The sequence below is a fragment of the Podarcis muralis genome, chromosome 2 (assembly GCF_964188315.1).
Source record: "Podarcis muralis chromosome 2, rPodMur119.hap1.1, whole genome shotgun sequence".
Lineage (NCBI taxonomy): Eukaryota > Metazoa > Chordata > Lepidosauria > Squamata > Lacertidae > Podarcis > Podarcis muralis.
In genome coordinates, this window is record NC_135656.1 from 85,953,690 (window position 1) to 86,025,778 (window position 72,089).

The following is a 72,089-nucleotide window of genomic DNA, read 5'->3' on the forward strand; positions in this document are numbered from 1 at the left end:
TCTGAGATCACTCTTCAAAGAACAAATGAAAGGATAAAATGTTTGCTGGGACACTGCATACTATGGGAAGAGCACTCTGGTAGCAAAGAGAAAAACCATGTAAATAGAATTTAAGAGACCAACTGCTAATACATCTGTGACAAAAGACAATGTAAAAATCTGTGCTTTTGAATTATTATCTGACCTCCCTGCTGTGCATACTTGAGCTGCTGCAGGATAAAATAAATTGGCTGCGCGAATAGAACGGCAGGAAATGTTTGAATATTCCTTACCCAGAAATGTTAACCTTTTGTTGTAGCTGGCCTTCCTGTCAAATCTAAGGCTATGCCTTTAGCAAGGAAAGAATCTGGAACTAAAACAAAAATGGAACTAAATCTGGTAGGGATGTGCCTTGGTTCTATGTGTACCCCAAAATAATGAGGTGAATCTGGGTGATCCAGGGTAGTATTTTATGTTACCAAATTGAGTCATGCCATTGACAAGGCTTGTTGAGGAGGATCAGTAAGGTGCTTAGCTTTCCGATTAACCATGTTGCCTCAGTTTCCCCCTTGTTTTTAGGACTGTCCCCCAGAAACTAGAAGAGGAAAGTGGATTTCTATTTTGCCACACCAAAATGATAATGTCTGCACTTGCAAGAGAATCGCTGCATCTATCCTTCTGAAATTTAATAGGCTTCAGCCTCTCAGAATGGAGGGCCAAGGCTGAAATTTGTATCCAATTCTGGCAGAAAATAAAAAAGTTAGAGTTTGATTTTTAAAAATAAATAAATATTAAAGGTTCCCTGCACACACACACACACACACACACACACACAAAACCACCCCTTGATAGGTCTGTCTTACAGTTGGCAGGCTCAACCCACTCTAGAAGGGTTCTTCTGCCTGCAAATTCCTTCCACTTATGTGAAAAAGGAGGAAAAGTTGCAGCCATTTTTACATTCTCCATTAAAATCAATATGGGTAAAACAGAGCTCCTGACTATTGTGTTGTTTCTTACAATATTTGTGTTCAGTAACTTGCCAAATGTACATAAACCTTTAAAAATAGAATTGCTAATAAAACAGAAAGAAACTATATCATCAATCAACTCTAAGGAGAACAAAAACCAAAACAAAGAAAAGAAAAACTTAGAAGGCAAGATATTCACAAATCTCAGTATATTGGGAATCCGAGGCTTCTACTTGCTAATAAATAATAATTGTTACTGTAATCAATAGGTAGAATTCCAAGCATTCTGTCTGTGCAAGTATCGCAGCTTGCAAGATGGAATCATCTTCCTCTCTTCTCTTCTCCTCTCCTCTCCTCTCCTCTCCTTGCACACTGTTCTTGGGGTTCTCCTGCCCTGCAAGACAATTTCAGGGTGGCAGGGTAGAAGGAGAAGGGGCAAAGGCCCATTGTGCAAACAGAAGTCTGTGTACAGGGCTTCTGCCAGCTGTTAACTGTTTAGGTGAATGCTACCCAATGAATTTTTGCCGCTTTGGCTTCTTAGCAGATCAAATTCTGACTAAAATAAAGAACTGGATTGGAATGACACAATCTGAAACAGATCAGGTTGTTTCCACATAATACAGATACATGGTGAATTGCTGCACATCCCTTAAATCTAGAACCAGAATCTCAGATCTGCTTAGCTAGAGCTAAGTTCCCAGTCTAGATCTTCTTCCAGATGTTAATGTAATGTAAACAATGGGTTAAATTACACAGCACTTGGTCTCTTGTCTCGAGTTAGCCTATCCCCCCACATCTGGATGTTCAGAGATAAGAGAGCAGATGCACTGGGTTACCATAGCAACACCAGCAAGGTTGAGGGTATGACTTGCTGAGTCATTCACCTGCCTGTTGGTTCATGAGTGGGTCTAACAGTCTCTAAGGCATTGCTTTCATTTTGTCCTGTTGCATGTTTGTGTCCTGTCCTGTTTGCTGTCAGGGTCTGACTCCAAGAGTAGGGGGAAGAGGCTGTGGGTTTTACACAGCAGCATTAGCAAGTATGGTGATAGTGTTAGTAAATCTCTCTGTACAAATGTACAGTATGTGTATTTCAAAGTCCAGAAGAACTGCATATATTAGATAGCAGTGTTTAGCTTTGTCTTATGTCTGGAGACAATAAACACTTTGTTACTTTGAACTGTGTGGGAGAGGAGCTTTTCTAAACCAGAGACTCTGGAAGAAGCTGTTCTGCTGGAAGCGGGAAATCTCTGAAGACACCGCTGGGGCTCTGCATACTTTGTTGATACAACGCACTGGCTGAGGTGTGGTGAACTGCCAACTGACTTCCACAAGTCACCAACACCAAATAGGTGTTCCTGGTGGGATCGCTGTTCCTAATGCATGCAAGATTCTCTTAAAAGCCCACGTGATGTCCTCTACACCAAAATGCTGGGCTGAATTCCTTCTCATTACAGTGGTACCTCGGTTTAAGTACTTAATTCATTCTGGAGGTCCATACTTAACCTGAAACTGTTCTTAACCTGAAGCACCACTTTAGCTAATGGGGCCTCCTGCTGCCACCGCGCCACCAGAGCACAATTTCTGTTCTCATCCTGAAGCAAAGTTCTTAACCCAAGGTACTATTTCTGGGTTAGAGGAATCTGTAACCTGAAGCGTATGTAACCTGAAGCGTATGTAACCTGAAGCGTATGTAACCTGAGGTACCACTGTAAGTGTGTGTGTTTTACATAATAAAAAACACTTCAGAATACTTTGCAAAGTAGTACTATTATCACTGACGCGGGTGGCGCTGTGGGTAAAACCACAGTGCCTAGGGCTTGCCGATCGTATGGTCGGCGGTTTGAATCCCCGCGGCGGGGTGCGCTCCCGTCTTTCGGTCCCAGCTCCTGCCCACCTAGCAGTTCGAAAGCACCCCTAAGTGCAAGTAGATAAATAGGTACCGCTTTATAGCGGGAAGGTAAACGGCGTTTCTGTGTGCTGCGCTGGTGCTGGCTGACCAGAGCAGCTTCGTCACGCTGGCCACGTGACCCGGAAGTTTCTTCGGACAGCGCTGGCCCCCGGCCTCTTGAGTGAGATGGGCGCGCAACCCCAGAGTCGGTCACGACTGGCCCGTACGGGCAGGGGTACCTTTACGTTTACTATTATCACCATTTAGTGGGGGGCGGGGAGCAAAGGAATTAACACTGAGAAATAGGCTCAGAGTCAATTAACCTAATATGCTTGCAGAAGCTTCTGCTAGCACCATAGGACTTCCCCCTCTTCCTCCCATGTGTCCCCCATACCTTCCCCAAATCCACTCTGGAGGGTCGGGAGATCTACAGAACACTGGGGGAAGAGGGGGCTTCTTCCATCTGCTAAGCCATAGGCAGGCAAACTAAGGCCCGGGGGCCAGATCTGGCCCAATCGCCTTCTAAATCCGGCCCACGGATGGTCCGGGAATCAGTGTGTTTCTACATGAGTAGAATGTGTTATTTTATTTAAAATGCATCTCTGGGTTATTTGTGGGGCCTGCCTGGTGTTTTTACATGAGTAGAATGTGTACATGAGTTAAAATGCATCTCTGGGTTATTTGTAGGGCATAGGAATTCGTTCATATTTCTCTCCAAAATATAGTCCAGCCCCCCCCCCCCCAAGGTCTAAGGGACAGTGGACTGGCCCCCTGCTGAAAAAGTTTGCTGACCCCTGTGCTAAGCAGAAACACTTGCGCTGACAGAACAATCATCTTAGTATACCGTCGAATTCTTCCCATACTGTTTACAATCCCCTCTAGCCATGAGTACATATACCTGTAACTCAGGATAGGACGTCATGCATCTGATGAAGTGGGCTGTCATCCACAAAAGCTTCCGCTATAATAAACTGGCTAGTTTTTCAGGTGCCACAGGACTCCTGGTTGTTTTTACTGTATTTTCCTGCTCTTCAGTGGAGAAGCTTATCTCTTTTCAATTTGTACAGCAAAGGAAGCTTCTAACCGTGCCCAAGCTGTTTGTGGGTACCCTGATCTCATACCCCTCCCAGTTTGGGTGGCAAATTTGCTGTGTGAATCACACACAGTTGCAAGTTATAATTTACTTAATGGTGCCAACATATGCGAAACTGCTTCAAATATCTTTTAGCATAATTTGCTACCGACGTTAGTCAGTAAATCCAAGATGACAGCTGTTTCCATGTCACCCAAATGACCGGATACCAATGAAGCTTGCGACAGTCTTCTCTGGAAAGACTGCCTCATTTCATCATTACGCCTGCAAAGTAGATCAAAAGTCCTAAGGATAAATATCTAGGGCTGTCTTCTAGCATATGATTGATTCATGCGGTTATCTACATAAGGTCAACCCATTACCATCTATTTCAACAGAAGTACCAGTTCCTGGATTTCTCCAATGGATGCCTTCAGCACCTCAGATGCATTTTTGCATTTATTTCCAAAATACCTACACTGACTTTCCAATGCAATTTGCTCAGGGTACGTAAAAATGTACAAAGCTGCTTTATCCATTTCGGCACTGACATTGCTTACACGGATTGGCGGCTCCAAGGTTTCAGGAATCTTTCCCAGCCTTACAAGAAGAGGCCAGAGATTGGACCTGGAACCTTCTGCATGCAAAACCTGTGCTATATCACTGAGCTATGGAAGTAAGTAAAGGTAAAGGGATCCCTGACCATTAGGTCCAGTCGTGACCAACTCTGGGGTTGCGGCACTCATCTCGCTTTACAGCTTCCAGATCATGTGGCCAGCAGGACTAAGCCAGCTGCACACGGAAACGCCTTCCCGCTGGAGCAGTACCTATTTATCTACTTGCACTGGTGTGCTTTCGAACTGCTAGGTTGGCAGGAGCAGGGATTGAACAACGGGAGCTCACCCCGTCGTGGGAATTCGAACCACCGACCTTCTGATTGGCAAGCCCTAGGCTCTGTGGTTTAACCCACAGTGCCACCCACGTCCCTATGGAAGTACATAACAATAAAAAACATGACACCACAAAATATGTAAAAGCTCATAAAATAATTAGGAAAACATCACTTTAAAGAGCAACAGAAAAAGTTATTCTGGAGTGGTCTGCACCTCGCTTTCTTACTTTTGTTTGTTTCAGCATAGGAAATCTGTATTGTTTGAAGTGATCCTAACCACTAACTTTCCCCTTTCCCCTTTTTGCATTTTCTCTTATTTGATCAAAAGATTATGGCTACAACCGGACAGAAGTTTAGACATGCAATATGTCATCCATGCAATTTTTATGTGTGTATATAAACTCCCAAATACTTTCCCACAAGCATTCATCTGCATTCTACATTCTTTTTTATATATATTACCCAGAAGAGAAATTTAGCTTAAAAAAGAAAAGGCATTTCTCAACACAGTCCTCCAGGTGGCAGATTTTGCCAGGTTTTTGCAGTCCTGAGCTCCAAAAGCACAATATACAAAGAACATGCATGTAAAAGTTTGCAGGCAGATGTTTTAAAGTATCGTGTACACCTAGGAGATTTCAAACCATAGTCTTGTGGTATGTTAAAGGCTAATGTATGTACTATAGCACAAGTTCCCATGGCTTAGAGTCTGCTTCATCAGATATCTGTGACAGCTCCATGTGAAGCTTTAGGATAAACAAAGTTACTATTTGCAATAGCACTACATGGTGGTAACATAAGCACACCAGTTTTGCTATGTTAATTAAGACCTGCAGCAGGACAGGAAACCATTATATGGGTTCAGTCCCAAAAGGATACAATCAAACTTCTTCGTAAGTTCAGCAATTTCATTTTTCTTTTTTGCTTCGAGAATGGCAATTAGGGACTTAATCAGGGATACTCCTTCAGCTTTACAATTTGTGGGAATAAGAACAGCCTGCTGGATCAGTTCAGTTGCCCAACTAGTCCAGCATCACTGTTCTCACAGTGGCCAACCAGATGTCTGTGGGAAACCTTTAAGCAGAATTCAAGCACAAGAACAAGCTTCCCTCCTGTGGTTTCCAGCAAATGGTATTCAGGAGTATTGCTGCCTCCAGCTGTGGAGGGAAAGCATAGCCATCATAGCGAATAGCCATTGAAGTGGTTTAGAGTGGTAGACTCGTAATCTGGTGAACCAGGGCTAGTCACACTTCTCTGAAGTCTCTCAGCCTTACTCACCTCACAGAGTGTTTGTTGTGGGGGAGGAAGAGAAAGGAGAATGTTAGCCGCTTTGAGACTTCTTAAGGGGAGTGAAAGGCGGGATATCAACTCCAAACTCTTCTTCTTCTTCTCCTTGAATTTGTCCAATCCTCCTTTGCAGCCATCTTGATAGGGGGCCATCACTCTTGTGGGAGCAAGTTCCCTAGGTTATGTGTGAAAAGGTACTTTATCTGTCCTGAATTTTCCTACATTCAGCTTTCTTGGATGTCCAGCAACAGTTCTAGTACTACAAGATGGTGAGAAAAATGTTCCCCTAGCCACTTTCTTCATGCCATGCATAATTTTATTAGCTTCTGTCATGTCACCTCTCACTCACCTTTTCTCGAAGCTTAAAAGTCCCAAACGCTTCAACCTTCCTTCTTAAGTAGTTGCTCCACCCCCTTGATCACTTTGGTTGCCCATACTTGCTTCAAACATGCAAAACTTACCGTATTTTGAAATTGAAAATATTGTTACGGAGGTTGCTCACCGCCCCAAATCTCTGCTGAGCAGCAGCAAGATTGCAGGGGGGTTCCAGGCACTCGCCCAGGGTAGTGTTTCTGTTGGGAAAATTGAGACACAGTGGAGGCTGGTGTCTTCAAGAAAGATGGTTTGTTTTACACATACAGTGGTACCTCGGGTTACATACGCTTCAGGTTACAGACGCTTCAGGTTACAGACTCCGCTAACCCAGAAATAGCACCTCGGGTTAAGAACTTTGCTTCAGGAGGAGAACAGAAATCGTGCTCCGGCGGCGCAGCAGCAGGAGGAGGTCCCACTAGCTAAAGTGGTGCTTCAGGTTAAGAACAGTTTCAGGTTAAGAGTGGACCTCCAGAATGAATTAAGTACTTAACCCGAGGTACCACTGTATTTACACCTAAATTCTTCAATGGAGGGGGTGCAGAACATTATACCCCAAGAGCATTGTCCCTTTCATGGCTTCAGCAAGCTTGTGTCCAGGACCCAAGTGCAACCTCTTCCAGCCAGCACTGCATGGAGTTCTGCCTACTTCCTCCTTCTTGTTCCCAGAACACCTTTAGATTTCAAAAAGGACACATTTTTCTGTGACATCATGCCCTCTGTCACCTTGGCAACCTCCCAAATCTCCTGTCTCTGTCTGTGCTTCGGAGCAGGTGGGGAAGGATAGCTTTTTGCATTGCCAATGGCCTCATTGACACAGTACCTGGTTTCCCATTGTTTCTCAATAGCTCTGCACTTAGCTAACCTGGCTAGGATGGTTTGCATAAGCTAACCTAGGAATTTCTTGTCTGGCAGTTCTGCAGCTTGTATTTTCCCTTTATATCCCAAATATTATCTAAATAATACCGTCTATTATTTTCTACCATTCACTAACAGACTCAGATACCCAGTTCTACAATATGCAGTCATTATTTTGAAAATAGGTAATGGAAGCCCAGCCAAGCAGCCAATGTATTTTTCTCCATACAAAGCAACACTATATAGCGTAACACAAGGCAAGTGGGCATGGCAAAGGCATTTCAAGGCGACTAACACCGGCTGTATACAGATTATAGCATTGTGGTTGTTTATTCATCAGTTCTTCCAGTCGATTGATTTGTTTCCACAAAGTTCATGCAGAAGTTATGCAACATCCACTGTATGCTGAGCATTTATTCTGAGTTGCATCCAACTAAATCATTGAGAGAGAGAGAGAGAGAGAGAGAGAGAGAGAATGAATTTATTAATACGGTCACAGACCAGCGTCAACACACACAATATCACAGATCATTAAAAAAAATATCAGAAATACAAGGGACAATATGAATATAACAAGGATTTAAATATAAAAATTAAAATTAATTGTTAGCGAGCCCCCTGTAATTAACATTTAGGGGTTTGGTCATTATGGGATACCACTTGCTTCCTGCGATTGATTGCAGATGCACAGAATTTAGCTACATTTAATGTAGTCTTAGAATTCTTGTCCTCTAGCAGTAGTTTTAAACTATGGTATTCCGATTCTTTCCTGGACTTTTGCAAAACAGGTGTAATAAAAGTCAAATGTATATCCTCATAAAGATGACAACGTAATAATACATGTGAAGCAGTTTCAACTTCCAGCAAGCCACAAGGACAGACCCATGCTGTGTATGGTTTACCCTCAAATCTGCCCTGAAGTAAGGCAGAAGGGAGAACATTAAATCTGGCGAGGGTAAAAGACCGTCTGTATTTGGGTACCTGAAGACCTGACAGATAGTTAGCTGGAGAGTGTAACTTGTACAAGAGCAACAATAACTTCGCCTCCCTCTCTGCTCCCCTGAGATTCATAGAGTTCCAAGAGCAGATTTTGGGGGCAGGTGGGGGAGGAGTTCCATTTTGTTCATACTGCATGCTCTGAGAGCAGGATGCTGGACTAGATGTGCCATGGGCCTGATCCAGCAGGCTCTCCTTATGTTCTTATGAAAGTACTTTGAATAAACACAGCTCCTGCCTTCTTCCTCTGATCGCTAGATGTGACACTATTTCCTTTCCAGGCTTTCACATAATCATCAATTCAAGTGGTCCTATGAAAGGAACCCAGTGCGAGGTCACAGATTTGCAGCTTTCTAAGAATATGGTGAGCCTGTAGCTAGACACATTCATGCAGGATCCCTCTTTGTGATGGACAGGAACGATGCAGATCTTTTGGAGATCTTACTGGAAAAATTTGTGTATGCTATATTAGGAAAACTATTCATCTGAAGCCATGCTCTTGCAATGGCATCTCTGATATTGGTCAGACTGGCTGCACACTTGAATTTGAAATTTAAAGTAAACTTCTGGACTTTCATTAGGTTGTTACTCACTGTACGTTGAGCAGCACTTGTCCTGATTTCACTGCTATTAGCTATGTCCATGATTCATTTGACATATTTGAGTGTGTTTCTAAAGCAGTAACAGGTCAAATGATTGACAACCTGGTCCTGAGCTTACCTCCTTGATAGTGTTTGTTCATAAGTAAGAGCCAATGCTGACACTGAAACTTGTGTTTAGTAATACATGACATTGCATTATGTAGAACTTCCTCCTCCATAAATATTTCTGGGTTAGAGTTGCATGTACAGTAACCTCCTGGGCAGATCCAGAGCAGGCTGTAAATCTCAAGATGATGTGAGCTATCTTTGTGTCTTAAATCTACTTGCCCAAGAAATGTGTTATGCATGCTCCCAGGTTAACTAATCACCAATTACTCTTAATACAGAAATTATATCCAAAGTCTTCACTAAATCTGCTGTTTTCTAGCAAGATCAAGCAGGCTTTGCTAACTATATTCATGGATCAGAAAAAGTAAGATTGTTACTGAATATAATTACAGCAAATAAACAAAGAATCCTCATGCATTAGGAATCTTGTCATCAGATGCTGAAAAATATTTTGACTGTGTTAGTTTTTTGCTAACTCCCTATTTATTCACTACTGAAAAACAGCCATATCGTTATTATTTTCCCCCATGCTAACTCCTTGATGATACCTGATGGGTTCTTATTTTTATATGTTTTGTTGCAAATATTGTGTATGTGTTTTAAATTCTATATTCCCTCTCTGATTGTTTGCGGGGAGTTACCGGGTTGTTCCTGTTTTTACTTTATGTATTTTGTGTTTTCATATTGTGATTTTATCCTGTGAACCACTCTGAGACCTGTGGGTATAGGTTGGTATATAAATTTAATCTAACAACTACAACAACAACAACAGTCCAGCATCTACTACAATAATCATCAATGGCTGCTGCTTAACATTATTTGCTTTGCGCAGAGATACGAAACAGCATTTGCCTTCATCTCTGTTTTAGTTAACCTTGCACTAGAGTAACTTGTGCAGTTCGGTAGGATAAGAGCCTGCTGGATCAGGGCAATGGGGCAGTGGCCCTTCCAGTCCAACATCCTCTTCTCACTGTGTCCAACCAGAAGCTTATGGGAAGCCTGCAAGCAGCATGTGAGCACAAGAACACTCTGCCCACTTGTGATTCCCAGCAACTGGTATTCAGAGAAATACTGCCTCTGGCAGTGTAACTAGAGATTAAGATAAGATGGAGGCAGACCAAAATACTTTTATATGTAGATGGCAAGCCTTCCACACTTTCACATGTTGAATGGTTTTGGAACTTACTAACAGCTTCAGTGAAATGTCAAGATCGCAAAATTAACTGGAGGAAAGTAGTACAGCAGGTCCCAATCTGCTGGCTAAGTAGCTATAGGATTTGGCAGAAGCACCTGGAGACTGGCTTTGGATGCAGAAGGCCCCTGCTGCCCTTCCTGGTAGAGCTGGGAATGTCCCCCACCTAAAACCCTGGAGACCTACCTTCTATTAGTGTAGACAACACTGAGCTAGATGAACTCGTGGTCTAACTCAATATGCGGCAGTTTCTTATGTTCCCAGAATACCAGACACATGGCCACCATGACAGATGTACCAGAAGAACAGCCTTGATACACCCATTGACCAACCCAGCAAAGGTGTGTCAGTGGGACAGTTAACTGGGGGAGTCATTGAATGGACACATAGCATGGACTCTGTATCCTACACTCCTTTAATGGGAGCATGGGCTTCTGCCAGCAGAGTGAGGCTTCTACAGATTCCTAAAGCTCTGCAGCTGGCAGACTGTGAATAAAGGATTGTGTACTTTGGGTCCTTAGGTTCAGTATGGCACAATCCAATTTGGAACATGGGAAGGAAAGTCTCTACTGGGGGGAGGGAAGAGACTTACAAACCTTTGAGGATGTTACCAGTAACAATGGTGTTCTGCCAAGTTTTGTAGCATGGCAAAACAGGTGTTCTTTGCCATCCCACATAGATGGCATTACTTCATTTGCAGCTTATACATCTATTTGACAACAAAACCCAGTGTGAGATGCTTGTGCAATTTCAGAGACTCCATCAGCAATAGAACTATTACAAAATACACCAGAACCACCTCACCCAGTGGTGGCAGTTTATGATGCATAATATTTCAGAAGCACGTGGAAGCTTCGAGTAAGGAGTTCGAAAAGGCCATTCAGCCTAATCAATGGAAGGCAGTGTTGCAGCCCATTACGCAAACAAGACCGAGGATAAGATTATAATGAATACAACTCCAAATTATTTGCAGTGTTTCCTGGATGCCTTAGTAACATGCAGAGTGTGATCAATTTGTGCATATGCTATGATCACGTAAACTTGTTTTATCAGTTATGCAGTGAGGTGACTGGCGTTGAATGAATTTGATTTTGAAGAAGGTAGTAGATTTTAAATATAACTATCATATGCACTTAGATAGTTTGAGTGGTCCCTATTCAAGCATTACTGTCATAGAGTGGTTGGAAACAGAAGAATAATGGGGGAACCAGATGGGGAACCCGCAAGGGAAGAAGACTTAGAACCTGGGGATTTGTGGTGGGGCAATGATAGGTGGTCAGAGCGAGATGACTGGGAGGAGGAGGTGTCAGAAGCTGAAGAGGTATCAGGGCATGGTGAGCTAGGAGAGTCTATGTCAGAGAGAAGTCCAGAATCAGAGTCAGAAGCTGAAGCAGGAGAATGGGATACGGGATAGCAGGAGGCAGAGATGATCCTGCTGTGATGAGCTCACCTCCCACCTTGTTTCCCAGAACCAGAAGAGGCATGAAAAGGACAGAGAAGAGGTTGTCTTCACATAGGAGCAGTCTCCACTTGCTTGGAAAAAGCCCTGGAGGTGGGGGAAGGTGGGGGACTTTCAGTCTCGGCAACTAATCCATCAGGCATGACCTACCGGGGATGAGCTGCTGTGCTTATTAGGCTTGACACTCCACCAAATCTGTGCAGATTGTGTTCTTGCTAATGAAGAGCTAACTCCAACTTGCATGGTGTGAGAGCCAGTGTGGTGCAGTGGTTAAGAGCTGTGGAGGGAAAGCATAGCCATCATAACGAACAGCCATTGAAAGCCAGTGTGGTGGAGTGGTTTAAGCGGTAGACTTGTAATCTGGTGAACCAGGTTCGCTTCTCCGCTCCTCCACATGCAGCTGCTGGGTGACCTTGGGCTAGTCACACTTCTCTGAAGTCTCTCAGCCTCACTCACCTCACAGAATGTTTGTTGTGGGGGAGGAAGGGAAAGGAGATTGTTAGCCGCTTTGAGACTCCTTAGGGTGGTGATAAAGCGGGATATCAAATCCAAACTATTCTTCTTCTTCTTAACTCCTGACAATTACATGCCAACTTCTAGTTCAAGTGGACTGACCTCTTCATGACCACAGCAGTTGCGAAAGACCAACTGTGGGAAAGCCTACAGAGGAAGGGGGAGAGAGAAGTAATATACCCATTACATGCCTGATTTCCTGGAACAGCTAAAAATTTGACTCTTTTCCTGCACTCCTCCCACATGATCAGAGGAACTAAACATTTTCTATGTACGGGAGGTTTTTTTGTTTCTTCAGCTTTTTGTTCTGGAATTCACTGCTTGAAAATTCTGGCCTGTTTTTCCCTTATACACATCGCACTGCTCCTTACATACTGAAAAGGGACTGACATGTCTGTCAATTTCTGTTTCTTTTCTTCTTCTTTTTTAGTCTTAAGTTCAGTTCTCCATATTTCCATATAAGTTTGCATTTTTTAAAAAGTCTTCATGAGAATTCACCAGCATTTTAGTGTGATTTTTGCCTAGTATCCATTTTCCTATGCAATTTTCTGCAATATACACATTTTCACAAAGCAATCTTCCCTTATGCAATTTTGTATGTTATTTTCACTAATCTGTGCATTCTTATGCACACTTTACCCAAGTGTATTTTTTTCCCTTTTGGTAAACATTATTGGTGGAGAGCTGCATTGCAAAATTTGGAGTAGTGCCAATTTCAAAAGCTGTTTTTTGGTTTGTGCATTGATTCAGAAGCTGCAAATTTGGTAAGTAAACCTTTAAGCATGGGCTGAATCAAATTTATTCCCCATTCCTAATTATTGTATTCTAGTGTGTGTATGTGTATATATAAAGCTCTGTTCCAGTAACTAGAAGCCGAAAGCACCAGCCTGAAGATGACGAGTGAGACCTCGTCGAAACGTCGCCTAGACACCCCAACTTTTACACGGGAAGACACCCGAGGACACCAAAACCTACATTCCTGTACCCGTGAAAATCTACGAAAGCAATATATATATATATATATATATATATATGCAGGTTTTGGTGTCCTCGGGTATCTTCCCGTGTAAAAGTTGGGGTGTCTAGGCGACGTTTCGACGAGGTCTCACTCGTCATCTTCAGGCTGGTGCTTTCGGCTTCTTGTTACTGGAACAGAGCAGGATCTCAGTGTTTGAGTTCCTATAAATACTGTTGAGGAGGTGTGGCCTCCTATGTTCTGGGCAGAGAGGAAGTTCCCAGGCTAGTGTGCCTTTTCTTCAAACAACATGAACAAGCGTGACGACACATCCCGCTTGCCAGACATCTGGAAATTAGCCCTCCCCACAAAAACTGACACCAGATCCAGAGGCACACAGAACGCCATCACCAATCAACCACACCAGACCCAAACCCAGACCCTCTCCACAGATAAATTACAGACACCATCCAGTAGCCAAACCATGGTGGCACCTCCGGATGCTACACCCCCCTGCAATCCCTACACAGATCTGGCTGGCACAGGCCACAAAACCACAGCTCGCCCCTATACACGAAGCCAAGCCAGAGCACAACTAAATGTAGTACACCCATCTTCTCAGAAAAACTCTTCACAAAGTTCAAGAGGTCAAGACACAAAGGCTTTAGCAACTAATCCACACCTAATGACCCACCTAAGTGGTACTCAGGATATCACTCAAGAAATCACTCAAGATATCCCTCAAGCAATTAAGGAACAAAAGAAGAAAAGGCACACTAGCCTGGGAACTTCCTCTCTGCCCAGAACATAGGAGGCCACACCTCCTCAACAGTATTTATAGGAACTCAAACACTGAGATCCTGCTCTGTTCCAGTAACAAGAAGCCGAAAGCACCAGCCTGAAGATGACGAGTGAGACCTCGTCGAAACGTCGCCTAGACACCCCAACTTTTACACGGGAAGATACCCGAGGACACCAAAACCTGCATTCCTGTACCCGTGAAAATCTACGAAAGCATATATATATATATATATATATATACATTTTAATGGTTTTAATTGAATGTTTTAATGTTTTGAGAACCACTTTGAGGACTCATGTGAAAAAAAATGAAACTCTAATGAATAAATACAAATAAATGCTGTGGTTCGCAGCACCTTCTGATTTTTCCCCCCCAGGTTTTAGGCATGCCCAGTAATTAGCCAATTTTTTGGGGGGGGAAATGTCTAAGTTAACAAAATGAAATTACAGGTTATTATTTCTCAATGGAGTCTCATGTGGTCCTACTACATCATTTGAAGAATTTTGCACTTGAAAGAGATGAATAATGAGTTGATGGCCGCAATATATGCCTTGCAAGTTACTGGAAGAGATATTGCTCCCATTTCAGACTGTTTTGGAAAACATGGCATATTTTAAGAAATATGGGGAAATGAAAGCAAATTCTGATTTTTTTAATAAGAAAGTGGTATTTATTTATTTATTTATTAAAGAGTTTTGGAACAATGAATGTCAGGATGTTGTACACAACAGTATTCTTTATATTATGAATCATTGTGTTTGATTAGTGGATAGTGAAATTTGTATATGAATGTTGTCTTCATTGCAAATATACAATAAAGAAAAAATAAAAATTAACACAGAGCACAGGGATTCATCACTGTTGGCAGCACCAGAACACCAAAGTACTGAGTTCATGAGAAAAGACTGATATGCACCTGCAATCTAGGAACAGGCAATGAGACAAAAGGGTTCCTTCATTTTGTAAAAAAAAATACTCTGGATTTACTTTTTGGAGTCCATCAACAGCTATTGCATACGCGCCAACATTTCTCCGCTGAAAACAGGGACGTCCTATTCCATAACAATAATAATAATAATAAATTTATTATTTATACTCTACCCATGTGACTGGGTTGCCCCAGCCACTCTGGGTGGCTTCCCAACATAATAAAACATTAAAAATAAAAAAACTTCCCTATACAGGGCTGCCTTCAGATGTCTTCTGAAGGTTGTATGATTACCTATCTCTTTGGGTTGGGGGGGGGTCACATAACTCCATATCCTCCAACATTTCTCTGATGAAAATAGGAATGTCTTAAAGAAAAGTGGAACATTCTGGTATCAAATCAGAAACTGGGACGGCTTTTGTAAATCTGGGACTGTCCCTGGAAAACAGGGACACTTGTGTCTGCAATTGTTATTGACTGCTATATGCAACCTCCTGCATCAGAGGAGCCATGCTTCTCAATGTCAGTTGCTGGAATACAACAGCAAGACGATTGCTGGATCAAGCCAATGACCCATCTAGTCCAGCATCCTGTTCTCTAGTCCAGCAGCCAACCAAAGGCCTGCGGGAAGCACACAAGCAGGACCTGAGCACAACAGCACTCTGTCAGCTTGTGATTCCCAAAAACTGATATTCACAGGTGGAATGCCTCTGAAAGGGGAGGCAGTGCACGGCCCTTGTGGCTAGCAGCTGCTGACATAGCCCTCCAAGTTGGTGGCTGTCACCGCCTCTTGTAGGAGTTCCACAGCACGTGCATTGTGTGAAAAAAGAGATTCAAAGAATCTTAAGAGTTAGACGGGACCCATGGGTCTTCTAGACCAGAGATGTCCAACTCCCAATAGACTGCGATCTACTCACAGTATAAAAAAACTGGCAGTGATCTACCTATTTTCATAAAAAGACTGGCAATGATCTATCCAAAGTTGTTGGGGTTTTTTTTTTTGCTTTTTTGTAAGGAGATCGCTGAGGGGCCAGAGATCAACCAGGATCTCCCAGGAACACCCCACAATCTACCAGTAGACGCACCTTTTGGACATGCCTGTTCTAGACCAATGAAGGAATCTCAGCTAAAGCATCCATGACAGATGGCCACCCAACCTCTGCTTAGAAACCTCCAAGGAAGGAGAGTCCGCCACCTCCAGAGGGAGCCCCTTCCACTGCCGAGCAGCTGTCAGGTTTTCCTTGATGTTGAGTCCGAATCTCCTTTCTTGTAACTTGAAGCCAGGGTGCTTTACACAACAATATTTATATGCATCGCGAAACTTCCAGCATTCAGCTTCTTCGAGTCTGAAAGGCGCTATGACAGAGCAAATAAAACTTTTGTCTACTTTCCCCATGCCCCTTTTCTTGACACGAAAAAGTCCTATATGATGCAACCTTTCATCACAGGGAAACTTGCCACATCCCCTTGGTCATTTGGGTCGCCCTTTTCTGAATCTTTATTATTATCATTAAGAGATTCCACATTTGGGTTGACGGAGGGAAGAGTGCGCGAGCCCGGGAAATGTCCTTTGAGGTCTCCTCGAGAGTAACCCTTCGTTTCACAACTGCGCAACACGGGCAGGGAAACCTCTGCGCGGCGCCAGAATCCTGACCTCCCTTCCTCTCCCGTTTTGCTCAAGGGCCCATCCCTGGCGGGGGCTTATCTTGCTCGCCCGCCCCGAGGAAAGCCGAGGGGTTCAATCGTCCCTCTCCCGCCTCCTCTCCAGGCCCCTTCGCGGGCCCGCCCGCTCCCTTGAGGGCGAAAGCGGAGAGGGGCGGAGTCGAGGGCCGCCCCCACTGCCCATGCGCAAGCAGGGCGAGTGAGTTTACCGCCTCAGCAGCAGCCGCTGCTGCTGCATTTAGCCATAGCGGCTCATCGCCGCAGACATCGCCGCTGTCGTCTCTTCTGCTCCTCCTCAGGCCAGAGAAGCCAGCCAGCCATGCCGCCTCCGGGTCAGGTCCGGATGCCGGACTGGGACGCCCTGAAGCTCCGCGTGCGGAGCCTGATCAGCTCCCACCGGGTCATGATCTTCAGCAAGAGCTACTGCCCCTTCTGCAGGAAGGTGAGGCGCGGAGGGAGGAAGCGGGCGTCGCCTTGGCAACGACCCGGGCAAGGGCAGCGGGGGCGTCGGAGGCCCGAGGAGGCCGCGCTGCCCGCCGCCGGGAGAGAGGGGGAGCTAGGCCCCCCCACCTCTCGAGGGAGCGCCTCTTCACAGCGCAGGCTCGCGCCGCGGTGGGAGTGAGGGGCAGGGGGCGCGCAGACAGGGCCCTGCTGCCTTCAGTATCCGCGGAGACGCCCGCGCATCCTCCTCACCGGACAGCCCGCTCCCTTGAGGCTTGGCTGCGGTTGCGGGGTGAGTGTCCCGGAGTGGCTCCACCAGGGTCGGCTTTGGGAGCGTCGAGTGACCAGAGCCTAGCAGGAATGGCGAGGGGCCTCGATCGCCCTCTGCCTCGGTGGATTGTATTGGTTTATCTAATGGCATTCCTATTGCAGTCACCTTTTCCTCGCCCTCCTCGTTCTTGCAAGGCTATCCAGATGCTTGGAAAGGCTGGTGCGAATTCTAATCTGATTCGGTGTTTTAACTTATTGTATGCGTTAATGAGACCTCCGGGTATAGGGGCAATGCTGTATATAATGTGTAGCAGTTTCCACACACACACACCCGTTTTATGGTTTTAGCTTTTTGTAAACCGTTCTGAGATCTGCTTGCAAGCAGGCTGTGTGTATAGATTTTATGAAATAAACAAATAGGTTTAATCTCCCTTGCCAGCTCTGTGAGGTAGGTTAGGCTGAAAAGCGGTGTCTGGGCCAAAGGTCACTCAGTGAGCTGCATGGCTGAGTAGGGATTCATTCACGCTCTTGCCTCTGACACACTAACCACTACACCATACTGTCTCTCGATGTTGACCTGGTATTGCTTTATTGGGGGAAAGGACACGATTCAAGGTGGGCCTGAACTAGAAGTCCGAGTCTTCATAACCCACTGCCCTTCTGCTTCTTTTTCAACTTTAATGCCAGGGTTTCCTAATTAATTACCAAATGGACTAAAATTTTAAAGATGCTGTTTTGGAACGAAACCTCATTGAAATAACAGACAACTGTGTCCAGGATCAGACTTCAGATCTGTTTGTAGGTCATATGTCTTTGATCAGTTTGTGGAATCCAGTTGTGATTCCTGACTTACTTTATGTGTTAGAGGTGTGGGGCATAAGATTGGAAATAGAAAAGGCAGTAAAACCAGTATCTATTAAATAGAGATTAAATGTGGTGTTTTTTAAAGACATATTTGGGACCTGTAGCTCAAAATAAGTTCACTTCAGCTGTCTTGAAGATAGCTCAGCTGTGTTAGGCATTTAACTGGCTAAATCTGTCATTCAGGGGAAATATGTTTTGATCATCAGAAGTCTGTTAAATCTTTTCAGTGGGGATGAAGAGCCTGAAGTAATCGTAGGGTGGTAAATAAATAATAATAATAACAATAATAAGATTAATTAAGGTGTGTATTTTTCTCTCCCTTTGGTGTGTCAGGCGCCCACATCAGAGCTTTTGAAATAAAGGCTTCCCTGATGGAACTAGGGATGGGCAACAAGTTGAACCACAAGAGACAGTCTCTAACTTTATCTTATGTTTGTGGCTGCAGCTAATATGTATGCTTTAAGCAGATAAGCTGATGATTAAAGCTTCTTGTATAATATGATCATGAGGAACAACAGATCAGTTAGATGACATGTTCATCTCTGATTACCTGTGCACTTTTTGACATGTCACTGGAAATGGAAGTTTTGTATTAAGAGATTTGTATGATTTAATTGGTTTCCTAGTCAAAATATTGCTTATGGACCACCATAATGTTTTTAAGTGTGGTTAGTTTTTGCATGTCACATTGACATGTAAAGGAAAGGCTGGGGAAAAGAGGAAACAGAACTCTGAGTTGAGCAAGTGCTTTTTCCTGGCCCTGTACAGCTCTTACCCTCTGTATGGAAAGTCATAACTGGTCCAAATCAGGAAGCAATCTAATACCAAAAATGAGTCATAGCAGAGCTAAAAAATTATATGGGTAAAAGATCATATGTTATTCTTGAACTAGTTGTCAAGACTGAGTATGAGTATAGGCTGTGTGTTGAAAACCTATATAAGCCTATATAACTGTGTGTTGAAATCCCCTTCCACTACCAGAAAACAATCAAAGAACATAGTAGTAAGCAATTAGGGGGGACGCGGGTGGCGCTGTGGGTAAAAGCCTCAGTGCCTAGGGCTTGCCGATCGTAAGGTCGGCGGTTCGAATCCCCGCGGCGGGGTGCGCTCCCGTTGTTCGGTCCCAGCGCCTGCCAACCTAGCAGTTCGAAAGCACCCCCGGGTGCAAGTAGATAAATAGGGACCGCTTACTAGCGGGAAGGTAAACGGCTTCGTCACGCTGGCCACGTGACCCGGAAGTGTCTCCGGACAGCGCTGGCCCCCGGCCTCTTGAGTGAGATGGGCGCACAACCCTACAGTCTGTCAAGACTGGCCCGTACGGGCAGGGGTACCTTACCTTTACCTTTAAGCAATTAGGGAGCTGAAGTGAAATGTTGATAGTGAATTAACACAAGTAAAACCAGGTAATAGTTATCTAAATAATAGTAAAGGCGCAAACCAACAATAGAGTGAGAAGGTAAATGAAGATTTCTGGGTCGAAAAGGGGACTTGTCGAGATTAGGAGACTATGTGGCTCTAGATACATAGTACTTTTTTTAAAAGCTGGTGATTGTTTCTTTGTGCAGCATTATTTGGCTAACCATATAATAAAATCAAATATTCTGTTTGCCCCACTGTCAGTTATTAGTTACAGTAAGCTGATCTTCAATGTATAAGGAAAAGGCACAAAAATATAAAGTATTGAACCCAACAGACAATTATTTGGTTGGTTAGTTCAAAGGAGAGAATTTCAATCCCTCCCTTGTTAGGGTTTAACAATGTAAAATGTGTCATTTATAATTAGCGTATAATACATTGTACTGCTTGGTATATTTATGAAAGGTTGTATTTAACATCACGAGAAGAAGGCACCATGAACAACAGTTCTTTCCCATCCCCTCCTATTCCTGAGCATTCATGAAAAGCTTCTCTGTGGGGTTTAGGAGAACCTACGCAACAACATTATTGGCTGTGTCTTATGATGCTGTAGTCACAGGCATGTCCAAAGTCCGTTTTGGGGGCCTAATCTGGCCCACAGGTCTGTTTAATCCTGCCCCTGTGGCAGTTTATTTCCTGGAGTAAAATCCTAAAAAAAGCTGAACAACTTCAATCCTAAAAAAGGTCAACAACTTTGGACTTTGGTTGGCCCCCACGGCCCTTCACTTCATCAAATCTGGCCCTCTTTGAAAAAAGTGGACACCACCAGGGGGAAATAGCCTATTCCTGAGATCTTTGGACGAGTGTTGCAGTATTCCTTTGCCTAATTTGGGGTGATTCCACCTCCCGTTGTAACCTTGTTAAGACACAGCCCACAGTGTTGGGCAATTTTTCTCCCCTAATCCTGTTGGGGATGGGCGGGGAGGGAAAGATTGGTTGCATAAGGTCCCTTCTACTTGTGTGATGTTGGATGCAACTTGAAAGTCACAGAGCAATTATTTCAAATTTTTCTCTGACGTATCTTTTTAGTGGAGCTTACACTCAGATGAGCGTGCATTAGATCACAGTCTCAGAAGTAGAAATGCCTTAGTTCTTTACATTTGTGAATACATTTACAGTTGTACCTTAGTTTTCAAACACCTTGGGAGTCGAACGTTTTGGCATGCTGAATAATCGAAAACTGGAAGTGATTGTTCTGGTTTTTGAACGTTCTTTGCAACCTGAATGTCTGACGCGGTTTCCAATTGGCTGCAAGAGCTTCCTGCAGCCAATCGGAAACCGTGCCTTGGTTCCCAAATGTTTTAGAAGTCAAACGGACTTCCGGAATGGATTCCATTCGACTTCCAATTATTACTATCCAAGTATTACTAGAGATAACTGTAGATTGCTACATGTGGTATGCTTGGTTCTGGTGTCTCCAGATAGCACATAGATCACCTGAAAAAAGCAAGGAGCCATTCAGAAGCCACCAAGACCCTGTTTTCCTGCTTGCATATAGACAGCAGCAGCAAGGTGCAGAAGTGCATCTTGGATTTGAATGTTGTATTCACAGGAATTATCATTCTCTAATGATATAGATTGTCATACACAAAAATCTTCACATGTAAAATGTTTTGAGTAAAGCCTTGTCCTTAAACCATTTCACTCATCCCAAATGATAATAAATATTCCACACTCTAACCAACTGAGCTATCCAGAGGAGTTGTTTTCAATGTTCCTCAAAGCAATTTTCCATTTGGAAAAAAACTGAAGAGAAGTCTTCAGGGGACGGTTCCCAATGTTTTTCCAAGGTTTTCCCCAGGCTTCCACAGCTCTGAGGTAAGCTTTTTCTTCAGCTCTTCCTATATCAGTGCAGTGATACAAGTTTTCTGGAGAACATTAAATTAGAAACTTTCCCCATTATCCTAAATTGATTGGCTTATGATAAGCAAAACAAAATACCATTTAAGCATGTTATTGTTTTTATATGCTGTTTAAAAGCTGTCAGAATTTTTAATGGCCAAAAGTATTGCCCTTACAGTACAATCCTATGCATCTCTGCTCAAAAGTTAAAGGTAAAGGTAACCCTGCCCGTTCGGGCCAGTCTTGCCAGACTCTAGGGTTGTGCGCTCATCTCACTCAAGAGGCCAGGGGCTAGCGCTGTCCGCAGACACTTCCGGGTCACGTGGCCAGCGTGACAAGCTGCATCTGGCGAGCCAGCGCAGCACACACGGAACGCCGTTTACCTTCCCGCTGATAAGCGGTCCCTATTTATCTACTTGCACCCAGAGGTGCTTTCGAACTGCTAGGTTGGCAGGCGCTGGGACCGAACGACGGGAGCGCACCCCGCCGCGGGGATTTGAACCGCCGACCATGCAATCAGCAAGTCCTAGGCGCTGAGGTTTTACCCACAGCGCCACCCGCGTCCCTCTGCTCAAAAGTTACTGCCATCTAAAAGTGTATAGGATTGCGGGCTAATGTCATTTGGAGTTTATGCATTCATTTTAATATATGTTTTGTTGAAATACTTATGTTTTAAAACATAATTCAATAGCATGCACTTGTTACAGTTTTAAGGAAAATGACACAATTTTAGCAGGAACAAAGAGCTCTAGAGACAGATATTTCCTAGGTATAGAGGCCACAGCTTTGCATACACAGGGTCGTGGGTTCAAATGTCAGCATCACCAGCTACTGCTATCCTTGGAGACGTGCTGCCAGTTGGTGTAGACAATACTGAGCTAGATGGATTCAGTGGTCTGATTCATTATAAGGTGGTTTCCGGCTGGCTGCTTTGAATCCAGGGAGTTGGCCTTTCTATCCTTTTTTTACTTTCTCTGTAGTAGTATAGCCCAGGCTTGCAGAGCTTCATGTTGTAACCATTTGGCATATTCACTGATAGGCCAGTCATCTTGGATGATAAGTATTGGAGAATTGGATGTGGCTTAGAGGTCATTGCTGGCTGCTGGTTTTACTTCTGTTCTAATTATGGGTGTTTGTTAGTTTTAACATCTGCTGTTGGTAACGGCTTCTGCCACTTTGTAAGTTCTGTTATAGGTAAAGATATAAAATACCTTTGAATGTTGGGGGTGAGACATTCCCTCCGCCCCAGAACTGATGTTGTATTGAGACAGGTAGATACATGGCTGGGTTGGCTGCTTACATGGCATATTCCTGCAGAAAGCAGGTTTGAACTCCCATCAGCTGATGGGTGTGGAGTTCAAATCTGCTTAGTTTTGCTGAGCTGCAACTTCCCCACAAGGAAGTCATTGGCACAGCTGATCTCCGCAGAAAATGATGAGCAGAGAGTTCAGTCCTGCTTTGTTTGGGTGCACAAGTGAACTTGTTCACTTGTGCAACCTATCCCTGCAGAAAGCAGGATTGAACTCCATGCCCACCTGTCCCACTCACCTGTCAAAGTTGGGCCATGGGAGGTGGGGAGTTAAAGATCTAGCCTCCTAGGCCAGAAAGCTTCTCCACTCCTGGTAGACAATATTGACCTAATCAGTTAAGACAGCTTCCTCTGCTACACCTGTGAAGCCAAAAGGTCAGATAGAATTATTGTAATAAATGTATATGAATTATGACAGACTTTCTCTACATAAAACATACACATATACTGGGTGATGCCCAGTGTGGCTCATGCTTGAAGTAGACACATTGAAATCAGTGGACTAGTGCTCGAATTTTATCTTTGGTAAGTCATAATGCACAAACTGCTTATTCTAATCACTGTAGCACATTCTTGTTTTCTGAGGTTGCGATAAACAGGCAAATACACAATCACAAAGAGTCTGGAAACTTGAGATTTGTGAAAGGATTATCGCATATGCCCATCAAATTCAACAGCAGTTTTTTAGCATGCCTGTAGGATGCCTGCCGGGCACCTTCATTGCATATCTTTAGGCGCCAGGCAAAAATGTATCTCCATAACCAGGCCTTTGGCTGATTTAACATTCTGTGGCCTTTTAAATGTGTTTGTGAGAGGGTTTTTTTTTTTTTTTTCTTTGTGTTATTTTGTGTTTTCATTTTATATTTTTAAGTTGTAAACTGCCCTGTGATATTTGGATAAAGAGTTGTATAGGAATTTAATAAATAAAATAAAAATAATAGTGCATATACGAATATAAATATGTGTGCATGCATGCATATAATTAGTATCCAAGTCAGCATAATTTATGTTACAAAATACTAATTGGCTCATAACGTAGCAGTCATGGGAGCCAGCTAATTAGCTACACAGCAGTTTTTAATGTAGGTGAACTGGTTTAGAAAAACGAAAAGCAGATCAGATGCCAAGAATTGTTCTGGAAAGTAGAGTATCACACCAGACTCTCTTAATAGTACTGTTCATTTAAACTACCACAGTAGCTGCTTCTGTTGAATATTACACTAGCAATATTTACAATAAATTATCATTTTATGAGAGAGGAAATAATTCAAGGGTAAAATAAGCACTTGGCAAATGTTCCTATGTAGTTTTTCCTTAATATTGGGCCTGCAGCTTGTGGCCCAGAAATTATGGATTTGTTGAAGGGAGGACTTGTTCCCATCCGCTTGGTGCCTTATTGCACCCTTGTTAACATCCTTAAAATGGTTAAGAAGAAATAAGAAGCAGGAATTGCTTATTACTAAGGCTAATCCTTGATAATATCTTCACCATCACTCCAGGATTTGCAATTGCCTCATAATGTAGCACTAGTCATTTGGGCGCACCTAACCAGTTCTATTTTACATTGCACAGTTTCATCAGCCTAGTGGGCTGATGAGAATAAAGCAGGGTAGGTTTTTTGTTTTTGAATTTTTTTTTTATTTAAAACCATGATTAGACAGCTTGTAGAAGACCAAAAAAACTAATGAAAAGCCTGATAGGTCATCCAATACAAGCAATGGAAATATGCAAATTGCTAATTATATTTTATTTAACATTCAATACTTCCTTCACAAAAAAGTTTTGTTCTGTTTTGTACCTAAGAAATGGGTGCAATTCTCCCAAGAGCTTTCTGTTTTTAGTCCATTTCACGATATTAATTTTTACATTAGTGTGCCTCCATTATTCTGTCGAGGAAATAGCTTGTGACAGATACCTTTGCAGTAGGCTTCAATTATACCAAGAAGTTTCTTTCCAACATTGTATATTTGACTTTGCTAATCAATAGCAGCAAACGGCCATACATTACTGCATTCTGTTATCTTTTTAATAAATCATAACTAACTGCAAACACTTCAGCTGTTTGCATGACAGCTCATTCAAATGTAGCAATATGCTTTGCTCCTCCCTGGTACAAGTGGGAATGAGAAGCCTAGAAACCATGGCTTATTGCATTTGAACCTTGGAACATGTGTTTGCTCGAGAACAAACCAGTATCAGCAAGCTAAGATCAAGCCACAACTTCATGGTCGTGGTTGGTTTGGGAGAAACAAACCATGTTTGTGGGTTAATGACAAGCCCGTATGGCTTGTTGCTTTCAGTTAAACCATGGCTTGCTGTTAATCCACATAAACTGGGTCATTGTGAGCTATTTTTTATTATATCTCTATTAAGTTAACCAGAAAATTGCAGACATTATATTCATTTGTACTGGTGTGTAATACCAATGAAACAACTAATTAGTAAATACAAAAACAAAAAACTTGAAAAGCTACATCCAAAGAGTAATGGACCCCTTATACTAGGGCTGCAATACATCTGGATTTTCCCGGACATTAATGGGATTTCAGAGGCGGAATTGACACCCCAAGGGAATTTCCGAAAGGCGGCGCTTTGTCCTGGATCTTAGACCAGTCAGTCAAAAAATCATGTTTTTTGGTGTGTTTGTTTTTTAAAAAAGTTCATTAACTTTGGGTTTTGTCTAAAAAAAGTTCAACAACTTACAGAGTGTCCTGGTTATTACTTTTTGAAATATGGCAACCCTACCTTATACACACACTGTTCCTTTGGTTGTCAGAAATACTAGGTAGAAAGGGTATTGCCATTTAACCCAGACAATATCATTACAGTGGTACCTCAGGTTACAGACGCTTCAGGTTACAGACGCTTCAGGTTACGGACTCTGCTAACCCAGAAATAGTGCTTCAGGTTAAGAACTTTGCTTCAGGATGAGAACAGAAATTGTGCTCTGGTGGCATGGCAGCAGCAGGAGGCCCCATTAGCTAAAGTGGTGCTTCAGGTTAAGAACAGTTTCAGGTTAAGACGGCCCTCTGGAACGAATTAAGTACTTAACCAGAGGTACCACTGTATCTGGTTTAAGAGAGTATTTTAGACATTAACTTACTTTTCACAAGTAAGGTACAAACAATCGAGGACTTGGATGCTGAGATGTCTTACATGAGCAGAAAGGCACTTGTACTTGCACAAAGCAGTCCTGCTGAACTCTGATTTCCCTGTTCTTCTGCAGCCTCTTTCTGCAGAGGAGGAGGGTGGAATGCAAAGTGGGGGCGGGGGCGGAGAGCCACAAACTCTGTGTTGCATGAGTGGAGTTTTGTTCTGCTTTCTCTAGATCTAGCCCTAGAAGTTCAAATTTGATATGGTTGAATTTGAAGTGTTGCACAATTTTGAAGATGGTTTATTTGAAAATAATAAAACAACAGTGGGTTAAAATCCAGTATGATACATCACTTGGTATAACACAGATGTACAGTGGTACTTCGGGTTACAAACACTTTGGGTTACAAACTCCACTAACCTGGAAGTAGTACCTTGGGTTGCGAACTTTGCCCCAGGATGAGAACAGAAATTGCACGGAGGTGGCAGCAGGAGGCCCCATTAGCGAAAGCGCGCCTCAGATTAAGAACAGTTTTGGGTTAAGAACGGACCTCTGGAACAAATTAAGTTCATAACCTGAGGTACCACTGTATTCTTAATAAAATATCTTACAAAGAGATAACCAGTAGATTGAAATTATCTAGCTTTCTGCCTCCGTAAATTGCTTTCACTTGATAAGTGGCTTTAATGGAAAAAATAACTGCTACAAAATAGTATTTTTTTTCTTGGAGAATATGTATATTTTTTTAATAGTAATATATTAAAAATATTCCCACAAAAGTTTGTCTTACAACCAGCTTTGTAAGCAGTTTGTGATGATAACTTCCCTGTCCTATAAAGGCCTACACATAAGGAAGTCCCATTCAGTTCAGTGGTGCTTTCTGTGAATCAGGTGGGTATGGGATTGCAATGCTATCCAGCCCCACAGAGGTGATGGGAAAGGGGTTAGGATAGCACATAGTGATCCCTCTGCTAGTGGAGAGGAGCCCTTCTGGTGGGGAGGCTGTGCACTGACCAAAGGAAAACTGCTCTTGGCGGTTCTTCCTCTGCCATTAGCCAGTAGAAATGCTGAAATGGGACATTTCAGGATAGCATGCCAATGGCTTTGTGTGCTTTTAAATTATATAAAAGAAAACTAGCAATCTTCCATATAAAATGTCATAAACAGTTATAGCCAGCACTTGCTGGTTACCTACAGATGCACTGTATAATTTCATAAGAACTTTTTTTGCACTATTATTCAATGAGAAATAAAGGTTCAATTTTTATGCCTTTCCCTGGTCTCACTTAAAAACAAAATATTTACTTTTGCAGGTGAAAGATCTCTTTCAATCTTTGGCAGTAGAATACAGTGTTCTGGAACTTGACAAGATTGGTAAGTAAAATTGACTTGCTATTTCATTGTTGATAACCATAGATACATTACACAAATGTACACCATTTTACTGAATGAAGGCATCCTTTCAGTCTGCATGAAAGAAATCAACTCCCAAAATGTATTTTTTATCCAGTTACTTAATTTTGGATTTTAAGTAAATGAGTTTTGTGTTGGGAAGTAAAATTTTGTCGTTTTTTGGAATTTTGAAGGACTGTGTCTGCTCTGTTCTTACGAAGCTGTTTCTGTTGCAAATGTAAATGTACACTCCTTTATTTCAAATATTATCTGTTGTATTGGTTGCCAACTTATTAATGATTGACATATCTAAACTTCAGAAAGAAAGTTGCTGACTCATTGGCAAGAATTCTAGCACCAACTATAATCTGAGTTTATTGTTGAGCCCAGGCATTCTGAGATTGATAGTGCTGATTCTGATCCATCCTGGGGAAATGTTTCAGAAGTTCTTTCTCTTTCTTAATTCTTTCATCTATTTTGTACTGCATTGGCTTAGTTTGGAGTGAATGTTTTGGCTTTTTAAAGCATGGTTGTAGGCTTACTTATTCAGTAAAATCCACCATTCATTGGGGCTTTTACCTAGATAATGTTATCTTTATAAGATTGATTGCACAGAGCTCTCAGGCAGAATGAAAGGTAACCCACAGGTAAGATGAGAGCTTGCTTAATTCTTTTTACCAATATAAGATGACCAAATTAAATGTTTTCCCCTCACCTCTTTTGTGTGTTACATGATCTGGACCAATACAGCAACATGATGCTAATTTTGGATTCTTTTAGCTTTAATCAATGTGTCAGGTACCAAAACATTAAATGAATAGTTGTTTGATGCACGTTCTGCCACATTTTGCTTGTCAGCAAGTTAAAAGAAAGCTATAGTAATAGTAAAATACATTTTTTTTTTTTTAGATACAACCAATTAACAAAGTAACTGCTGCCTTCATAGGCTCTATTCTTTGTGCTATAGATTGAGGTTTGTTTTTGTTTTGAGCAATCATTTGTTTTGTTGATATCCCATTTGTGAGCTTCCTTGGAGCCTCAATCTAGGTCAAAAGGCAGACTAGAACATTAAAAACAGGGGTACATTTGGAAGAAAGGGCTGGTGTTGTTTTGAATATGTATTGACTTTTAATATGCATCAAAGTTGAAAAGCCAGGCTGAGGAAACAAGTGAGTTCTTGTCTCTTATATGAAACCCTCATGCAATAATTGAACACGAGGTTTAGTAAAATCCTTTTGAACTGTATCACTATATCCTAAGGCTTACAATTCTACAGAGACATAATTTTTATGAGTTTATAATTGAGACTGATCTTGTGTTTGAATTATGACTTGAAGTGCAAAAAGGATTCTACTGACTTAGGCTTAAGCCCAGTTTGCTCTAAAATTGCATCATAGCTAAAAATAAGCCATGGTCTAACATGAATGAGCAACATGCTTGGAGCTCACTTATTAAATTGTACCCACCCTACTTTAGAAAACATATTGGAGGCTGGCTTTATGCCCCTGCCACCAACCCAACTGAGTGCTGTTTTGCATGTATCATTAAGCCAGTCTGCAGTATATTTCTTCCTAGCTTTGGAAAGGGAGAAGCAAGGGGGTGTCATTTCAGCAGTGTGCATCAACACACTACTCCTTTGTGATAAATCCCAGTTTATATTATATGTGGTGTTATGTTACATGTGAACCAGGCCTTAATGATGCAACGTTGAGGTTGTGAGGATCTAAAGGTGGTTTCACTACCCATCTAGCACACTGCTGGGCTTGTCCTGGCAGGTTGAAGGAGTGTTCTTGTGCGTCTCCCATCTACTTTACGGGGATTAAAAAACAACTTTCCCCTCCCCTCCATTGGAAACAGTGTGAGTGGAAGAACAGGAAGAGATTTAGACCAGTTCGTGAGCTGGTCTAAATCTCTCTGCATTTGGGGGACATACTGGAGCACTGGGATAGTTTTGGATCCAAGTCACTCTGTCTTTGGTTGAGCCACAGCCACGAAAAAGTTGCTGCAGGGAAGGGGGAAATTTGACATCGGAGCTCACAATCTGATGTCAGGGAGGGAGATCTGATGACAGATCACCTTCCCTGCCACTGCAGCATCTTCCGTGGACCATGGTGCAGCCAATGTTGGGACTCTGGTTTGGCTAAGGCCAAAAGGTGGGCATCCTCCCAGGGGCCATAGATTGCTACCTCAGCTTAATAGGTCTTGCCCTCTGCACAGTGCTTTATAGATTGATCAGTTTATTTATTTGTCAGCAAGGTACTTTGCATTTCATACGGTACTGGAATGTTAGATTTTGGATTTAGAGAATTTTCAGGTTCTTGTTAGATTCATGATGTTAAGTCGCTTCTTTCATGTAAACTGCCCAAAATGACTGAATGACTGAATGAATAATTGTATCAGCAATCTGCTGCATTGCTGGAGCTGAGGCACACGGATCAATCTTAAATATAGTTTAGTAAAGACCAGTCAACTGCAAAGCATCATTTATGAAGCTGCCTTGCTTCAAATAATCATAGTTAAGATTAACTACGTTTTTGGACTATAAACTAAACAGCAGTTAATCTAAAACAGATGCAGAGAAATTTATAATCTGCTTGTGACCATGTAGCTGAAGAAGATGCAACATTGCTGAAGCTCATTCTCCATAGTGCTTAACCATGATGAGTCTTTCATTCAGATGTGGTCAGTCTGAATGAGATGTTTTCCTGATTCTTATCTGCCATACTTATGTAACAGCTTTATATAAATTATCTTCTGTTTTAAGCGCCACTTTTATTATAGCTGGTGGAATAGTGTCTTGTAATGCATAGATCTTAGCAGAGTTGTAGGTTGTAATTCTACCCTCCCTCTTCTCTCTTAGATGAGGGGCCCAGCATTCAGGAGGTGTTGCTGGAATTGACAGGTCAGAGGACTGTTCCTAATGTATTTGTAAATGGAACTCATGTGGGTGGATGTGATCAAACTTTCCAGGTAATCTCGCTCTTCCTCCTCTTGGCATGAAAATGAATTGTTATGAGATAATGATTATGCTTTTGTAGCTAGCGTCTCCAAACAGTGTCACTTGTGCTATCTTGTTATGCAGTACATAAAGTTTGGAATTCATAAAGTTGCAACTATCCTTTGTATCAGGCTTGGGAAGTGTATGCACCAGTAAGAAGCAAACAACCACCCTGTTTTATATGGGTTATTTTTATCAGGACTTCAGGTTACATTATTGATATCTACATTTCCTAGTATTGCTCTTTCATTGTTGTTGTTTTTAGATGTGCAGCCAGAAACGATATATGTTTACTTTTGCCTTCTATTTTCTTTCCCAATAAAGAGTGTATAGAATTGTGGTACTAGCTTTAAGTTTTCTTAAAGGTCAGGCAAGTGCTGGGATGCAGAAGGGCTTCCTTATCAGGACAGCTGCATCTTAAATGAGTAAAACAGACGCTGATCTTAAAACATCTGTACTCAGTGAGTTTGTATCCAACAGTTCTACTACTCACAGAAGGCTCTTGAATTTAGTGGAGGGTTCAATGAATGGAATGGGGAGGGAGGTGTTTTTGGCAGAGTTCCCCTTGCTTCTGAGACACCCTGTGTCGTAAAAAATCTATGCTTCAGAGGGCAAGGTAACCCTCTGGAGCAGACTGGAAGGTGGTGCAGGGCACTACCGGAAAAGGTAGGATTTGTGGAAAGTTGCCTTCTCCTGCTACTGCTAGATTAAAGAGCTGTCCATTTCTAGGAGGAGAGCGTTGGATATAACCTAGCTTTGTAATACTAACAAAGTATTCTGTATTCTGATTTCTGTGTCTTGTGTCCTTTTTACAGGCTTACCATAGTGGCTTATTGCAGAAGCTTTTAGGGGATGGGAAAGGTGAAGAGATGGAAGCCTACGATTATGACCTAATTGTTATTGGTGGTGGTTCCGGTGGGCTTTCATGTTCTAAGGTATGAACTCTACAAACAGGTTCCAAGCATATAGTGAACTGTATGTGGTTTCGTATTTTCCAACCGACGCCTTACATTTTTAAAAATCTCATTCACAATACCTCAGCAGCATTCCATATCTGAGTGGAACCGCAGTTCAGACCCTTGCCTGAACAGGGTCTTTTGACCCTGCAGCAAAAGGGCTAAAGAAACATGGCCGGGTGTGTGGGTGTGGGTGATGATGTTTCTCTGAGAGATTCAAGTTGCATTCTTCAAAACAAAACAAAACTGGGATTAAGTTTCATTGAATTAAGTGGATTTTACTTCCAAGCAAGCATGCATAGGATTGTGCTGTCAAGACTATTACGTTATCTCTGAGCAGCCAAGAAAAAGGGGGTGTTTATATATAACAGCAAAAGAAAACCTGTGACCTTCCACATGTTCTTAAAATCCCAATTTTCATCAGCCGCCACCAGTGTAGTCAGTGGGTCAAGGATGATGGAAGTGGCAGGTCAACAGCATCTGGAGGGCCACAGGATCCACATCCCTGAAGTATGCCATCCAAGTTAGCTTTACATGCGAAAGACTCTGCAGTCTAATTACTAGGACATAGCTCTTGAGGATCTAGTCATCTGCTTATTAAGAGAGGAGCTAATGGATTGCTAGGTTTTGTGTTGTGTTCGAGAACAGTTGTTCCCAAACATTTCTCCTTGTGAATGACTTGAAAATGGCTGGTGCTCTTGGCATACCACTTAATGATTTTCTGCCTTGGGGAGAGATATTGCTATTGTGATAATTTAATAAATAAATAAAGTAAAATAAATAATGCACTGCACAAGATACTGTGCGAGTTTTAATTGTGTTTTTATTGCTTTTATTTCTTACATTGTAATTTATTGTATTATAATTTGAATTCCATAGAATTTAAATTGTTAAACAATAAAATATAATATAGGAAATAAAAGAAGTAATCAAAATACAATTAAGAATCAAAATACATATTTAGTGTGCCACAGACGAAGCTTGAGGATCACTGATGGTTGTCCAGTACTCAACTTGTTTGAGAATTAAACCATTCATAACGCATGCCATAAATTTAAGTTTAACGCCCTTTCTTCTCTTGGAGAAGGAAAAGGATATTAATTGACAGAAGTCTCTTTCACCTGTATATCATGATACTACAACACACCTATTGTACATATTTTGCCAGTGGCAACTTCTTATTCACATTTTGTATTATCCTCAGTTTGGGCATGGGGGGAGGGAGTATTTGAATGTATGGGAAATCTTTGCATTCTAGAGAGTCCTGGGGGACATAGGTGAGAGTCCTAGGAATGAAACTGCTTAGAAAATAACCCTAATGTGGTAGAACAAACCAAGATTTAAATCAACTGTGAGAGGTGAAAAAAGAAATGTTTCATGTAGGGTGTGTCTATGCGTGGGAGAAGTAAGGGCATATAGCTAAGAATGCTAGTGTGAATTATGTGCTAAATTGCTGTGTTGAAGAAACATGAATAACTGCATTTCAGCCAGTGGCTGTTCTCTTCCTTGTCACAAATGGTAACTTCTGTTCCTTAGGGCATAACTGTTTTCACGAATGTGAACTGTTAAACTGCACCTAAAAAGGGACAGTCTTCTACATCTGCATAGGTCTGATGTTCACTTGTTTGTTATTTACAGGAAGCTGCTTCCTTAGGAAAGAAGGTCATGGTGCTAGACTACGTTGTGCCAACACCACTGGGTACAACATGGGGTAAGTAGTGATTTGAACAGATTTCAGTGTTGCTACTTAGTCAGCCAACTAGCATGCTGGGGGTTGTTCATTCATTAGTGTCTGTTTTGCTGTGTGCTCTTGAGCATAACATATAGTCAATGATGGCTTTCTAATTTCGGCTTTCTTCAAATCCTCAGCAAACCTCTCTTTAGATCTGTGTCCTACAAAAAGTATTATTTGGCTAATGTTTTTGTTCGTATGGAAGGACTTGAATATTTCTCATCAAAGGAACTCTTAAACCTATGCAGCACAAAATTGGAACCATGGCCATGATGTTCCCATTACATAAGCACATACTGATATTGTGACTGTGGCATTGGCTTCCTCGTTTTAGGTTACGGCGGCAGAATAATGACTTTAACAGAATCGTGTTCAGAGTGCAGTGTAGTATAGAACAAAATGTCTGGCCTATGAACCCGTTTATCCAACTTTGATTCTCCTTAAGTGTATTCTAATGACATAATGTGTTTAAAAGACTAGATATGATGAACTCCATGAGTATATTGCCAGTCAGTCAGTTGGTTCCAGACATGCAAGTGGGAGGGCCTCTAATCCAGTGGAGGATGCTGCTGGAGGGAAGCAACTTTTGCCAATCCCTCTTTCCTTACCTGCAGTCCACAGTCTTCCACACTGTTCCCCCGATCCTCAAGAGCAGCTGTAGGGGGGAGAAGGAATGGGGGCTGATTTCTGCTCCAGTCGTGGTTGGTCTGATCCAGCCCAACAACTAGTAGCAGAGATGTTGAAGGTTTGTTATAGAAATTTTGACTAGTTCTTATTTTGTAAGGTTATATGAAGCATGTGGTCTTCACTGTACGCCCTGGAAGTTCACTACTGGCAGCTTTACAAATAGCTCAGAGGGCTTATGCAATCCCCTGGTGGCATGACAGGATTCCTTGCCAAAGTTGTACACTCTTTGTTTCTGATATTATTAGGATAGAATTAAACCTTTCAACAGCCATTCAACCACTAGATTTTATGGACCCCTAGTGATGAGTGTGCATGTAAGGTCTCAATTCACATTTAAATCTTCCTGATGTATAATCTGCATGGTTATGTGAGTTGCACCATCTAAAATCTTTGGATATGTATTTCTTAACTTCTTCCTTTCCTACAGGCATGTGTTGCTCCCCACCATGTACACATACTGTATATGGAATTGGAAAATTTGATCATTTAAATAATAATAATAATAATAATAATTTATTTGTACCCCACCCATCTGGCTGGGTTTCCCCAGCCACTCTGGGTGGCTTCCACAAAGACCAAAAATACACTGAGATGTCATACATTAAAAACTTCCCTGAACAGGGAAGTTTTTTAGTTTGGTAAAGCCATTTCTGCTAGTGTGAGGCTTGTTAGTAAAAATATTTCATTGCATTTCACTTCAGTTTGTATACTGCCTTTCTGTGTTACTATACACAAGGCGGTTTGCAGCAACAAAAACATACAACAAAGAACTCACAGTAATCTGATCCAATGTAGAAAGTCATAATAAAACATAACTTTAAAATGTAACTACTTATATCAAATAAATTAATATTCAATAATCAATATCAAGTGCCTCCTGTTTCACTTCTGTCTGTAAAAGGATACATAGAATGGAGCAAAGGCAGGAAGGCTAAATATGTGAAGCTATGTCAGTTGTCAAGTCTTAACCACCTTTAATACTACAGTGGGAACTTTGGTGAGGCTGGGGAAGAGGGCTCACCAACATTGCCCTTTTCATTGCTGCCAGCCTACTATGCAGGAGATAAGAGGAAGCTGGCTGTGAATAATCAAGCCTGGTGAGAAGAGGCACTCCCTCTGAACTTAATTTAAGCCAGACTGCCGAGGTTTGGAGTGCAGTCAAAGGCAGCAGCTACAGCTTTATTTATTGCGTGTTACCTTTCTTTTTTTCCTTTGTTCTTATGTATTTAAGCCTAGATTATTAGTTTTGCAGTAATGAATTGAATCAATGTGTGACGGGTTGTTGATTTTGTCCTATTTGATATGTTTTGTAAACTGGAAGACATTTGTTGCAAGCAGCTTTGGGCATATAAATAAACAAACTTGATCAATAATAAATGTTGCTCGGCACGCAGTAAGAGTTTGTGTTGTTGACCGTGTATGTAAGGTATCTAAGTTACGCCAGCAGTTCTGTGCATCATAATAGTAGATCTTAATACAGTACTGTTAATGAGAAGTTTCTTAATTAAATGTACACTTTGCATTTCAGGACTTGGCGGCACTTGTGTAAATGTTGGCTGCATTCCTAAGAAGCTGATGCATCAGGCAGCCCTGTTGGGTCAGGCACTGCGAGATTCAAGGAAGTATGGCTGGGAGTTTGATCAGCAAGGTTTGTAAGAAAGCAAATAATGTATTTATGGGAGGAAAGAGCAATTGGTGCATTTTTATCTTTGGGACCAAAGCCCTGAAACTGGTGTAAAGTTAACTAGGCTACTAGCATGTGCTAGTGAAGGAATGTAAGGGATTTGGGGTGCTGCTTTCTTTCTCTCCCCCCCCCCCTTTCAGTAGGCTATTTAATGGCACCAAGTGATTGTTCTACATAAACTTGTGCTTGTCTTCTTTATACATCAGTCTTTGGAATCTTAGAGAGTCACTTGTCACTATCTTTTCAAAAGTTGTTGGTGTAGGCAAATTTTATTGCAACTACTGTCTGTGTATTTATCTGCAAATATTGAAACATGAGACCTATGAGATCATTCAGAGTACCTGCATTTGTTTCAGTGGGGTAATGCAGCCCAATCCTGCTATCTGCTTGCTCGCTATATGAAAATTCACTTATCTGCATTTAAAGACTTCTGCCCAAGCCTCACTATACACTCCACAGAGTCACATATATGAACATCCGGCTTCCTCATTTCCTTGTTTTTTTGTGCTGTGCTGCTTGGTGGCAGCCATTTTCGGGCAGAAACCATGGGACAGGGAGCAAGATCAGACTAATCAGAGTAGAAAAAGTCAGACAAATTTGTTTGTTTATTTACTTTGTCTGTCTCCTGTTGATTGGCTGCAGCGATTTCAGGAAGAAACCAGGGAGGAGAGTGAGCAAATCTCACATTGGAAGTGTTCTCATAGGAAATAATGGAAATTGTAGACTCATTATGCAAATGTGCTACTAATGATTTCATGGGAAGGCATTGTGTTCATTAAGCAGCACATGCATGTATTGGTTTCATTGGTGGGATCTGATAAATTAATTTTTGTATGAACATTTCTTTTAGTTAAACACAACTGGGAGACCATGGTAGAAGCAATTCAAAATTATATAGGATCATTGAACTGGGGGTATCGGGTCGCCTTGCGTGATAAGTCTGTGACATACCTCAATGCCTATGGAGAATTTGTTGGACCACACAAGATTAAGGTACCTGCAGAACCTTGTCATTGTTGACATTTGATCTATTCAGAAGTGTTGCTTCTATAATCATTACTGTGTATGAACAAGTTAAAGTGATAGATTAGGAAAAGCAATGCTGTTTAACCTATTTTGTTTCAGTTGCAACTGTATGGTCTTGTACAACATCAAACACCTCAAAAAGTATTACATAATCGACATAATGGATATATGATTAGCCACAAATGAAGTTGCTTGGCTGAATATGTTTTTTCCTAAATACGGAATTAATTAAACTAGGGTAGATATTTTGCTGTGTGAAAAGAGGCAGTTGAGAAACAATAACTTCAGTTTGTACTAAGTTGTAATTGCAAATTTAATTCAATACTGTAACTACATGAAGATTATTTTAATTTTTAGTGTTAATTATTCACAAGTAAAACAACATAAAAATCTGCATGGTGTAATACTGGTTGATAGATTATTCAGATCAGTGTGTCTTACTGCCTTGTAAGTAATTCTTGGTAAAGTAATTTGCTGGCAGTATCTTGGGGAAAATGCATTGCTGTGTGGAAGAATGCCAGTTATAAAACTTTCTTTCCGTTGACCAGGCAACCAACAGAAAAGGACAAGAAACTTACTGCACAGCTCAGACATATGTTATAGCCACAGGAGAAAGACCTCGATATCTAGGTATCCCGGGAGACAGAGAGTACTGTATTACAAGGTGAGCTTGAATTAAATGACTGCTTTTCGGTAGATTAAAAGGGCTTCTCAGTATTTAAACATCAGTGATAATACTGTTTCATTTTCAGCGATGATCTCTTCTCTCTGCCCTACTGCCCTGGAAAGACTTTGGTTGTGGGAGCTTCTTACGTAGCCTTGGAATGTGCCGGATTTCTTGCTGGACTTGGTTTGGATGTCACAGTTATGGTACGCTCTATCCTTCTTCGTGGCTTTGATCAAGAAATGGCAGAGAGAGCAGGAGCCTATATGGAAACCCATGGTGTAAAATTCATCAAGAAGTTTGTTCCTGTTGAGGCAAGTATCTCCCTTGGTTACGTCAGATAGGAAAATGCTGATGTTTGAAATCTTTTTGTGCAACTTTGAGCAATATGGCATATGTGTAAACACAGTTGGGGGTGGGTTTTGCCTGAACATTGTAATAAAACAGTATTATGTGGGTTGCGATAAAATTCCTAAGTTTATGACTGTTTCATGCAGGTTGTAAAGTTGGAGGAAGGCATGCCTGGAAAACTGAAAGTGATTGCAAAATCCACTGAAGGAATACAAATGATTGAAGGAGAATACAACACTGTAAGTGCTCTCCACTTGTGATTTTTGTTTTGTTTTGTTTAAATTTATTATTGTGGTGGGGAGATTGGTAAGTTAGTTATTCTTAACTTGGCAGTGCTGACACACTTAGGCCAGAATCTAGCAGTAACTGCTGCTGCACAGCCTGGTGCAGCACTCTAACCCTAACACTTTTGCAATGAAGTTCATTACTGGATCTTTCCCTTTTGCTGTCTGTCTAGGTTCAGTCATAGAGTTGGCCAGATGGTAGCTTGTCATGAACATGTTGGAGTCTATTTTTAGACTCTGAATAGTTTTTGAACTCCTTTTTAAACCACATGTGGGGAACCTTGGGCCTAGGAGCCAAATGTGGCCTTATCTGTGTGGCCATTGGGTACTGTTTCCATGCCACACCCCTCACTGCCCTTGTGTCACCCCTTCCTTGTGTGTGTTTATGCCTGGTTAGAATATGTCCTTGAACTCTGATTAACGGCTCGTTTGCCCCAATGAAGGATGGAGAGGAGTGTCAGTTTGTAAAGTAGCTCTGTCCAATTGCTCTGTCCACTTCTGTCTCTGGCCCCCACCTTCCACTGGCATGTAGCCACCTGTAATTGCCTAGAAGGCAGTGCAACCCTTGAACTGGAAAAACAACAACCCTCCACCCCTGGTTTAAACCAAATAGTGCTGCTTGGATTACATGAGAGACTTTTCAATACAGGACCACCAAAACAAGATACATGATTCCTTTTTGTGCAGGTTTTGATAGCTGTTGGCCGTGATGCTTGTACTAGAAATATTGGCTTGGACAAAATTGGTGTGGCAGTTAATGCAAAGTAAGTATTTCAACTCTTTAATCAATTTTGGTACATACTGAAATTTGTTTAGAAATCAGCTTTGGTCTTTTAACAGACTTCCTAGAACATCTACTTTCAGAAGTCTGTTCTAAATTATCACCTAGAACCTGTGAGCTCTTAAGGGTGAAACTAGGTATCTTAAGCATGCTCACAAAATTAGTTTAAAACTAGCACTTTATTCCTATAAATTCCTGCATTTCACTACAGTGGTACCTCTGGTTACGTACTTAATTTGTTTCGGAGGTCCATTCTTAACCTGAAACTGTTCTTAACCTGAGCCACCATTTTAGCTAACAGGGCCTCCCGCTGCTGTCACGCCGCCGCCGCGTGATTTCTGTTCTCATCCTGAAGCAAAATTCTTAACCCGAGGTACTATTTCTGGGTTAGCGTAGTCTGTAACCTGAAGCGTATGTAACCCGAAGCGTATGTAACCCGAGATACCACTGTATTACCAGTTGTTAAGTTGCAAATCCATCTGTAGAGCATGAGAATCTTAATCAGGTTCAAGCCCCACATTGGGCAAAAAGATCCCGGCATTGCAGAGGGTTGAACTATATGATCCTCATGGTCCCTTCCAACTCTACAATTCCATGAAAACCTGCTTAATTTTTCAGTTTTGAAATTTAACTACAGCAGGCTTTATTTATTTTAAATTAGTATGAAGCCAAGCAAGAGAGTCCACTTCCCATTAAATTGGTTTAATTTGTTTTAACACTTAGAGAAGCATCCAATGTTATTATCTCAAGGATTAAACCTCATATAGCCTAATGAGTGTGGCTGTTGGAATCTGCTCATTGTAGAAATTGATCTGACCTGACAAGTATGAAAAGTTGTGTGGTACTCATTAGACGTTAATTTTCTTCAATATAGTGCAACCAACTGGTATTCTGATGTCTGTCTTCATGTATAGTAATGTCCAAGGCCACATGAGCAGATTTCCCTTTGCTCTCTTTCCCATGTCATCCTAAATCTGCTCCAGAGGGTCCCCAAGCGCTCTGGAGCAGATGGGGAGGGGGGATTGCTGCAGGAGAGAGAAGTTGTTCCCTGAGTAGATTGACTTAATTGGATGTCTTTCATTATTAAGTGTAATCAAATCGTAGAACTATGTCAGTGTTAACTTTCCCCCCCTTCCATGTAACAAGGAATGGGAAAATACCTGCAAACGACGAAGAACAAACCAGTGTGCCTTACGTCTATGCTATTGGAGATGTTTTGGAAGGAAAGCCAGAACTTACACCAGTTGCCATACAGGCAGGCAAGCTGTTAGCTCGCAGACTTTTTGGAGGGAGTAATATAAAGGTAAATGTTCAATTTCTTATGGTTATTACTGGTTGCATGTTCAGACAAATAGTTTTTTGAAATGGTCTTCTGGTATGGTTAAGACGCCTAGAATTCGTTTATCCATGTTAGTGTCACCACTTTAAGTAACTTCTGGTCCAGCTTATGCACCATCAGTTGCTAATAGCATTGGACTTATGAATCTCGGTGGAAGGCACTGATCTCTGTCCAACCCCTGGTATAGCCACAGCCATTTTTTGTATTTATTTATATGCCACTTGATTACAGTAGTCTCTAAGTTGAGTTGTGATTGCATGGTGACTATCTTATGCTCCTAACAAAATCTGGAAGTACTACACAGACTTTTACATGAACTGAACTTTGGAAGAGTTTCCAAGGAACTCTTCTCATTGTGAGACTTTTGTGGGTGAGCTGAGAGCTTGTTGGACCCTGGGTGAGAATCCGGAGACTGAGATGGAGGGTGTGTCAGAAGGAAAATGAATTGATACTGATTTTTATATATTGGTAACTTTGTATTACTGTAACATTTGTATATGTAATACTGTATTTTTCTAATATTTTGTTTAAGTTGTCTGTTGGTGCTTCAGTTTTCTGTATACTGCTTAGAGATATTTTAAATATATTAAGTGGTATAGAAGTCAAATAATCAAAGCACATAATCAAAAGGACAGGGCTAGTGACTGCATCATATTGAAGCATCCTGAAAGTTGGTGGGGTGGGGTGAGCTTGGAAACATATACAGTTGTACCTTGGTTTTTGAACAGAATGCATTCCGGAAGTCTGCTCGACTTCTGAAATGTTCAGAAACCAAGGCGCGGCTTCCGATTGGCTGCAGGAGCATCCTGCAGCCAATTGGAAGCCATGGAAGCCACGCTGGATGTTGACTTCCAAGGCATAGTTTGCAAACTGGAACACCTACTGCCTAGTTTGTGACGTTCAAGTTCCTAGTTGTTCATGAACTAAGCTGTTCGAAAACCAAGGTATGACTGTACAGACCAGTATCTATGCCCCGCTTTAAGTGTTAAGCTTGGGCTGCTGCTTTTGCTGCAAGAGTATAAGCTACTGTTTATACTGTGGCCAGTGCAAGTTTTATTGGATGGTTGTTGCATTTTCATCCCAATTGCTTTTATGTGTGAGTCATAGTGTATGCTTTCAATTTTAGTGTGACTACATCAACGTACCAACTACTGTGTTTACACCTCTGGAATATGGCTGTTGTGGATTATCGGAAGAACGAGCCATTGAACAACTTGGACAAGACAATTTAGATGTGAGACTGGAATCTTAAAACTTTGCAATTAAATATGGGTTCTCTTCAGGGTATTAATATATGTGCAATCATATTGTGCCTCATAATCTAGTTTATTTTTGTAGGAACAGTAGCTGACCTGATATATTCTTCTTCCCAAATAAATCTCCACAGAATTTGAGGAACTGTGTCCTCACAGCCCTGTTTCCCTAGCACAGTGTTTTTACTGGTGGAAGGGTAGTCCCTAGCCCTCTGTTGAGGTTCACTCTTACACACAGGCATTTTCCTTGACAGCATAAATGTGGGGGTGGGGGCATTTTCCCACATGCTTTTTTCCTTTTCCTTTTTGCAAGGATAAGGATAGCAGCTTCCCTTTCTTTTTCATCCCGAGGGTGTAGGTTCCTGAGATGCTTGCACACACCACTTTAGAGATATTGTAAAAGTGCAAGGGATATTATTAAAAGTCATTAAAGGGAAAACATACTTTAAAAGCCTAATTTTCTTTTCCAGGTGTATCACGCGCTGTTCTGGCCACTTGAATGGACAGTACCCAATAGAGACAACAACACTTGCTATGGAAAAGTAATCTGCAATAAGCTTGACAATGTAGGTATTCTGCTCTAAAAACATTTGTTTTCTTGCATGTTCATATTATCCAAAATATAAAGAAAGCCAGGGGACATCTACTTCAAAGTTGTGTGGATTGTTCTGCCCAGGGTGCTAAAATGTGGGAACAGAGAGTTGCCCTATAGTGAGTCAGACCATAAATCTATCCAGTTCAGTATTATCTACACTGACTGTGGCAGTGGCCGTCCAGATTTTCAAGCAAGAGACTGCCCAATTGAATTTGGGACCTGCTGTAAACAAATGTACCACACTGACCTACAGCCCTCCTCCAAGTATACTGTAACTTAATTTATCTGTTCTATTTTAAAACTGTACTAAAAGCAACTTGCGGCTTCTAATTCCCTGGCTTTATTTAGCTGCTGCTTATTGAAGCCACAAAGCAGCTCAGCTTCTTGGAAGTGCCCAGCTGAAAATACTCTTGCGGTGCACAACTTGGGACAGCTAATGAAGTTGTCTTACCCTAACTGGCCTGTAACCACAACCCTGTTGTCTAGACTAGAGTAGCCAATATAGTGCTCTCCAGATGTTGTGGGCTACAACTCCACAACATTCCCTAAACATTCAATCCCTGAATGGATGGGGTTGATGGGACTTACAGGTAGTCCAGAGTATATGGAGAGCAGCCCATTGGCTGTCACTGGTGTAGTGACACACTTTCAATTAACATAAACTCATAGTGTATTTTAAAGGTAAGCTTACATAGTTCTATGTGTATTAAAGTTTGGGTCTGTAAGCAAAACTGTATTCGTGCATGAGGTCAAAATTCACTATCACACTGGAAGCAGGAATCTGGGCAAAGCTTTATGAAAGATGCTACTGCTCTTCTGAAATGGTTTTCTTAAAGTAGTGTGAGAAAATGTATTCTTGTCTTCTGTTTTTACCATGCGTAACCTTCATTAGTGGAGCTAAGTCATCAAACTAATTATAGGAAGGATGAAAACCATCCTTCCTATAATTCCAACCAGCTTGTTGGGGTTAGACCTGTTCCATATTCCTTTCATGTGGTGAACAATAGAACTAACCCTTTTCGTTGGTTTCTGCCCAACTTCTCATTAATGTGATGTATCAGTGGTTACCTTTATTCTCATATATTTGTATATGAGCTTGTGGCTTAGAAATGAATAGATACTAATAATTCAGTTTAAGTACTTTTAATAGCGGTTCTAAGCATCTCACTTTTGTATTTTTTCCTGTTCTCAATTGGTGTAGCATACTAAGGTAGTGTCTGGTATGGTAAAATTGATTGCCATCTCTATTCATGTTGGAATATTGGAAACTAATTCAATATTCAGATTGCAGGGTTGTTTTTTTGCAAATGGTATACCAGAAGTAGGCAGAACAACTAGCAAATAAGCAGCTGCCTACAATTTAAGGGAAAATACTAACTGGGACAACTTACCTCTCTCTTCTCCCTCCTCCCCCCTTTTAATTGAAGAACCGTGTGATAGGATTTCATGTTCTTGGACCTAATGCAGGGGAAATTACACAAGGCTTCGGAGCAGCAATGAAATGTGGTCTCACAAAGGAATTACTTAATGATACGATTGGTATACATCCAACTTGTGCAGAGGTAAGAGTTTCAGTACCACTCTCATCTTATAACATACGTTTGTGGCATTTTGAACTTATTTTCCTCTCTACAATAACTTATCTCTTAAGGATCTCCTATCTTTAAACAAACAACCACTCCTTGTCCTGTTACATCTCTTTGTTGCAACACGTTTTCTTTTTTCTCCCCACTCCATTGTGATTCTTCTCTAGAGACTTACAGTATTTACCTTTTTCTCTCTCTTGGGGTCCTGAGATAAACACTGCCTAGGAGGCATGACACTGAACATTACTCTTTAAAACAAGTCTTTGAAAGAACGTTTATAAGTTTTTGTGCTTAAAGAATCACTGCTACCTTTTTTTTCTTACACATTGGGGGTTGACGCTCACAGTAAGAGAATTCTGTGTTGGGCTTTTAGTCCAATTAGACAGTTGCAGCAGGAATGGTGTTGAATGGAATGTGAATTTCTGAATAGTATTAATAAAAATAATTTGTGGATTTCCCCCCTCTCTTTCAGGTGTTTACTACAATGGACATCACAAAGGCTTCGGGGCAAGATATCACTCAGAGTGGCTGCTGAGGTTAAACCCTGCTGTTTTAAACTGTTTCCTGTTTGTCCCACTTACCTATGTTGAAGATTTTAGGAAGCATTCAGATATACACAGGTAAATGAATATCTGAATGCTGTATTTTGCTACCACAGACATTGATTTTCTAAAACTTCAGTGGCAGGTGGTGGTGTCTGCAGGAAATGGCAAAACAGCAGGGGGTAAACTTAATCCTGACTTGCTTAGAGATTGCACTTTTGTGTATTTTTGAAGCTTTGGCTCTGAACCCCATCTGGAGGCGAGTCATGGCTGATGACTTCTATGCAAAGTTGGGAAAACCTATTTGTCCAGTCAGTAGAGATTCCTTCCAGAGGAACTTCGGAATCATCCAAGTGAAGTTTAATTCTATTAATTTCAGGGCTTTTGTACAAATGCAATGGGCAGAGTGAATGTATAGTTAATAACATTGGCTAGCAACAGCCATTGACCTTGATGGGTCAGTAGTGCATTTTGTTAATTGTTAACCTGAATGGTGAGATATGTTTGCAGTGTCTATAAATATCCCTGTTTACACGGTCGTAAGTTGGAGAGCGAGTTTACGAAGTTAATGTGTTATGTCCCCATATGCATCATAGCTCACAGGACACATAATGGGATGACTTGATTATTTTATCAATAGGTACTTGGTCACCAGAGAAAGCAGTCATCCTAAGTCACAAAATTATCGCTTACAATTTTTTTTTTCGGGGGGGGGGGGGGAGTTTCTCTAGTTTTTCCTTAATAACTTTACCCCCGATTTTAACCCCGTAGTTGACTACTCAGAAAAAAAAATTCCAAGTAGAGTCAAAATTGTTTCATGGTAATATTAATACGTTCCCTTTTTATGCAATAAGTGCATTGTTTCAGCCATAAAATGGAATGCATTTGGTCTAGGTTACCTGTATGCAGGCGATTAGCTTGAACTGTGTCAGAGCAGTAAACACTGGTTTATTGTGCTTTATAAAAATTCCAGTACAGTGAAAACCTGAAGCCCCATTGGCATTCCCTACTTACTTTGAGGAATGTATGCTTGAGTTTAGTTTATTCTGTGATTAAAAAGTCTCTTCTGAAATGCATTATTTCATTATCTGTTCATTATCATATGAACAGGTTTTTTTATCTATTTATGGTGTATCATGAATTTAAAGTTCAGTAAATGAGCAATGTAATGTGTTGTGCACTGTCTCATTCCTGAGGAAAAACTTACCTCTTTTCAAAGAGAAATATCTCTTACGACTCAACATTTGGAGGCCCAGAAAAGCTTATGGGATGGGCATGTTACTTCCCCATGCCCCACCAATCATAAAAAAGCATCGTCCAACAGTACGAACAGTCTAGCCTTAATGGCTGTCATTGTCTTTTCTCTTACTGGGGCACTGAGTATGGTGGGTGGGGGAAATGGCACAAAACCTAATGTTTTAAAAGGGTGCTTTAATAGTGGTGTTGGAAATATTTTAAATACAGAAACTTGAAGCCCTCGGTTTTTCAAATGCACAGAAATTCTAAGTGTAAAATTTGCTATCGCTGTCCCTCTTAACTTAAGGATGCTCCAGCTGTCTGCTAATGTAAGAGGAGGAGGAGATGCCTACTGAGTCAGTGAGCTACAACTGTTTTACCAAGATGTAAAAAATATTTTAAAACAAAAGTCTGTTGCTCACAAAGGGAATATTAATAGCAACATCAGACATCAGAAGTTTTACATGCCTTACTGGAGGCAACTGCTAGATAGCAGATGTGATTCAAAACAGATTTAGCAGGAAGAAGACGATGTCATTACACTGAAAATATTAGCAGCATGTGAATAATTCCAAATTAAAATCAAAGTATCAATGCAATTTAAATTTCCGCCTTTCTCCCTGCTTATGCACCACCCTTTTACTTATCAGTGATTTTAAACCTTTTTTTTTTTTTTTTTTGTCATAAGCATGGGCAAACTTTTTCTGTAAGTTGACTGAATGCTAATATGCTCTTCTGATTCCATAACCTTCCATGTTATTCATTAGGCTAGTTCTCCTTGGGGCTTCTTCACAAGCGTATACGCACAAAGGAAAAGACTGCACACTAAGGCAAAGCAAATTTTGTAGTGTGGTACACACTTTATGCATATGTGCGCGCGCACACACACACACACACAAATCTGCCCTGTGGGAAGGATTGCAACAGAGGGATGCAGGCCAAGACCCACTCTGAGCCTGTGCCAGCTGGACTGTCCCGTGCTGCAGAGTCTTTCTAGTACCAACTGCCCTGTGACCTTCTTGTATGTTCATATTTTGTGTGTGTTTATAAAATTGTAATGTTAATTTGTATGCCACCTTGGAAGGATTTGTATCCTGAAAGGTATAATATTACAAATTGTAAAAAATAAAGAAAATTGAAGCAGTTGCTGAAGGGTACAGTAGCCATGCTCTCCACATGACAGCAGTCACATATGAACTTGTAGGAAACCTGTCAGTCACTGCTTTCCAAACACAATACTCGGTTCATCAATATAAACACTTGTGTAATATGTGACCTGACAGGTGAACATCGCATTGGGTGTGCGTTTCCTTCATATTCCTTGTGCCAGTTCTTTGGTTGAGCAATGATCCTCTCTTCACACGGGTTAAAAAGAAACACATTGACTTGGGAAAACAGAAGTCACAGCTACTTCAAAACACTAAAGAAGCCTTTATAGAGCCTGCCTCTTACTTTTATGTATTCTACAGTAATTCAGTTCAATAACAAGAAGCAGAGTACAGGACTGTGTTGATAATTACATTTAACTAGGTTTTTTCCCCAGTTTCCATCTCTGAGAACATCAGTAAAAAAAAGGCTGAGACCTTACATGATTTTGGTTTATGTTTTAGCCAAGTTTTGTTAGCTGAAAAGTGCTCTACATTTTCAGTTGTAGTTTAAATGCTGCAGGAAAAATGCTGATTTCCTGAAGGTGTGGAGCATTACAGATCTTTGGCCAAGGCTCTTGTCTATTTTTATTGGACCAGCTCTGTCGACAGGTGTTGGGCAATTAGTTCTATCTTGGAAACAGTTGTGAAACTCCCAAGGATTTTGTTCCTGATAACACAGTTATGGGAAGGCATGATCAAATTTTAGATTAAATACATAAGCTCACACCAATAGTAGTTGTCAAAGTATTTCAAGCTTCTCGTAACATGTAATTTCAGGACAGCTCAGTTGGTAGACCGTGAGACTTAATCTCAGGATGTGGGTTTGAACCCCATGTTAGGCAAAAGATTCCTGCATTGCAGGGGTGTTGGTCCCTTTCAACTTTATGATTTTATGCCAGGTAAATTTGGTGTATCAACTAATCATTGCACATGCAGAATAACTAAATCATTTCATTACCACAAAAGAACTTACCCTTCTACCCTATATGCCCCCCATCTGTTCTGGGTTTCCCCCCAACTCTGGAGGAGAATTGGGGCAGTGTTAGGGTGGGGGAGAAAGGGAAAGTTTCATTGGACTCTTGGAAGTTACCCTGCATGCACAATGATTTGGTTGCATAACCATAACTCTGCAAAGTATAGGTAAGCATATGATTCTATTGCCATTTTAACATAACATTGTAAATGAAGCTGTGTTGGCCCGTGTTGGCCCATGGGAAATTCTGAAGTCCGTATTAAGGCAACAGCTTTCTTCAGCCAACCAAAATGACAAAATGGTGCACACATCTTCTGGTCACCTAAAACTCTTCATCGGACTATCGGGCACCCCCAAACTCGACCCTCCAGCTGTTTGAGGACTACAGTTCCCATCAGCCCTGACCACTGGTCCTGTTAGCTAGGGATGATGGGCGTTGTAGTCCCAAAACAACTGGAGGGCCAAGTTTGGGGGTGCCTGGACTAGATGGTAAGCTGAGCAATGTGGGCGAGAGAATGGTCTGGTGTAGAAAATCACGTCTGCGTTGGCTCAACTTCCAGAGGAATAGGTGAGGAGGCCAACCTGATGCCCTCTAGACGTTTGGGATAACTCCCATCTTCCCAGACCAGCACAGCTGACACACAGGGCTGATGGGAGTTGTAGTCCAAAACAAGGGTACCAGGTTGCCCTCTGGGAACATGGGATACAGTCGGAAGCACTGTATCATCAATAGCAGACCAGGGTTGAACTAGATGACCCGCAGGGTCCCTTACAATTCTATGGCCACTGTGAAAACAGCATGGCCCATTGGCTTGATCCAGCAGGCTAGTCTCATGTTCAGGTCAAGTCTCCCCGGCGATCAAGCTTTGCCCTGGAGAGGAGATGGATTTCCTTGCTGTGTTTCGCGCTCCTTCCTCGTCTCTAAACAGGCCTTTCACGGGAGGACCAGCTTGAGCTACCCGCCCCGCTGGCAACCGGCGCACCTGCCCGCCCTTCGCGTGCCTGCAGCAGGAGAAGCGCGCGCGCGCGCCTGAGGAGAGCCTCGGCCTCCAGGCAGCTTTCAGAGAGGCTAAACCCCGCCGCGCCGCCCTTTCCAGCGGCTTCACCTCGGCCTTGGGTGGGAAGGGGAGAGCATAAGCATCCCGGCGTGGGCTGCCTTGGACCTTGTCTTAGGCCCTGGCTGCTTCTAGGCGGCGCGCAGCAAGAAAGCCGCCGGTGGGGGAAGTGGGCGCGCGCTCCTTGGCCGCCCACGCTCCTGGAAGGTTCGGGCGGGTTCCGGAGGTGGAGGGGGCGCGCGGGCGGTTGCCATTCTCACCTTGCCATCCCCAGGGCCGCGGTGTGAGAGGGCTTCCCTCGGGAAGGGCGGCGCCAGGCGGCGAGGGGCTCTTCACACCGAAGTGGGGGCGGGAGAGGCAGCTTTTCGGCCAGCAGGAGACAAGGCAAGGTCCCCCCCCCCATTCCCTCAGCATCCTCGGACCCTTCTCTTCCACACAGCCCTCCCTTCTTCTCATTACTCAGTCCCCCCCCCACACCTCGATGCAGGGCAGGATTAAAACCTTGAGAAAACCCAAATACTTGGAAGGTTTGGGTGTTTATATATGCATCTAGTTCAAAATATAAACAACAGTAAACCATAAAATGAAACGAAATGAAGTGAAACCTACAGTAAGATGGAAAACAATGCTTATTTGTGTGTACTTCCACTTTACTTGTATTTGAAAAAAGAAAATCCTCCCCACTTTTCTAATTGTAAAAATGTCCTCGATCAGATCCTCAAAACTAATGTTACATTCCATTCTATACTTAGTAGAGATAAGGCATCCAGCCTGGTAGGGGTGCCAACTTGAATAAAATATGGAGGTGCAAGTAAGCCATTCCCGGCATAATCAACCACATAATGCAGTGCACATTATGTCATTTAAATGGCAATGCCCATCAGCTTTGGTGGGACCCAGTGCCCTCAAATATTTTATGGGGAGGGCTGAAGACCCCTCGGACCCTAGGAGTTGGCTCCTATGCAGCCTGCCTTGTTATGTAGTTGTTCTGTTGAGATTTTTAATATACTTCAACTGAGAAAATGAATGCTCAGCAATTTGTGACCGTTAATGTTAAAAATCTAGCAATGGAAAATTGCTGTGGTGCCCCCCCTTCCTTTGATGCCCTAAGCACATGCTTATTTTGCTTAATGGTTAATCCTGCCCTGCCCTGGATTCCAGCATGGAGGAATGGTGAGCGAGGCACCTGGTCCCTGGCACTGCCCCTACCCACCTTCTGCCCCAAATTTACTAATAGTAAGCTGTACTGCTGTACTGGGAACTGTGGCATCACCTAACATATCTTATTGTGCTGCCTTTGGTCCAGCAAGGGCCACTGGCTTCTTGTTCTTTCTGTAGCGTAATCTGTGCACATGGTGCTTTGCAAAGGGTGTGTGTGAGAGGTTCCCTGTCCCATGGGGCTAAGAAGAAGGAAGGCAACAGCACCAGAAGTAGGAAAATGGTGGAGGAAGGGGGGGAAATCCAGGCAGGGTTAAATAGAGGATTATTTCCGTTGCACATACTTTGTATTCGTTACAGTAAAGGTAGCATTGGCTATAAATATAAATACACACACACACACACACACACACACACACACACACACATATTACTGGCCTAAAATGTAGTCAGGTTTGTTTATTTATTTCTCAATTCAGATCAGAACTGGTTTGGGGAAGAACACACCAGAATACAGTATTTCCTAAGAAATGGCAGGATAGATATTACTGTGACTAATGTTGTGGGTACACCGCTTCCCAAACCAGTGGTGGGGACACAGTGAATGCAGAGTAAATGGGAGTGTGTACATGACCACTGTTTCTGGAAGAAGTTGCCTTTTGTTCATCTGAAGAGCTATTCTGGATCTGACCAAAGGCTCCTCTAGTCCAATATCTTGAGACCACAACAAAGCCAGCCAAGTGCTTCTAGGAATTCTTCAAGCAGGGAATGAAGGCATCCACCCTTCCCTCATCAATTGAGACCCCGGGGATTGTTACTCAAGCAGTGCGCTGCCTTTGAACATGGAGCTTCCATTTAGCAATGATAGCTAATAGCAGTTGGTGCACCTATCTTTTCAGGACCTGGCTACATAAAGCCTTTTAAATATACCGTAATCAGAGATCTAGTAGCCATCAACACATCTTGTAGCAGCAAAGCCTATTAGTTAACTATGTATTGTGGGAAGACGGACTACCTTTCTTTTTTGTCTTGAATGTACCTCCAGTCTGTTCTACCAAATGATCTATAGTTCTAGAATGAGGGGGGGGGGGGAGCTTTCTTCTTCTCAACACAATTAATAACATATTACATTCCAGCTCTTCTCTATCTCTATGCAGATTCCATGGTAAGTGGATATCAGCAGCAAAAAGAAACTAGGCAGTTATTATATTAGGGAAAATGTAGATAAATTTGGTTTTTAGAAAGTCAGTACAAGCCAAACGGGGGGGGGGGGGTAAAGTGTCCTTAGAGAATAAAGCCCCATCTTCAAGTGCCATAATTTCCTCCAGTTTCAGATCCTGCTGTTTGTTTGTTTTTTAATGTTACTTATATTGACTACCTGCCTTCAAAAAAAAAAAGTTTATAATCTTGTTATGGTTTATTGCTTTAATCCTTGTGTTCCACCTTAACAGTCTTTACATTAACAGTTAGCAATTACCATATTGGAAGGAGTGAGGGCTTGGTACTACTGCAAAAATAAAAGGGCAGGGCAGGGATACCAGTGGGGTGAAGGCAGCTGATAGAAGACCATGGGTGAGTAAGGAACAGGAACAGAAGATCAGAAACAAAAGGAAGAGTAATGACCGCTCCCCACATTAACCAGCTTGGTCTCCGCCTTCCCCAGGTGGGATTCCTGGAGGTCTCCGCCTACCTCAGCCAGTTGCCCAATCCCGCCTGTGGAGGCTTTGCCAAGGTGAATAGGCCAGGTAGGGGGAGGGACCACCCTGTCCACACAATAGGGGGAGGATCTTACCTGGGAATCGTCAGTTGGCTCCAGAGCTTCTCCCACCCTACCCACCCTCAGGTAAGACTTATTTTGCAGGTTAACCTTTTTCTCCACAGGTACACGGGATCTGCTATGTCAAGGTCGCTGTTGAAGGGCCGGAAAGGAATTCTCCTGCATTGGCAGGTTTGCCTTTCCCGTAGCAAAACGTCACAACTTTGGCAGTATCAGGCCTTGGGCGGAATCCTTTAGCCTATCTTCCCTAAATGGGGGTGGGCATGTAGCGATGACCCACACCCCTCTTCTCTTTGATACCAGGGCTCCCCATTAAAGGGGTTGTTTTGAGGGGAGGCTTTGGCTGTATGCCTAGAGGTTGTCATTGCTCTCCCCTGCGACTGCGGCGTAACGGGGGTGGGCTCTCTCTGCTTGAACATATGTTCTCCAGAGCCAGCCCATCCCCCCCACACTCTGGATAACCCTGATGTTCCCCAGATCCCTGGCGGGGGACTGGGAGGGATAAACGCCCAATGCCTGAGCCAAGGTCTATTCACATCTGAAACATAATAAAGTTGTGGCCAATTTTAATCCCATAACACGTTGTCTTGAGTTGTTATTCCACACGGGGGCTGCCCAGGGTTTGGGGGACTCCGCCTGTCCACGCAATAGGTCCAGCTGGTGAGCCAAGCAGTGAGATAGCAAAACTTGGGATGGGGGTGAAGAGTTCAATGTAAGTTATCAAATGTGACACAAAGCAAGCAGAATGGGGAAGAAAGAAACAATTTAAAACCTTAAATTTATAACAGTAAGGGCTGAAGCCGACTTCCTTGGAAGGTGGTGGACTCTCCTTCATTGGAGGTATTTAAGCAGAGGTTGGATAGATGTCATGGATGCTTTAGCTGAGATTCCTGCATTGCAGGGGGTTGGACTAGATGACCCTCAGGGTTCCTTCCAACTTTCTATGATTCTATGAAAACTGGCACCTTGAACCAGACCCAGAATCAAGATGGCAACTATTAGGTAATATACCTTTAAAGTCGTATTCGTGTCATGTCCTTCATGTGCAGCAAACTTGGAACTATTCCATTTTATCTTAACAACAGCCAGTGATAATTGCTAACAATTTATGCCTTCCACCAGGAACCATTCTTATAAAATGTTGATCTATAGACTATAGTATTGAACTAGGTTCATGGAAAACCTTGATGCGCACACAAAATCCAAGCTATTTTTACAAATGGGATTTTCCACTTCCCTATGTAAATTCATGTTTTTGGTTTTTGAATTTCAGGTAAATGTTTTATTGGTTACTAGTATGGTGAATCTTCTGCACCAGCCAGAAATCAGCATAGGGTCTTATTTCTTCTGCACCTACTAGCCAATAGCTTTTGGTAATGGATATAGGCCAAGGGATTACCAGTGCTATAAAAAAGCAAAAACGAAGAGGTTCCAAGAAAAAAAGGTGAATATGGTACTATATTAAGATTCAACATATTAACTTTTAAATTATCCTTTTGGGTTTATCTGCATGTAACTTTGAAAACATTTTTTTAGTTATGCACCCTTATATGCCTCATTGTCACACTTCTAAAAAGAAATGGGTTGGGTGCAAGTCTAACTTGATCATTTTCTAAGTATTTAAGCCTTTTCTGCTATTTGTAGATTTGTGAAAGCTGACGGTGGGTATTCAGCAAGAAGTTTCACTCCTCTCAGCACGTTATAAAAGGCACCCCCTTTCTCATTATTTCATATGTCCATATACTGAGCCCTAAAGCAATCCCAAAAATCACAATAAATATACCCCCCCCCCGCCCCAGAGCTGAAAGACCAATGCTGAAAGTATCACATAATGTCTAATGTAGGCTCCTGCAAACAAAAATTAGTTAAAATTTTAATTCCTAGTAAAATCAGATTAAGGCTTTATTTTTGAAAAACCTCTTAATTAGAAATATGCATTTTTTCTAGGCACTTTAGTAGTTCGTTTTGTAGAAGTTTGTTGGTGGGGAGGGGTACTTTCTGGCATGCTAGACTCACTGGGATTAGTGTGTTCTAATGCTTAAGGCAGGAATGTACTTAGCTCTCAGGAACTTTTAACTAGCCTGTATCCAGAAGAGACCTCAGTTACAGTTCCTGCCTTCTGCTCAAGGCAATAGCTTGGCAGTCTTTCCAGCATTCCTGCAGTCAGGCGTGTGTTTCTTGTGTGCTTGGGATCCTGCAGACTGTTTGCTGTGTTTTGTTGGTGTGCCTGCTTGTCTTTTGCTCCAAGTTGTGCATTTTAGTTCCCCTCAGGAGGAAACATATTTGTTCTTGCGATTGTTAGAGCTGGCTACTGGAAGCCAAAGCTACGTTGCTGGTTTTGCAGTTATATTATGTTTGATGTGTTAACCTTTAACTTCTATTTTCTGATTGTTAACTGCCAGCAAAGTAAACCCAGCATTCGTTTTGAGATTCCATCTGGGGTCGTCCCCCCCCCCCCCCCGCATTAGTCATCACTTCTGTTGTATATGTGTAACATATAAGCTGTGTTGCACGCCACCTCAATCTCTGAGCGATGTGACATTCCTGGAATTCTTGGTTCATGTTTCCTTTTGGAAATAGGGCACAGTGGAGACTTTGGTGTCTCTATGATATCTGGTTTATTTACACACATGTACAACCTGAGTTTATGGTGGATGGGTTCACAGCATCAACACCCAATAGGAGCTTGTGTCTCCCATAGCCACAGCCTTGGATTCAAACAAAAATCAAACATTGCTTTCTGACCCTCTGCTTGCTTCTTCCCACCTCCCCACCCAAACTCTGACCTAAAAAAACTCAGGCTTTTTCCCATTTAACCATCTATGGACCATTATTTGTCCTCTATCCCCTTAATGGCCCATCCCCCAGGCAATGACCTCATGAGGAATCTAGCCTGGTTTATATTGCTAGGATAATATGGAGTAGAAGTCTGACGCCCACAAACTCATAACAGATGCAAGATATAAGATGACCTAGTTTCTGAGAAACCATAATGTAGCCCATAACTCATAATAAAACATGGCAATCATGTTATTTGTGATTAGCTGCATTGCCCTTCAGCTGTGAAACCATTTTGAATTAAATGTATAGTTAAACAGGTACTATATTAAATTTATTTGGGATATTTTGCCCTGTGGTAGAATTGCTGGTATATCTTTCTGTTGGTCTTTACACATCTCTGTGAAAAAGGAAGTAATTATCCTACCAACTTTTCTAAATTTCATGTATATTTTAGTATGTCAGACTAAACATGTGATGGGGGGGGGGAATATTCCATGATCTAGCAAGGAGCAAAAGCTGTCAAAAGCAGGCATTTGTATGGTTTGCCCTTCTAGATTAAGTGTGTGCATACAAAATAATATGCAGGGGAGAAACTCCTGCATTTATTACCCAAAATATTACATATTTTTCAGAACATTTTAATTTTTTAAAAATAATTTTAATTAAATTTTCAAATTTTACATCTCAAAATGAACATCTTGCATTACAGTCAACAACTTCCCTCCCTCCCCTTCCAAGGTTCTTTTAATTTGCCCACCATTCCTGCATATTTTTGTATATTCATCTAATTCAGTTCTCCCATCTTACATCCCTTTTAAATATGTTATACTGTTGAATTTACCTTAATACTCCCAGCGTTTTCAACTGTACACAATTATTTTCTACATACTCAGCAAAAAAATTCCACTCTTTAAATACCTATTCTTCTTGCTCTCTTATTCTACTTGTTAGACCTACTAACTCTGCATATTCTATCATCTTAAATTGCCAGTCCTCCTTGATAGGCACCTCCCTCACCTTCCATTTTTGGGCTAACAAGACCCAAGCCACCGTTGTTACGTACATAAATAAGTTTTTCTGATAACTGGGTACCTCTATCTAAACCATTCCTAATAGGAATGCCTCTTGGTTTTTTTGAGGGGAGGTGTTTAAAAAATTTTTTCATCTCATTATATATCATCTCCCAATATTCTTTAACTTTTTTGCATGCCCATCACATTTGAAAAAAAAAGAAGTTCCTTCCATTTCTTTACATTTCCAGCACAAATCCGATTTTGCTTTATACATCTTAGCTAGTCTGCTTGGGGTTAGATACCATCTATTAATCATTTTCATGTAGTTTCTCTTTCTTTTCCAGAACATTTTTAGGCCTGCTTTGCCCTATAAGCAATCATGGCTGAAAGCTATATTAAAATTTAGAGTCATGGGAAAACAAAAGTACACCCTCTTTCAATTCTGTGGTTTTACATATGAGGACATAATAAAAAAATTTCTGTTCCTTAGTAAGTCTTAAAATTAGGTGAATACAACCTCAGATGAGCAACAACACATGACATATTACACTGTGTCATGATTTATTTAACAGAAATAAAGCCAACGTGGAGATGCTATTGTTCCATCATGTTAAATGTGGTTTCTCTTCCGTTTTCACAAACTGCATTGTAGTATATTTCTTACCTAATCCAAATTTCTATTTCATTATTGTGAAGATTAACTTTTGAAGATGAGGTGCCTAGAATTGAAGAGCATTTAAAACCAAAGGATATATCACCTCAAGTGTAAGTACATACATACATACATATATTGTCTCTGGAGATCTGTCTCAAATAGAATCTAAAATTTGTAGCATATGAGCACCATTGTCACTTTAATGAGTCTTGTATACCAAATATGTTTTAATTCTGTTTTGCTAGCATTTTTGTGCCTGAAAACAACTTTTCCACTCCAAAAAAGGGGTACTTTGGTTATTTATTTGTTTGGGTTCACATACCATATAAAAACTTGCTTTATTTCATTTTTTTGTTTTTGTTTTTCCACTTGAATTTTAGAACTTTGAGTGCAATGTGGCCAGTGGAAATAGGTATGCTTCAGTCAGTACCATTTTCCCAGTGCTGTTTATGTATGTCTCTAAAAAGTTAAATTATTCTTCCTGTTGCAGATTTATAGGAAAGGGCACCGCCTTTCTTTCTTTTGGCTTCAGATTAATTAAGAGCTACACCCAGCAAGGTTTAGATATCATTGGAGGTAAGAAGATGTAAATTCTACCCAGTTAAAGATAAAACACCTGTAGAAACATTAGGATCCACCTTCCCTTTCCTCTGTGTATCTCAGTATCCTTCCAGTCATATAAATCTAGAAATGTTGTTTGAAGTCATGGCCTAAAACCATCTTCTTCACAATTCCTTTTAGCAACCTATTCTAGCAGGAGCAAACGACTCGTGTTGTTAGATGGGAAAGGATTTTTCAGTCTGGATTTCCTTCCTACTAATCTTTCTGGTAAGGTAAATCTATAGTCTGCTTTCAATTTCATTTCACATTTGTGTGTACTTTCAGAAGGAAGAATTAAACAAAGTACCAAGTAGTGTGCCCACTAAGAGCTTTATACCAGCCTCTGCCACTTCACATTTGATGAGTGTCTCTAATAATCTGCCTTTTTTAAAAAAAAACACAACTATTTTTCTGATGACATTCGGCAATATTCAACAAGTAATTGTGCAATGAGTTTCCCTTGTGTGTGTCGTACTGCAGGGGGTTGGGTTGAGAGAAACCCTACAACAGAATTAGGAGGGCTGGGGTGGGGTGAGGAAACCCCATTGTGTGATGAGAAATCCTTGAGTTGACAGAATGCCGCCTTAGTGCTACATTGAATTCCACCTTTAATGGTTTTGTTTTCAAGTGTATTTTCATTTTGTGTCAGTCCTTTTGATCAAGTAGCCCAGATTTCTCTCTTTTTTTAAAAAGGAAACAGAACATTAATTTCAGCATTAATGTTATTTTTTGATCAAAGTAAGTATTAGATGTTTTGTTTATTTTCTCTTCCTGTATAGTGTGTGCGTATACATGTCAGTAGTACTGCATGTGAGGGATGTCAGTTTGCATTTCTTAGTGCAGAAAGTATTGATCTGATGTCTAGAGATCTTTCCTATTCTATTTACGGTAATTCAAGAGGGTTCTGGAAGCTTCTCTGTGTGAAAGAAGCAAGCAGAAGGTTCATGGTGTTTGGATTATTTCTTCAGAGAAGCTGAGGACAGATGGTTTAATCTGGTTCTCTTATCTCTTCTGTCAAAGGTCATGCTGACTATATAAGTAAGGCCTGGGTTTTACTTTCTCTGTCTATCTTTTTGTTCTGCTGTGATATTCTGTTCTGTATATAGTGTTAAGGTTTAGTCTTGTTATAAGTTCTTGTTAGTTTAAGATTAATCTGCTGCAACTGACAGTGCCACTCCTAAATGTATTGGATTTGTGACCTTTATGCTCATTTGCCTTCAGTAACAATAAAGCTCTGCTGGATGAAGTACAATTGCCTCTGGTCTATTTTTGGGAACCCTGCAACATGTTTTAAGTTTTTCCTCCACACACACAGTCCTGGAACTACCCTCCTGACACCTACACCACTGCTCCTTATCTTTACCAAGCTGGGGTGCTGCCAAGGAAGGTCAGGGCTGTGCAGCTGAACCAATGGGAACACTGGAGTGTACAGCCACATGGCTCTGACCTTGCCCCAGCCTGGTCCAGGTAAGTAGCAGTGACAATGGTGCCAGGAATGTGGTTATCCGGCTCTTCCTCACCTCTCTCTCTCTCTCTCTCTGGTGGTTGCATTCTGTAACATGTCATTGACACAATAATAGCACATTAGTGGAGGATTTATACTGGACTGCACAGACATCATTCCACTTTATTACAGTACTTGTTCTGCGATGTTTCCCTAATATCACATTACTGCCGTCTGGAAGGGCAGCACAGCAAAAGTGGAGCTAAATAAATAAATAATTGGAACATTTTGCAGTATGAAAAGTTACAGGATTTCAGCAGGAAGTCACAGCCCTGTGTGTGTACATGCAGGTCCCACAATCTGTCCATATGGAAATTCACCTATCCAAATGTAAAGAATTGTGTCCACACCTCACTATACACTCTGCAGATTTAGCCCCCTTCCTTCCTTCCTTCCTTCCTTCCTTCCTTCCTTCCTTCCTTCCTTCCTTGTGGTTGCTGGGCAGTGGCAGCCATTTTGGGGAAGAAACCATGCAGGGAGGGAGCAAGATCAGATACAGTCATAGAATTGTAGAGTTTGAAGGGACCCTGAGAGTCGTCTAGTCCAATGCCCTGCAATGCAGGAATCTAAACTAAAGCAAAGGAAAGCAGGAGAGATCTGACAGATCAATTTTTTCCTTTGTCTCTCTTTTGATGGTTGGCTACAGCCAAACCAGGAACAAACCATAGAGAGAGATTGGGCAACTCCCAGTTTAGAAATGTTCCCATAGGAAACAATGGTAATTATGGACTCATTATGCTAATGCTTGTCTAATGAACAATTTCCAGGGAACACATTGTGTTCAGTAAACTGGACTAGCATTTATCTTAATCTGTTCTTTGAGGTCTCCTAGCTGAGGAGCCATTTATATTGATAAATCTGCTCTATTCAGTGCCCAAATCCCTTTTCCATTTCTGTTCTGCTACATACAGAGCATGAAATTGTTCACAATCCTATGCCAACTCAAGTTAGTCATGTTAAATATAATTTTAAATATTTCTTCTATTGAATTGTAGAATATGAATTTTCTACTGATTTTAATGACTATCTTCTGAGTAGTTCCATTGAAGATGGAGCCAATAGTATAAAACAGTTGGATTAGCTGAGTTTGTATTCAACTACTTGCCAGGAAGACATAGCAAACCAGAAATTCTATGCAGATGATTGAATGGACTGGTGGAAGAAGACAGATCTTGCCACCTCTCCTCTGCAGATCTACTTGGTGGAAGGCTAGTTAGAAAAACCTGCCTGCTAAGTGGTAGCACCTTTGCTGGCTGCAGAGGAGAATACTTCCCTTTCTCTGTAGCCAGCATGGAAACACATGCTAGTACTGTAGTGCCTTTGCAGCTTGTTTCCCTCACCCTCTCCCTGTCTAGTAATGTTTGTGGATTTATTTACAAGGCTAGATTAGATTCCCAAATAATAATAATAATTTTTATTATGTAAAATTTTTTGTCTGTGTTCAACTTTTCAGTTAGAAGAGAGTTGGAGTTTCCAAAGTCTCAGCTCAGCTCAGCAAGAATCATCACTTACTCTGAAAAGTATAATGTCTACTTTGTTTTGCAAAAAGATTTCTCAATTAAGGTAAAATTGTGTTTTGTCATTCTTGATACAAGTGGTTTTTTTCCTCATGAGAAGAGAAACGATTTGCAGATTCTGGCAGCAAAGTAATAGGACTTCAGTATTTCCCTGTTAGGGAAGATTTGCGCAGCATGTGAGCATATGGAACTAGCTATATGTCACTTTCAGAGAAGTGTAACAGAGCCCAAGTATAACTGCCCCCGTCACTTAATGGATCCAAATGGTTTCCAGAGAGTTGTAGGGGATGTTTTATCCCATGTTGATGTCCTTTCAGCTGATTCCCTGGTGGCCCACTGGAATGTGGAGTTAACCAGGGCTATTGACTGTTTGGCTCCGAAGTGCCCTCTCCGATTGCATGGAGCCTAGACAGCCCCGTGGTTTTCCATGGATCTAAGGGCAATGAAACAATTGCTGAGACGGCTAGAGTGCTGGTGGCTGATAACTCATTCTGAATCTGACCGGACACGGGTTAGAGCTCAATGCCGAGCCTACCAAGTGACGATAGCGACGGCAAAGAAGACCTTCTTCACCGCCTCTGTTGCATCTGCGGAAAACAGCAGCAGGAGACTCTTTCAGGTGGTTTGCAATTTAGCAGAGCCACCTGCTCCATCGGGGCCCAGTACGGGCCACATGATCTCCTGCAATGATTTTGCAAAGTTTTTTTGCAGATAAAGTTGCTCAGATTTGGAAAGAGGTGGACTCCACCGTGGGAGCAGGGCCAGGGCGGGAGAGTTGTAGATTCCTGTCTAGTTAAGTTGCATGGGATCAATTCCAATCTGTTACCTTCAAGGATGTGGACAGGCTGCTTGGACAAGTGAAACCAACCACCTGTCTCCTTGATCGCTGCCCATCCTGGCTTATAAAAGCTAGTCGGGAAGGGCTGGGCAATGAGCTTCGTGGGGTGGTGAATGCTTCTCTCTGTGAGGGAGCCTTCCCAGTCCCACTGAAAAAGACGGTTATCAAACTGCTTCTTAAAAAACCATCTTTAGATGCGGCCAATATGGCCAACTATCGCCCAGTGTCGCATCTTCCATTCTTGGGTAAGGTGATTGAGCAAGTGGTTGCTGAACAATTCCAGGCATGCCTGGAGGAAGCGGACCATTTGGATCCCTTCCAGTCAGGATTCAGGCCTCATCATGGGACTGAAACTGCCTTGGTCGCACTGGTTGAGAGGTGAGAGCTGTTTCCTAATTCTGCTGGATCTCTCTGCGGCTTTTGACACCATCAACCATAACATCCTTCTGGACCATCTAGAGGGACCGGGAGCAGCCGCCAAGACCATTTAACACCGGTCTTGAAAGACCTACATTGGCTCCCAGTACGTTTCCGAGCACAATTCAAAGTGTTGGTGCTGACCTTTAAAGCCCTAAACGGCCTCGATCCAGTATACCTGAAGGAGCATCTCCACCCCCATCATTCTACCTGGACACTGAGGTCCAGCTCTGAAGGCCTTCTGGCGGTTCCCTCACTGCGAGAAGCCAAGTTACAGGGAACCAGGCAGAGGGCCTTCTCAGTGCTGGCACCCATCCTGTGGAACATCCTCCCACTAGATGTCAAAGAGAACAACTACCAGGCTTTTAGAAGACATCTGAAGGCAGCCCTGTTTAGGGCAGCTTTTAATGTTTGATGGATTACTGTATTTTAATATTTGGAAGCCGCCAAGAGTAGGTGCGGAAGCCCAGCCAGATGGGCAAGGTATAAATAAATTATCATCATCATCATCATCATCATCATCATCATCATCATTTTAAAGTTCAAAGCAGGTTGGGGAGAAGGGAGTTCTGAGTGAAGAAACTGGGTGTTCAAAGGGTTAAGTGCTCCACTTCCATGTGCAACATCTTGGCTTTAAATTATTCACTTTCAAAGCCACATTTCACTTTCAAAAGCAGTGTTGAAGCTCAGTTGCATGCCTTTGCATGTGACATATGAAAACTGTTGTCTGCTTGAGATGCCCCTATTTACGTGAAACTCCAGTATTTTAGTAGCTGTACCTGGTAATCTACTGTCTCTGCTTGTGCATCCACCACCCCCCTTTTTCCCTTTGCCTGTTTGGGGAGATTTTGTGGGTGCCTTCTAAACATTTACAGAGCAATCCTAATTATAGGAAGCCAGTGTAATTTAGGGACGCGGGTGGCGCTGTGGGTAAAAGCCTCAGCGCCTAGGGCTTGCCGATCGAAAGGCCGGCGGTTCGAATCCCCGCGGCGGGGTGCGCTCCCGCTGCTCGATCCCAGCGCCTGCCAACCTAGCAGTTCGAAAGCACCCCCGGGTGCAAGTAGATAAATAGGGACCGCTTACCAGCGGGAAGGTAAACGGCGTTCCGTGTGCTGCGCTGGCTTGCCAGATGCAGCTTTGTCACGCTGGCCATGTGACCCGGAAGTGTCTCCGGACAGCGCTGGCCCCTGGCCTCTTGAGTGAGATGGGTGCACAACCCCAGAGTCTGTCAAGACTGGACCGTATGGGCAGGGGTACCTTTACCTTTACCTTTAACTCACATTCACATAAACTATCCCATTCCAAACTCCATTCAGGAGCTTTTGGCAAGGGCTAATGCCAAGTGTAGGGGACCAAGCTTTGAGGTGTGGGCCCTGAGTCACATGACCAAGCTGAACAGGGTTTGGAATAGGTATAAGTCTCTCTTTGCCCCAACCTGCGCCTGCTGCTCCTCTGGAATGTCCCTTTTAGTTCAGCAACATCTGGCAGACCAAAGGCTTCCCACACCTGCCTTAGCACATTAGCAGGTAAGGCTTAGTCATACTGGCCACATGACTCGGAAGCTGTCTCTAGACAAACACCGGCTCCCTCAGCTTATAGAGCGAGATGAGCGCACAACCCCAGAGTCGTCCATGACTGGACCTAATGGTCAGGGGTACATTTACCTTTTACCTTTAAAGGTAAAATCAGCGGGCACTACTCTTGAGTAAGCATGCTTAGGATTGCAGTGGCAGTTTTGATCTGTAACCGAAAACATGGGCATCCCATTTCCTTTTTCATTCAGCCCAGAGACACTGTTGCAAAGCTAATGAATACAAGCATGCAGCAGTCACAAAATAGCCTTTAAAGAGGTTCTGACACTGATGCTTCTGTGAGGATAGGAATGAGACGGGTACACAAGATGCTTGAATCTTCAACATTGCTTATTACTTTGGTAATCCAGACAGCATTTTTTGTCAACTCTTCCATATCTGAGCTCATCAATCTGGTTTGTCTGTCACAGCAAGCCAAACTATAGTGTTGTTGGATCTTGTTCAAAATTCACAGTTTGAAAATTACCTTATTTTTCTGTGTATAAGACTAGGGTTTTTTCCTAAAAAATAATGTCCAAAATTTGGGGGCGTCTTATACATGGATAGATCTTCCCCCATTTTCTTAAATTGGAGTCCCCAAAAATACATGAGCATGTCTTATAGACGGGAAAATACAGTATATATGTATCAGGAGACATATTGTCTCAGAATGTTGCAGAATGTTGCTTTCTTTTGGGTTGTGAGAAGAAACAGGTTAAAAGTATATACGTATTATAAACTGAGGGAAAGATTTAGGATTCTTGATAATGTTTGATATTTTGGAGAATATCTGGACAGGGAGTCATAATTTTTCATTGTACATCAGTATAATAGAAAATTATTTTATAGTAATAACCAGATGATACAAAAAAAGTTCCATAAAACGTGAATCTAATACTGAAAGGGGTTTCCCCCCTCATTTATGGTGAAAGCATGAGAACACAAATAAATTTTGGATACAAATTAAACAGGCCATGGAAATAATAATCCAGAAATAGTAATAATACTAAATTATAATGCAGTAATGGTAATAATATTAAATTAAAATGCAGAAATTATTATTATTATTATTATTATTATTATTATTATTATTAAGAACCCGCTTTATTTTTACTGACAAGGAAAGAAAGTATGTGCACATTAAAAAGAGTTAACTTTAGATGTAATTTGAAATGTTGTAAAATACAAGATATTTGACATCAGTATTTGTTTTTTTAAGGTTTACAACAAGGATTATAATGAGACTTGTTCAGTAGAAAATCCAGGTTTTGGACGGTTAACCTTTCTATCATTCAACCCAGTGAGAGATGAACTCATCGGTGGAGGAATCATGGGAGTAAAGGTACTGCCATTGCCATTTTATTTATAAGCCACATTTTCCCAGAAATACCGTATTTTTTGCTCTATAGGACTCACTTTTTTCCCTCCTAAAAAGTAAGGGGAAATGTGTGTGCGTCTTATGGAGCGAATGCAGGCTGCACAGCTATCCCAGAAGCCAGAACAGCAAGAGGGATCACTGCTTTCACTGCACAGCGATCCCTCTTGCTGTTCTGGCTTCTGGGATTCAGAATATTTTTTTTTCTTGTTTTCCTCCTCCAAAAACTAGGTGCGTCTTGTGGTCTGGTGCGTCTTATAGAGCGGAAAATACGGTAAATCTGTGCTCACAGTCACAGAAAAAAAATCAAAATACAACAACAATACATAGTAAGCCATATAGTAACAATGCAACATAACACACACAAACAAATCGCCAGCAATTAACAGTTCATTTGACCTAAACATTTAAATAAACATACACATTACTAATAGATCAAGTCAAAACATATATTAAGCAACAGTTGGTCTACTGGCAGCTGTTCCCTTCTGAAGGCTTTTAAGGCTGGATGGAGGCACAAGACTAGTAGAGATAGTCTTTCACCCCTCACAGTTATTCCTCTGGAAACAGCTCCCTTCTGAAGGGATGTAAAAACAATACAGAGGCCTAGGCAAAGCGGCTAGTAAAATTCAAAAATGACCTGGGCAAAAGAGGAGAGAAAGGTACCCCGCATGGTACCTGTTTTGTAACTAGCCAGACTCAGCCATAGAAATGCCGTTTTGTGGTGGGTGCCCATGGTGTTTTCCAAATCTGCCTGCAGGCCCAATAAGTTTGGCAAACCCTGCTTTTTTGTTTGTTGGTTTGTTTATTATTTGAATAGTCAAGTTCATGATTCCATGGCAGCTTACAACACTGGATACTTTCAGACATAAATGAAACAATCCTTGTAACATTTTAGACAGAAGGCATCTTGGAAGCTGGTGAATCCCATCAACTCCGTAAAGAGGTGTGCTGAAAGCATTGTTGCCAGTCAGTCTTCAGCAGAGTGGACATTCTATAGGTGCATGAACACTAGAATTATGTTTTCCTGCATTAAGTTTGAAGGCATGACGCCAAATTAATGTAACTTGGAAGCTGCATATTTAGGGGTACTGATCAGGAAAATCAGGATATATGAGGCCTCTTATTTTGTGAATCACTCACTGGAATCCAGATTTTATCAGTTATGTGTATATGCATTATTATTCCATGGACACTTCTATTATGTCACTTGGTGGATGGCAAATCATGCAAAAACTATTGAACTATTGAACAATTAATATTGATTTCTGATCCACATAAATATTTATTATTCTTTTTCTACTGAATTACTGAATTAGGTGGATTCAGTTGAAGAAGAAGAAAAATTTAGTGCTTGTTTGGTACAGAAACCTGTAAAGCTATCATTGCAGCTCTCTGATGAATATTTTGCCTGCTAATAAAAGATTTCTGAGAATAGATTTTTTTTGGTGGGGTTCATTACTTATACAGTGGTACCTCAGGTTATGTACTTAATTCATTCCAGAGGTCCATTCTTAACCCGCAAGTGTTCTTAACCTGAAGCACCACTTTAGCTAATGGGGCCTCCTGCTGCTGTCGCGCCACTGGAGCCCAATTTCTGTTTTTATTCTGAAGCAAAGTTCTTAACCTGAAGCACTATTTCTGGATTAGCAGAGTGTGTAACCTGAAGGGTATGTAACCTGAGGTACCACTGTATAATACATATTGCTATTTTAAAAGAACATGAAGATTTCTTCCGTCTGATTCTAGCAGTGTCCTTTCTAATAAAAAATAAAATAGCACACTTTCTGAAATGTAAATCCCTTGCCAAAAAGATTTCAACACAGCTCAATCATACACATATTTACTTGGAGATAAATCTCACAGCATTCCAAGTAAGTGTCCATAGGACTGCAGTCTTAAACTTCTAAATTTCCAACTGATGCTATTTAAGCTTTTCAGCTAAGTTTATAATATTTTCTATTTTAGATTTGGAAGTTTAAAGAAAAGAGGATCTCAGAAGAATCTAACATCTATCCAATGTGCAATTATGGCCTCTTCCCCAGGTACATGATTTTTTTATTATTTTGGAATGAGCATTTAGACTAAACAGCGCAGACTGAGATGCCTGTATATGTGCACCTTATTTCTTTGATGCAACCCATCACAATTTATGTATGTGAGTTGGAATATACAAATATGTGGAAGTATAACTATGAGAAAAGTATCACCCTTTCCATTTGTGATTCAAGCTTTCTGGTGCTCATGGAGCTGCAGCCAAAATATCATCACACAAGCAAAGAGGTATCAGCAGACTCAGAGTAACCTGAGGTTTGCATATATGCAAACATTGTTTAGGATATACATGAGGGAGCAACACCCCTTTTCCCAATAGCCTCATCATAACCATAATAATGTTGAGGGACTGAGAGCAGGGGAAACAGGCAACAGCTTAAGAGAGGAAATGGAATTAAGTTGCTGAAGAGAGGAAAAGACACATAGATTTTATATATATATATATATATATATATATATATATATATGCTTTCGTAGATTTTCACGGGTACAGGAATGCAGGTTTTGGTGTCCTCGGGTATCTTCCCGTGTAAAAGTTGGGGTGTCTAGGCGACGTTTCGACGAGGTCTCACTCGTCATCTTCAGGCTGGTGCTTTCGGCTTCTTGTTACTGAAACAGAGCAGGATCTCAGTGTTTGAGTTCCTATAAATACTGTAGAGGAGGTATGGTGTATAGCCTCCAATGTTCTGGGCAGAGAGGAAGTTCCCAGGCTAGTGTGCCTTTTCTTCTTTTGTTCCTTAATTGCTTGAGGGATATCTTGAGTGATTTCTTGAGTGATATCCTGAGTACCACTTAGGTGGGTCATTAGGTGTGGATTAGTTGCTAAAGCCTTTGTGTCTTGACCTCTTGAACTTTGTGAAGAGTTTTTCTGAGAAGATGGGTGTACTACATTTAGTTGTGCTCTGGCTTGGCTTCGTGTATAGGGGCGAGCTGTGGTTTTGTGGCCTGTGCCAGCCAGATCTGTGTAGGGATTGCAGGGGGGTGCAGCATCCGGAGGTGCCACCATGGTTTGGCTACTGGATGGTGTCTGTAATTTATCTGTGGAGAGGGTCTGGGTTTGGGTCTGGTGTGGTTGATTGGTGATGGCGTTCTGTGTGCCTCTGGATCTGGTGTCAGTTTTTGTGGGGAGGGCTAATTTCCAGATGTCTGGCAAGCGGGATGTGTCGTCACGCTTGTTCATGTTGTGAGGGTGTTTCTCTATCTCGATGGCTTCCATGATTATTCTCTTGTGGTGATGTTCCATGTTAGAGAGCAATTTGGAATCTGCAAAATTAATTTCGTGTCCTGTTTCTTTCATGTGTTGGAAGAGAGAGGAAGTTTTTTCTTCTTTTTTGACGGCATTCTTGTGTTCTGCGATACGTGCATTTATTCGTCTGTTTGTTTGTCCAATGTACGTGGCTGGGCAGACTTTGCAGGGTATTTCATAGACCCCTTGGTTTTCCAACTGGATTTTATCCTTGGGGTTTCTGAGGATATTGGCTATTTTTTGGTTGGCGCAAAAGGCTGTTTTGATATTGTGTTTATGGAGGATTTTGCTAATTTTATCTGTAGTGCCCTTGATATAAGGAAGGAGGGCCATGCCATTGTTTTCTTCTGTGTCTTGGTTTTTGGGGGGTGTTTCTTTTTGGATTAGCTTCGTAACCCTGTTTTGCTGGTATCCATTGGCAATTAACACATTTGAGAGATTCTGTAACTCAGTTGTCAAGTGGTCTTTGTCAGCCAGGCGTTTGGTTCTGGAGATGAGAGTCTTGGCTACGGAGTTTATTTGTGCAGGGTGGTGGTGTGATTGTGCATGTAAGTAGCGGTTGGTGTGTGTTTTTTTCCGGTAGATAGTGTGTCCTAGGGAGCCATCAGGTTTTTTGTAGATTAGGACGTCAAGAAAGGGAAGTTGGTTGTTGGCTTCTATTTCCATAGTGAATTGTATTTTGGGGTGTAGGCTGTTGAGATGTGTGAGGAAGCTGTCCAGTTTTTCCTTCCCGGGAAAAGGTGATGGCTCCCTAGGACACACTATCTACCGGAAAAAAACACACACCAACCGCTACTTACATGCACAATCACACCACCACCCTGCACAAATAAACTCCGTAGCCAAGACTCTCATCTCCAGAACCAAACGCCTGGCTGACAAAGACCACTTGACAACTGAGTTACAGAATCTCTCAAATGTGTTAATTGCCAATGGATACCAGCAAAACAGGGTTACGAAGCTAATCCAAAAAGAAACACCCCCCAAAAACCAAGACACAGAAGAAAACAATGGCATGGCCCTCCTTCCTTATATCAAGGGCACTACAGATAAAATTAGCAAAATCCTCCATAAACACAATATCAAAACAGCCTTTTGCGCCAACCAAAAAATAGCCAATATCCTCAGAAACCCCAAGGATAAAATCCAGTTGGAAAACCAAGGGGTCTATGAAATACCCTGCAAAGTCTGCCCAGCCACGTACATTGAACAAACAAACAGACGAATAAATGCACGTATCGCAGAACACAAGAATGCCGTCAAAAAAGAAGAAAAAACTTCCTCTCTCTTCCAACACATGAAAGAAACAGGACACGAAATTAATTTTGCAGATTCCAAATTGCTCTCTAACATGGAACATCACCACAAGAGAATAATCATGGAAGCCATCGAGATAGAGAAACACCCTCACAACATGAACAAGCGTGACGACACATCCCGCTTGCCAGACATCTGGAAATTAGCCCTCCCCACAAAAACTGACACCAGATCCAGAGGCACACAGAACGCCATCACCAATCAACCACACCAGACCCAAACCCAGACCCTCTCCACAGATAAATTACAGACACCATCCAGTAGCCAAACCATGGTGGCACCTCCGGATGCTGCACCCCCCTGCAATCCCTACACAGATCTGGCTGGCACAGGCCACAAAACCACAGCTCGCCCCTATACACGAAGCCAAGCCAGAGCACAACTAAATGTAGTACACCCATCTTCTCAGAAAAACTCTTCACAAAGTTCAAGAGGTCAAGACACAAAGGCTTTAGCAACTAATCCACACCTAATGACCCACCTAAGTGGTACTCAGGATATCACTCAAGAAATCACTCAAGATATCCCTCAAGCAATTAAGGAACAAAAGAAGAAAAGGCACACTAGCCTGGGAACTTCCTCTCTGCCCAGAACATTGGAGGCTATACACCATACCTCCTCTACAGTATTTATAGGAACTCAAACACTGAGATCCTGCTCTGTTCCAGTAACAAGAAGCCGAAAGCACCAGCCTGAAGATGACGAGTGAGACCTCGTCGAAACGTCGCCTAGACACCCCAACTTTTACACGGGAAGATACCCGAGGACACCAAAACCTGCATATATATATATATATAATGAAATATCTCTCTCTCACACACACACACACATATATGAGAGAGAAATATATATATATGAGAGAGAAATATCATATTGTCTCAATAGATCAGCTCCTGCTTAATTATGAGAAGCTATTTTCAAATATGCTTGGGGTAGAAGTGAAAGTTGCCAGTAGACATTAATGGAGAAACCAAAGATTTTGTTTCAGCTAGGATCTGACAGATGTGTGTCTACTCCCTCCCCGTCCCCCCCCCCCAAAAAAAAGTTTACACAAATTCTATTTTAGCTCACAGCTTTACAAATGGAATGAAAATGTTTACTTAGGCTGAAATCCTATACTACGCTTGCCAAGGATAAGCTCCATTGAGCAGATCTTTTGGCAGGCTTTGGGCAGAGATGTGGAGTGAAGTGTTAGGTGATATTTTGCTGCCAGACTTTTATAGAATGATGAACAATTTAATGCTGATTTTTATTGTTCTGTTGGAGATATTCTTTGTATTATATTTGATTTCAATTATAAAATATTGTTTTATATTTTTATTGTTGTGAAACTTTCTGGGCCTATTGATAAATAAATAATAGTATGCAATACGTTTAGCAGTGTGTGGTTATACCCATGTCTTGGGTCCAGAGTTTTCATGAGCAGATCTTGGTTCATGTGATACTCCAATTGGATGGAGAGAGGGAGGAGGTGGTTTTTGCTGATTACTTCTTCCCTCTGTAGCCCCTGGTGATGCTTGGAAAACTGTGCTGGAGGGTTGAGGAAGTGACCCTGGTTCCTGCAGCTAAAAAAGAGAATGTGTGTGACTTGCTTCTTTCCTTCCACCATTGGCTCTCGGTGTCCTTTCCACAAACAGAAGCAGCCCTTCCATTTGTAGAAGTCACACATTGGATCCAGCCATATATTTCTTGCTCAGTAGTGACAGTTCATATAAAACATCTGGTTCTAGCAGATTTTCTCTTTTTATCAGATTCAAATAATTCCTGCAGTATTTTCACATTGCTATGTTTTATTATTGTGTATATATATTTAATGCAGTAGAGAATATCCACACATGGGGAAAAGGTGGTGCACAAATATGGATTTTGATGTCCTTATGCAAAGATACTACTGCTTTTCTGAATGCCATTTCACCTGCTACAACATAAACGGGAAAATGCTATTCGAGATACCAAATGCACATAAAACCGAAATTACCTCTTGTGTCTACTCATCTGACGTTAACGTTTTGGTTACTTCCTGCAAAGGCAATGAAAGTAAGTTGTCCCAGAGAAGCTGCAAATAATCCAATGTTATCTTCATACTTATCTCGTTATTTTATGGCACATTTTATTGCTGTTAAGAAAAAAAATACAAGGGTTTAAATCTCCAATTACTGTTAATTTAAATGTGAAATTTGTAGGAATACTTATTTTAAATACTTTTATACAAGCTTCCACACAAGAAAGCCAGAAACGTAATGGGGACAGTGGATGATAGATCACAAGGTGCAATGTAGCCTGCACTATCTCCACATGGAATTACCAATGGTAGATCGTACAAAAATAACTAGATGCACTCTTAGAAAGGTAAATAGGCCCTGAATTGGCTCTGATTCTATTGCTCATGGAGCCAGAAGACACTATGGTCACACTTGCCAGTCCAGGAAAACTGCTTTCTTGCTGCTGTGACTACTCTGCTAACAATGGAATTTATAATTTGGTGGGATAAAACATTTCTCTTTAGTCCAAGTTCTCAGTTTTGACGCAGTCATGAAGAGATCAGTTATGGAAGTATAGATTCCGCACCCCCCCACACAAAAAAAGTTAAGACAAGAATTTTGGAGTTCATGAGTCACAAGCTGTTAACTCTTCAGAGGAATACTTAGTACCAAATCAGTAATGGATTTATAAGCAGGCCAGATTTGTTTGTTGGATTTTAGAACTATCTCCTACTGGGACGCGGGTGGCGCTGTGGGTAAAACCTCAGTGCCTAGGACTTGCTGATCGCAAGGTCAGCGGTTCGAATCCCCGCAGCGGGGTGAGCTCCCATCGTTCGGTCCCAGCTCCTGCCCACCTAGCAGTTCGAAAGCACCCCTAAGTGCAAGTAGATAAATAGGTACCGCTTTATAGCGGGAAGGTAAATGGCGTTTCTGTGTGCGGCACTGGTCCTGGCTCGCCAGTTGCCACTTCGTCACGCTGGCCACTTGGCCCGGAAGTGTCTTCGGACGGCGCCAGCTCCCGGCCTCTTGAGTGAGATGAGCGCACAACCCTAGAGTCGGTCACGACTGGCCCGTATGGGTAGGGGTACCTTTACCTTTACCTTTTACTACTTATATGAGATATAGACCTCCTGCAGCATTCACTAATTGGGACTTCAGATTTGGAAATTGTTATCAGTAGAATTTAAAACTGGATGTTTGCAGATAGAATTATTTGGAGCTATGGCTTAGATCCAAGAAAGATATTGCAATGATAAAGCCAGACTAGATGTCACTCAGGTCTCTTTCAGCTTTAGAATTTTATGACCTTACATTGTGTTTGTTAAAACTACTGGTGAGTAATTTGCAGATATAGAGTTGCATGAAAGTCTTTGTACAATGTACAGAAGGAGTTTCTACCAAATCTCTTTCTCTGCACTTCTCAAAACCCAAGCTACTTAAATCCCAAAACCCCACTCCTAACTCCTCACACTTTCAGCCAAACTATCCACAACCTTCTAATAAAGTAGTTTATGGAGCTGTCATAAAAAGTAAGGAAGCAAGTCAGATCCCCTCTTTCCCCTTGTAATTCAAGCACTAAACATAGGATAGATCTTGACAGAACAGTGCAAAGCTGGAGACTGGAGTGTCCTCCTTAGCCAAGCAAATAGTGACATGATAGAGCGATCCAGGTGAGTTTCCTTGCACAGAAGTGGAAAGCATATCACACCCTCTCTAACATCCTAAAACTGCAACTGAAGAAGCCGTCATAAAAGGAAGGGGTTGACATACCCAATTTCAAACACTGATTTCAATAACAAAACCTGTGGATCCAACTCTGTAATCATAACTGAATTGTTACAGCTTTACTAATTTCGTGTCTTCCTGTTATTCTTTTTACCCAGTAAAATCTTGGAGTGACCAAGGCTCCTTGCTGCACACATTTCAAGGTCATTCGAAAACTGTCACAAAGCTTCTGCTGCACCCAAACTCTTCCTCTTTATTTATCTCTGGATCTCTAGATGGATCAGTCAAACTCTGGTCATTTGATACAATGGACATTTTTTACAGGTAGTTTAAACAAGGTAGTACTCCCTAATTTATAAATATATGGGTTTATATCTGGAGGTGGAAGGGTACCTTTGCATCCAGTTCATACATTTCACACACTAGGAGGTTGACTAGCATTTCATAAAGCTTCTAAAATACTAATGTTGTAATCCTATGTACACTTACTTGGGAATAAGCTCCATTGAA

The 72,089-nt window shown here is 41.7% G+C and overlaps 2 protein-coding genes across 3 annotated transcripts in view; both read left to right on the forward strand.

The window, feature by feature from the left end:
- Positions 1 to 16,725: 16,725 nt before the first annotated feature.
- TXNRD3 (thioredoxin reductase 3) lies at positions 16,726 to 46,018 on the forward strand. 2 transcript variants are annotated; one of them, XM_028719215.2, is made up of 16 exons: positions 16,726 to 16,972; positions 27,080 to 27,140; positions 30,019 to 30,128; positions 30,972 to 31,091; positions 32,751 to 32,823; positions 35,060 to 35,179; positions 36,066 to 36,208; positions 36,790 to 36,905; positions 36,994 to 37,219; positions 37,403 to 37,495; positions 38,228 to 38,304; positions 39,468 to 39,624; positions 40,787 to 40,894; positions 41,384 to 41,479; positions 42,936 to 43,070; positions 43,567 to 46,018. In XM_028719215.2, the coding sequence occupies exons 1-16, from the start codon at positions 16,850 to 16,852 to the stop codon at positions 43,627 to 43,629; spliced, it is 1,821 nt and encodes a 606-aa protein (XP_028575048.2). In that variant the 5' UTR covers positions 16,726 to 16,849; the 3' UTR covers positions 43,630 to 46,018. The 2 variants fall into 2 exon arrangements, with proteins under 2 accessions (XP_028575048.2, XP_028575049.2); XM_028719216.2 differs by lacking the exon at positions 16,726 to 16,972 and adding an exon at positions 17,243 to 17,263.
- Positions 46,019 to 51,284: 5,266 nt separating this feature from the next.
- LOC114590882 (uncharacterized) overlaps positions 51,285 to 72,089 on the forward strand; it is an 81,171-nt gene continuing 60,366 nt past the window's right edge. Inside the window, exons 1-9 of the mRNA XM_077923498.1 lie at positions 51,285 to 52,427; positions 55,474 to 55,542; positions 55,923 to 56,008; positions 56,174 to 56,260; positions 58,990 to 59,099; positions 63,099 to 63,221; positions 65,223 to 65,299; positions 69,692 to 69,909; positions 71,738 to 71,903. Coding sequence (XP_077779624.1) covers positions 52,360 to 52,427; positions 55,474 to 55,542; positions 55,923 to 56,008; positions 56,174 to 56,260; positions 58,990 to 59,099; positions 63,099 to 63,221; positions 65,223 to 65,299; positions 69,692 to 69,909; positions 71,738 to 71,903 — 1,004 coding nt within the window. The 5' untranslated portion in view covers positions 51,285 to 52,359. The remainder of the gene's footprint in view (positions 52,428 to 55,473; positions 55,543 to 55,922; positions 56,009 to 56,173; positions 56,261 to 58,989; positions 59,100 to 63,098; positions 63,222 to 65,222; positions 65,300 to 69,691; positions 69,910 to 71,737; positions 71,904 to 72,089) is intronic.

What these genes read in the sequence shown, in the direction of transcription:
- TXNRD3 (XM_028719215.2), top strand. Translation starts at nt 16,850, where the DNA reads ATGCCGCCTCCGGGTCAGGTCCGGATGCCGGACTGGGACGCCCTGAAG. An exon ending in ACTGCCCCTTCTGCAGGAAG is followed by an intron (nt 16,973 to 27,079) that starts GTGAGGCGCGGA and finishes TTACTTTTGCAG; the next exon opens with GTGAAAGATCTCTTTCAATC. An exon ending in TCTGGAACTTGACAAGATTG is followed by an intron (nt 27,141 to 30,018) that starts GTAAGTAAAATT and finishes CTTCTCTCTTAG; the next exon opens with ATGAGGGGCCCAGCATTCAG.